The sequence below is a fragment of the Berghia stephanieae genome, chromosome 2 (assembly GCF_034508935.2).
Source record: "Berghia stephanieae isolate SIO BIC M18660-M18661 chromosome 2, UCSD_Bste_1.3, whole genome shotgun sequence".
Lineage (NCBI taxonomy): Eukaryota > Metazoa > Mollusca > Gastropoda > Nudibranchia > Aeolidiidae > Berghia > Berghia stephanieae.
Genome location: NC_088361.1, coordinates 13,464,858 through 13,536,946, shown reverse-complemented (window position 1 = coordinate 13,536,946; position 72,089 = coordinate 13,464,858). Strand labels below are relative to the sequence as shown.

The following is a 72,089-nucleotide window of genomic DNA, read 5'->3' as shown; positions in this document are numbered from 1 at the left end:
TTACAGGGAGAGGAGGTTATACACCCAAAAGTCCTTCGTAGTCGTCAACTAGCTAGTAAGTAAACCCCTTAGTGGGAATTAAAAGAGATGCCTGACAACTCAATTATTGAGTTTATTGACAAAACTGGTTCTGCCTCGCCTTGCATCAGTTCTTTTTTTTTTTCTCTCTTCTTTTTTAAATTAATATAAACAGTTATTTTTTTCTTTTCTTGTGTTTCTACCAATTTTTATCATCCTGTAGTAATCTGGTAGCTTTGTTTAATGTTGAATTCTGAGGGTAGCAAGTAAGGGATACCAGACCTGCCTACTACGACGAAAAATTCGAGGATTACGAAATTTTGGCTCCAATTTTATAAATTCATGAGCATCTTTAAGTCGTTAAAACTTATTTAAAATGAAAGTTGATGCCAGACTACAGAAATTGAAGGATATTGAAGTATTAATTAATCATTGTGAGGGTAAATTGTTGATTTAAAAAGTTAATATGACAGCTGTCATTTTTATCTCGTAAAAACTACGAATTTTAAATTTTCAACTAGGCAGGTCTAGGGATACTTTTCTTTTTAAGCTACAGGAAATGGAAAAGATTTTGGCTCAGTGGATGATGTGATTTAACTGAAGGACTTCAACTTGTTATTATTTTTAATTTGTTACTTTTTTTTCAAATTAGACTGTACTTTTGTTTTTTGTTTTTTAATTTAAGTCAGTGGCCTAAAAATCTAGAAGCTTTAAAATTCAGGGTCAAGATCAAACATCAAAATGTTACAATGTGGATTCAAACCCATAGCCATTTGACCAAAGGGATAAAAAAAAAGGAAATAAGTGATTGAATGATGTCTATAAAGCAATTTATTTGTATATTTATTTATTTATATATTTAATACATATTCAGTTTGACATAAAAGTACATGTTCAGAGCCCCTATAGAAATGTGACACATCTTCACGCTATACTTGGAGATAGCAGATTGTATAAGATTACCACAAAAGTATTCAAAGTCATTAGTTTAAAAAATCGTGCAGATGATTTAATGGTTAACATTTTTTACAGATACATTTCGCTATAGTGCTCGATTATAAACAGATAGTCTTTGTATATATTTATGTGCTGATCTTAAGTAATCCACGATCCCCAAGTATTTAAATAAACAAAATAATAATAATACTTGTAATAATGATAATACTGCATGTTTATATTGGACCAAAATCTCATGCAAGCTCTAGGCGCTTAAAAATAGAGGCAAGTTAACCATAGTAATTCTTAGTTTGAATATTTTGAATTTAAAAAGAATTTTAAATGTTTTACAGTTAAAATAATTTAGGTATGTAATCGGTTCTTCAGGTTTTTTCATACATATTTTTACCACCCATGTCCGCAGTACGAGGTAATGAGATGGCACAGATGGATGAATATATTGCTGCAATACAACTATTTACAGAAGCTATAAATCTTGAGCCTTCTGATTTTAGGTAAGCTATCTTTTTTAATCTGGATGCATTCATTTTACATATATCATCTTGACATGTTGGCGGCGACATTGTGTGACTCTGGGTGGTATAAGCTTTAAGCGCTGAGTGGAGTTCCTGATCTCCCATAGTGGGCAGGGAAGCCTTTCCTGTGCCTTCTATCCCCCTATATCTGTTTTGGATATATTCTGTAAACATTTGAGTGTATTTCTCTTAGTCGGAGCCTATATGAGACAATTAGAAGATCTCAAACCAAGTACACTTTATTTACTGTTGGAATCTACGTCTGTTCCCTATTCGGACTAATACCCCTTTGTCTTATTTTTTTTTCTTGAGTGTTTTAATTGTAATTCTAGAATAATATTTTGACCATCACGTTTTCTTTTTTTTTTTTACTGATGCTGATATGACTTAAATGTGTTGCAAGCACCATAAAACCATTAAAAACAAAACAAACAATCAGACATACAAAATAAATGTGTTTTTTAAATTCGAATTATGACTCATGTTTGTGTTCTTTAGACTCGTTGACATCCGTTTTTAAAAATTTCTTTGCAGGTTTTTTGGTAACAGATCATATTGCTATGATAGAATTGAACAGTATGATAAGTAAGTCTATGATTCATTTTTGCTTACTATACATAATAGTAATAATGGCTATAGCATTTACAATGATCAGTAATCTCTATTTTAAAGATAGTTTGTTAAAATAGATAGAAGACTGCTGTAATATATGATTGAAAGGAATATAATTTTTTTTTTGCTTCTCTTTCTTTACCTTTATTTACCTTCTTTTTGTGTCTGTGTGTGTGTGTGTGTGTGTGTGTATGTTGACGTCTTCATCTTTCATTTTAAATTATGCTTGAATGAGTGTCAGTGAAACAGGATAGGTTTTAAAACAATTAAGTAACACACGATAAGTGCTTTGAGATGTTTTGTTCAGCAAATGCCATTTATTATTTATTTATTACTTATTATTAACTCTTTAAAATCTTCTGACAGAGCTCTTCGAGATGCAGAAAAGGCAATAAATTTAGACAAAGATTGGCCAAAAGGTTATTATAGAAAAGGGAGAGCTCTCGCTGGTTTAAAAGTAAGTAGAGATTTTTTGTTTGTTTATTTGTTTGTTACTTTAAAAGATTTTTTGGGGGTTTTTTTTGGATATATCGAAAACTAATTTACTTGTTTGACAATAGGTGATTTTGATCCAATGATAGAGATACCAGGATTTTATACTGAAACTCGCATTGGATTTTCTCTCAATGAAATACTTCGGGTTTTGGTTTTTGACTAAAGACAATCTTTTAAAAGATTAAAATGATGTAATTTTGAATGTGCTGTCACTTCTTCTTCTTCTAGGTTCCATGCCTGGTCCAGGCTTCGGATACTGCATGAATTATCTCTCTCCATTCCTCCCTGTCTCTTGCCTTTTCAAACAGCTCTTGGATTGTTAGGCTGGTGAAGCCCTTCAGTTGGTCTATGAGTGTTTTTCTTTGTCACTACTATGGCATTCTTTGTCATCACATTGAGTGTACTATGAATTTACAGAGGTCACTTAAATATTTAGTAACTTTCTTTTCTTTTTGAAAAATTATGTGATATGATGTTTTATTCATTTATACTTTTCAGAGATTTGCTGAATCCGAAAAAGCTTTTATGCAAGTCCTAAAATTAGATAAAAATTGTGATGATGCTGTTGCTGAATTATTACGTGTACGGACGCATCAATTAATGGTAATTATGCTTTTTTTTTTTTCAAACTTATATTTATTGCAATTGTATTTCCTGATTTAATGTCGTTGTCTTTTTAAAAGTACAGTAAATGATATAATCAGTCAGATGGTGAAAAGGTTTTAACTGAAATATTGCCAAGTTTAGTTAGAAGGTCAAGTTTTATCAAAAATGACTTCTTGTCAGAAATGATTAAATCAACCCTTTTTGTACATCATCGAGAAATATCAAAGCTTAATTTCACTTCTAAATATTTTTACAGCTACTCAATTTGAAAAAGTATGAAATTTGCGAAAAGTTGCTGGATACCTTTCCTATACATCTGACCATAACTTCATGAAAAATCACCTGATTTACTTCAAATAAAGATTAAAATGCAATGGGGATCATATTCTTTCAAAAAAATGCAAATCCAAAATTTTCACCTTCCGACTGATTATGTCATGCAGACACAAATTTGTTGGTTTTGTTAGGGATTTTTTTCAACCCGTTTTTTATCACTTTCTCTTCATTTCAGGATATGGGTTTTTCTAGACACCTTTCAGAAGAAGCCATAAAATCTCATGGGTCTGTCCAAGCAGCTCTAGATTCCCTTTTAGCATCTGTCGGTATGTTTGACCTTCCTTCATCCCAAACCCCAATATTCTATTTATTTATTTTTTCCCATTTTTCCCTGGTATTTTCTGTTTGAATTTTATGATCTTATGCTTGTGCGGCTATAGGGTCTTGTGGTATGACACTCTGAAGGTCCTGAGTTCGAGCCTCGCTTGGTGCACAGTTGAGTCCTTGGAAAAGGCTCTTTATTCACATTCTCTCATCATACTCAGGTGTAAAATGAGTACTTGGCCGTTAACAGTGTTGTTGTTGTATGGAAAAAATTGTATTTGTAACAGGCGTCGTGTCTCATTCTACACGTTAGGTGTTGCTGTGGTCTGTGACCCTTTATAAAGCGTTTTGAGCACATTTAGTGGATATTGCACTATATAAAAGCTCAAGTTTTATTCATATTATCTCTAGATTTGTCCATTTGCATACCAGTCTTCTAATACCTATGTAGGTATTACCATTTCATAGAATTAGTAGTCTTTCAGAGCCATTAGGCTCATGGAGCTGGAATTTATCTTGGTTTCCATAGTGTGAAGCGGACAATAGCAATTACTCGTTATCTTTTGGATAGGACAGTTGTCTACTGCAAAGTGCTTTCCATCAGATCTAATATGACCCAGCTACCCAAAACACTGCTGGGTGGACGCTGGGGTCAGAACGAATCTTGGCTTCATCGGGGATCAATGTTAGTCTCTTTGCATGTGAAGGGAGTGCTCTACCATCTGCATTGATGTATATTCACTCAAGAAAAACTACAAAGAACATTTATTAAAGTTTACTCTTTTTCTGTACTCAGTAAGTTTTCAAAAGAGAAGAATGAATATAAAACGGTATTTATCATAAATCTTGATTGACTGAGATAAGCCTCTAAAGATTTTATGACAGCTAAATATGAATTTTGATTTTTTAAAATTTATTTTGAATTTACCGACACATTTTGAGGTAAAATATAATAATAGCAAAGGCAGATAATTGAATCATATTTTTTTAACGAGGACAAATTTGATGGTAAAAGAGAGGTGTTGAGGTTATTTAGTTGTGATGATATGATTTTACTTTCTATTCATTAAAAAATTGTTTTTACTTGTTTTGTTTTTTTCCAGGAGACAACACGGTGAGTGATTTGTACATTACAGATGACGAGGATGAAGATGAAGGCTTCAGTGTCCATAGACCGGCCCCCATCCCTCCACCAACCTCCCACCCCACTGATGTTAAGATGGAGTGAGTTTCATTCATCTTTCGCGTGATGTTCTTATCAACTTCTTTTTTCTTTTTTTTGGGGCGATGGGATTTGTTGGAGAGAAGAAATTCATGAGAGATAGTAGTTAGGTTCAGAGTGGCTATAACTGAAATGTATCAGTCAAAGCATCAATGGGCCTTCATAAATATTTATACCTTTTGAGTGTTAATTTATCAAATTTATCCTTTGAAAAGTAATTTATGTGATGCTATTTCGAAACCTTTTATGATTGTGCGGACATGTGGTCTTGTGGTATGACACTTGCTTTCAGATTGGAAGGTCCTGGGTTTGAGCCTCGCATAGTTGAATCCTTGGGAAAGGCTCTTTACTCACATTCTCTCACTGTACTCAGGTGTAAAATGAGTACCTGGCCGTTAACATCGTTGTCTCTGTCCGAAAAAAAATTGTAACATCGCCTAACAGGCATCATGTCCCGTCCTAAATGTTAAATGTTGGTCTTAGCCAGGGACCCCTTGTAAAGCGCTTTGAGCACATTTAGTGGATATTGCACTATATAAAAGCTCAAAATGATTCTGAAATGTAAATTCACAGCTTTTTGATATTTTTATTGTTATATCATTGTGGTAGGATACAATATTTGAAATTGAACGTCTGTAAAATACCTTATCTTTAAATGACATCAAGGGTTGTCAATGACCAGATAAATTAACTATTGAGGTAAAATCCATTTAAGTAATACTTAGCAAGACACTGCTCATTTATTTATTTTATCATATTTTAAATGTCTAGATAACAGGGCCCTGTCTTATCTGACATGACTAACAATGTGAAATTGAATGTAAGCTTCAATTTAATATACGAAAACAGATAAAATGGTCAATTCATGTTTCCCCTTTATCAACAAAACAAGATGAATGAAACACTACAGACGAATGAGATAATGTGGTTGTGGCGTTGTTAAGATGATTAAACAAAACCATTGATCAATACTGTGTATGCTGTATACTGTGGTAACAATGGTAATTCTGGGATATTTTTAGTTGTCTGCAAAAAAATAAAATAATTGCTCTAGATTTCTAATTAGAGTGTTTGATTAAAGTTTGGAAAGAAACAGTGCTTAAAACTCCCTAGGTCTCATCATCACCCCAAGGTTTCTACTTATTCAAGACTTATGCTTTTCTTTTTTCAGCCCAACCAATCCAGAAGGGTTGACAGCACTTTGGGTGGGGAATGTTTTACCAAGTGTTACTGAAAAAAGATTAAATCAATTATTTTCAAAGTAAGTTGGAAAAATTTTATTCTATGCCTAAATGCCTGAATCTGTTTGTAAAATAAATAAACAATTTAAAAAACTTTTTTGGAAAGAGACAGATGAAACTTGTCAATTTTCAAAATCTACTTACCTATTGTTAAAACAGAGGTAAAATATTTTTTGATTGTATTTGTTAAATATATATAATTGTTATGGTGTTGTTTTTTAATGGCATTTTTGTTTACAAATATTTTTATCATCCAGATTTGGTCAGGTTACAAGTGTCAGACCTTTACCAGACAAATACTGTGCGTTTATTAATTTTAAAACAAAAGAATCTGCAGGACGTGCAATGCATCAATTACAAGTGAGTTTAACCTTGGATTTAAGGATAATTTTTGGGTTTTTTGTTGCAAGTTCTTTATTGTGTGGGATATTTAATATTTTCCTCTCGTTATGTTGGAGACCAGGAACTACATTACTATAGAATGTCAAAAGTGTTCCCAAAACAAACAACACAAATAATTGTACTTTATTTTTCCAAGTGGAAAAAAAGAGTCCTTGGTTGAGATGCCAAAACAGCTGTTGAATTGATATGAATTTGAAATTTTAAATAAAACAAAAAGAACCCCAATGAAATATAATAGTACAATTTTATTTCCTTTTTCTTCAGAATGGTTTTAAAATTGTGTCAGTGCATGACATAATCAGTCAGAAGGTGAAAATTTAGGATTTGCATTTTTTTTTTGCATTATCTAATAGAATATGCTCCCCAGAACATTTTTATCTTTATTTGAAGTGAACTGGGTGATTTTTCATGAAGTTATGGTCAGATGTATAGGAAAGGTATCCAGCAACTTTTCTCAAATTTCATACTTTTTCAACTTGACTAGCTGACAAAAATATTTAGAAGTGAAATTAAGCTTTGATATTTCCCGAAGATGTACAAAAAGGGTTGATTTAATCATTTATGACAAGAACTCGTTTTGATAAATATTGACCTTCCAACTAAACTTGGCAATATCTCAATTCAAACCTTTACACCATCCGACTGATTATGTCATTCACTGTAACAATTATGGAATATTTTAATAAGTGATAATGGTTTTCCTGGGATCTGCGATTTTAGAGTCAGAGGAGGAATTTTGTCCTTTAATAAAAATACTTTTCCACCAATTAAATGTACTGGCAGTGAGAGACTTGATGTGCATTGGAACAAATAGGTACATTTCCCACTCTCCAAAAGTTAGCTGGAGTATCAATGATATTTTATCATCTCAGTTGCTCAATAACTGGGGGATTAGTGCAATAAAAACGGTCCTTAAATGCAATCGTTCAAAATTTATTCTCCTTTTTCACTTTCTGTCACCATCAGCTCCGTTTAATAATTAAAAATAATTTTGTGGCCATCCAAACTGTTAAAAAATGTTATTTATTTTTCTTTTAAAAACTGATGCTTTTCCAGGGGACTGAAATAGATGGTCAGAAATTACTCATCAAGTTCCCTGACAATCCTCTTACCAGCGGCACAGGCAATGTGACGATTAGAAAAACCCAGAATAACGGTGCTGCCAAACAAGGGTGAGACTTGCTATTCATTCATTCTAGAAACAATTATGAGAAATGACCTCGATTGATTTCTTACTCCAGCCTGCATGTGAATCTGGATGAGAAAGGCTTCAGGATGCTTAAAGCTTGCATTGCTCTTGATTTTGTGGTGAAATGTAATGATTCGTTACAATGATTCTCTTTTGGGATTTTTTAAAGAAAAGTTTTCAAGATTATCCTTCATTTTCAACTTTTCTCTAAACAGTTCTAATGCTTGACAGGTTTATATCTATTCCACTACTCCAACCCCATCCCCTACCCCCACATACTCATTTTTGATTATGAAAAGTCCTGTTTTAAAATCTTCCTGCGCAATATAATAATAACGGTCAAAATATGTTTGGAGATGAGATAGAGTAAAATGAAAGCAATGTGAGGTTGTGGCGTTTTGGAGCAATGATGTATATTTATATGTGGAAAGGTTTGCTGCTTCCCGATTTCCTGATTATATCTGGTTTACACAGAATGGTAACAAGATTAACACGCTCTATCCATTGTCAAACCCTGTCTTTTTTTCTCTTTTTTTCTTTTCTTTTTTTCTTACCACTATTGAAAATAATTTGTGACATTTCTTTAAGTGTAGGAGTAGAAATTCAATGGACTACCTTGGAATGGGGTGCCTAAGGCCACCCCCAAATTTACCCCCCTCCGCCCAGATTGAAAATTATTGAACAAATATATGGTAAAATGTAGATCATTTGATAGATTTCATCCTTCCCAACACTTTAGAAAAAAAAATGTCATCTGGCAGGTTATTTCATGGGAAGCTTTATCTTATAAAGATGTAAAAAAATGTGATCTTTAGTGCGAAGAATGGTGAAATCTATCAAATCAATGTACATTTTACCATATTTGTTTAATACTTTTCAATCTGAGAGAGGGGGGGGGGGGGGGGGGCATTTTGGGGCTGGCCTTCTTAGTCACCCCATTGCACGGTACTTTGTTTCCATTTCCATTCTTATTCGATAGAGGAGATGTATTCTAACACATGAAATGACCTGATATTAGGGAACACTGTATCCTATCTAACATGACTCAAGGGAAATGTATTCTAACATGTTGAATGACTGGATATGAGGGGAATGGATCCTAACTCATTTTATGACCTCACACGAGGGACACTGTATCCTAAAACGATCAATGACTTTATTAAAGGGAAATGTATTCTAACACATTGAATGACTGAATATGAGGGGAATGGATCCTAACTCATTACATGACCTCACACGGGGGACACTGTATCCTAAAACGATCAATGACTTTATTAAAGGGAAATGTATTCTAACACATTGAATGACTGAATATGAGGGGAATGGATCCTAACTCATTACATGACCTCACACGGGGGACACTGTATCCTAAAACGATCAATGACTTTATTTAAGGGAAATGTATTCTAACACATTGAATGACTGGATATGAGGGGAATGGATCCGAGGAAATGTATTCTAACACATGAAATGACCTGACATTAGGGAACACTGTATCCTAACATGACTCAAGGGAAATGTATTCTAACACATTGAATGACTGGATATGAGGGGAATGGATCCGAGGAAATGTATTCTAACACATGAAATGACCTGACATTAGGGAACACTGTATCCTAACATGACTCAACAGATATGTATTCTAACACATTGAATGACTGGATATGAGGGGAATGGATCCTAACTCGTTAAATGACATGACACGAGGGATATGGGTCGTGAATTTTTAATAATTTTATATAAATATAAATCTTCTCATTCCAAAGAGAATATAAATTCTATTTAGTCATTTTGCCTCTCTCTGACCTGATTTTTCAAACACAAGATTTACGGTAAACGAATCGGACAAACATTTGCTTCTTTTTTGTATATCAATATCAATGAGAGAACCAGAGAGATTTTTGGGATATCTTATAATAATTAATAGAATATGTCTACTTGCTATCTTTTCATAGAAATCAAAATTTCTAGTACAATCCATCCAATGTAGAAGAGTATGCCTTTAAAATTCGAGATCCAACATAATTACAGCTTGTTCATAGCTTGCCATTACTGATGATATCATATCAAAAATATTTAGTTTCTTGAATTCTGTGAAATGTTAGGCATAGGAAGAGCAATTTCTTTAGGAAAAGAAATTCATTTTCTCCAGAGAGGATGTTGACAACCCTTGATATAGGCATGTTTGCGGTTAAATCTCTTCTCAGGGATTATTTAGTATAAACAATTTTTTTTTAAATTTAATTTTCTCTCAAGGTGGAAATAATTGAAAAAAAAATACAATTAAATCTATTGAAAATAGTATCATGAGTAATATTTAGTTATGAGTAAATATTTAACTACCTCTGTTTTATTTTTGTTAAAGGCGCAGCTACAACAGGAAAGTAAACTCTTAAATGCAGGCCGCTCTGCGGTCAGGTAACAACTCTAACTTTCTACTATTTAATTTGGAACTTTGATGTTGTGATTGGAATATGTACACTCCAGCTTAATTGTTTTTTTGTTTTTTTTTTCTTCTTAATTTCATTTTGAATAGATGCTGATTCTTGCTTATGTCGACAACACCATTCTATTTCATGGGCAGATCTCATATAAATTAATAATTAAACTCGTTGAATCTAAATAAACCTGTAACTTGGCTTTGAGTTTTTACTAAATCTCTCAAAAGTGTTCAATTTGAAGTTTACATCTTTGACATTAAAAATTGGGGGATGGTCAGTTTAACTCATTCCTTTAAATAAATGTTATTAAACATATTGAGTGTCGCTGTACTAAATATTTGAAGTTTACTAAATATTTGAACATGTCCAATTTCATAAACACATGCTCAATTCATTGACATATAATGCGAATTGTTGGAATAACTGGCTACTTGGTGATTGAGCTTGTTAAATCCCAGCTTTACTAAATCTTTTAAAATATAATTTTACATTGATCTCATCAGATAAATGCATTTTTCAAAGAGGCCTAAACTGTCAATTTTAAGCTTACATCCACCTCTGAAATCGTGCTGTTTTAGGAAATTATGACCTGTTAAATTAATCATTCCGTTATTTGAGAGCAATAGTCTATAATAAATGTTTGTTATGATGTTGTCCATTCTTGCAAACCAAACAATAGTAGTCCAGTAATAGCAAAGTATGTTAGTTCTTCAGAAGCATAAAAGGCTTACAGGGGCAGAACGTATCCTGATGTCTATAGCATAACATTTGCTTGTTTCCCCTTGGAATAGGATTAAGATAGTCTAATGCAGAGTATGATATGTCTAATATAAGAATCAGATAGGATTGGTTGAAATATTGTCAAAGTAAAACCTTACAAGATCTTTTTTGTTATATGCAAGGTTTACCTGGCCATTTTGAATGCGAATATTAGGTGGTCTACCCTCTCATTTCCTATTGTAGTGTATACCTTTTACTCTTTTTTTTTTAGAAACAAACTTTCTTTTTTTTTTTTTTTTTTTGCCCTGTATTTAGAATGAACATTTTTTTCATCGTTTTCACATGTGTCAGTTCTATTTTTTTCTCAGTGCTAATATCGTGCCTTTCAAAAGCTTGCAGTCATTAGATAAGTCATGTGTTTCCAACACCTTCGTCTTGGCTGGTATAGATCACAAATTGGGTAAACTAAACTTAAAGGATGAAAAGAAAAATGTGTTTTTTTATAGTAAAACAGTGTTGTGAACTCATAGTCATCAAGACGTGTAGACTACAAGAGGATAAAACCACATCAGAGAGAGAAAAAACAAACTATATCACTAGAAATTTAAAAGAAAAACTTTTTGGGTCAGCGTTTTTGCAAGAGTATCATGTGTCTCTCCTGAGTGTTATTTTTATATTCATCTATATTTATTTTTTAATTTATTTTTTAAAAAGAAGTTTCCTCAAGCAAAATAAATGCTTTACCTTTGATTATTTCTGTGACAACTCGAGCACGAATATTGTGTAATGTTTTTCTTTCTTTTGCTGGTAAAATTATTTTTGTCACATGTTTGTATTGGTCGTTTGTTATGCTGGGTGGATTGTTCATTAAGATAGTGCTTTAATGTTTTGACCAGGTGAGTGGTCAGCATGCTGTTGTTATTTCCTCGTTGTATTCAATACAAATATAGCTTTGGTGCATGGTGACCTTTTCATTTTCTGTTCTCTGACTCTTGCTCTTTTCCCTTCTCCCCAACCCCTTCATCTCCCTTTGCCCCCCCCCCCCCCCCCCCCCTCTCTCTCTCTCTCTCTCTCTCTCTCTCTCTCTCTCTCTCTCTCTCTCTCTCTCTCTCTCTCTCTCATTCTCTCTCCCCTCTCCCCCCCCCCCACCCAGTTATATGTATTTTAGTGTTTCGGTTAAAAAAAATTTTTAATATATATATATATATAGAGATTTATTTCAATGCCCCAAAAGAGTCTTAGTCTGATCTGTAGCAGTGCACATATAATGTTTGGTTAATGAAAGCAATTCAGATTTTTCTATCTTTGCATACCTGCCAACCCTTCCGCTTTTGGCGGAATCATTCCTATTTTCACTCTTCCTTTTCTACAATTATTGTCTCTAAAATTCCAATTTTCAAAAATAAGAATGATGATGATGGTAAGAAAAAAAATGGAGGGGGGGGTTAAAGGTGAATTTTAAAAAAAAAGGGATTTAAGTAGGAAAATGAATTGCATTCGTTTCCCCCTTCCATTACCTAATACATGTAATATGTAGTTTTGCCAGCTGTGCCGTAATATTGTCTTTATGTGTTTCGTGGCAAAGTTGGTGGTCATTTCGATACAGAATTATCCATTGTTAAGAAATTGCCATTTTTGTTGTCTCAAATTCCTATTTTCTGGCATTCTGATTCCACTTTTGGAATATGAAGGGTTGGCAGGTCTCTCTTTGCATTATCGGATACAGCAGCCACTAACCTCACAGCTCTAGCTTGATCCTTAAGTGCATGCATTGTGTTAAATGTGAGACATTTTATATGAAACATTTATAAAATCAAAAATAAGGTAAAGCTTAGAGGCTTAAACCAACACGCATCAAATGTCTTAAGAACAACCCTATAGAAGGAACGATATTGACGTCATTCAGCACTTTGTTATTGTTTTGTTTTTTTAGACGGCCATTTTAATATTGAGTTCTCAGTAAATTCTATCAATCAGACTACAAACTTGCAAGGTTACACATAGTTTTGTGTGTTTGTATTTTATATATAACTGGTGAATGTTGTGAGTATTTTACCTGAACACAAAGCATCCAATAAGCATCAACAAATAGGAAATTAATTATACGATATGCCAAAATAGAAATAAATAATACAATGTGACAAAATAGGAAATAAATGATATGATATGATAAATGACAAAATAGGAAATAAATGATATGATATGACAAAATAGGAAATAAATGATACAATATGACAATATAGAAATAATTGAAACGATATGACAAAATAGGAAATAAATGATACGATATGACAAATCGGAAATAGATAATATGATATGACAAAATAGGAAATAAATGATAAGATATGACAAAATAGGTATGAATTATATGTAATGACAAAAATAGGAAATAAATGATGTGATATGAAAAAAATAGGAAATAATTGATATGATATGACAAAATAGGAAGTAAATAATGCGATATGACACTTAATTCAATTCTATGAGCCTTGTTGTTCTAAGCTCTTAATCAAGCTGGTTTTGACACAATTGTATTGATAAGGCAACGAACTCAAGTTTTTAAAAAAAGAAAATTTTTCCCCAATGGTTTGCACATTTTTCCGATTGGGGATTCTTGATTTAATGATCCGACATTGTTTACATCTCTCTCTCTCCCTCTCTGTGTGTCATACTATATTACTTCTGAATTTGAGTGTGAAAATTGTATTGGCATGCATGTAAAGAATTGATGTTTTATTGTCATAGGATTTCTATAAGTCGACATTTGATAGTTCGTCGTGTTTGGAATTTTGAGACAAAAATATGGATGGACTGTAGCAAATTACAATTATTGAAACAGATGGTGTCCATTTTTGTTTATGATTTTTTAATTTTTTTTTTTTTTAATTTAAAGGAAATTGGATATGTAAGGCCTTATTTATGGGTTTTAAAGTTTTTTTGGCTAATAAATGCACGGTTTTTTATGTTAAATCAATATTTGTTGACACAACGTAAAGTTCTGTTTTTGGTATTTTGCTTTTCTATACCAATATATAAAAGTTATTTTTATTATCACCACCACCACAATCATCATCGTCGTCATATTATTATTATTATTATTATTATTATTATTATTATTATTATTATTATTATTATTATTATTATTATTATTATTATTATTATTATTATTGTTGTTGTTATTACTATTTCTATTATTATTATTGTTGTTATTATTATTATTATTATTATTATTATTATTATTATTATTATTATTATTATTATTATTATTATTGTTGTTGTTATTACTATTTCTATTATTATTATTGTTGTTATTTATTATTATTATTATTATTATTATTATTATTATTATTATTATTATTATTATTATTATTATTATTATCAGTATCATTGTTGTTGTTTCCATAAAGATTTAACTCATATTTTTGGGGGACATTTTTTATAGAAATGATTTTTGATTTACTAGCTTTTTCTTTTTACAAAAAAAAAAAAAAAAGTAGGTAGAGTTTGTTTTTTTTTTGTTCCAAACAACCAACAAAGATCGATTTTTAAAAAGTAAAGTTCCAAATGAAGCATTGTGAAGGCTGTTATATGCTTTAGCTAGAAATGTGCAAATTTGTTGCACACATTTATTTCATGAAAGCAAACTTGGTTAGATGATGGCACAGAAATGCAAACCTTGTTTTAGATTAGACATGAAATAGACAAAGTCACGACTCAACCTTGCCCTTTTAATATGGTCAGTGTTGTAACTTTGTGTTTCAATTTCTTTATTGTTTAAAAAGAAATTTCTTTTAACCCTCTCCTTACCAACTACAGGAAAATCGTCACAATCATTACGATACAGTGAACATTTTTCTTACACATAATTTTTATGAACATCACAAAATTTGAAGAAAAATCTTTGTATAGTTTAAAAGAATTTATTGTTACTTTGTAGAACAAAATTCTGTTTAGTGTGCTCTTAGATTTTAGTTTTAATAAATCAATTTTAATGTTAGGAAGGCATGACATTTCGGTAAAAACATTGAAAATGTTTTGGTATGGAAAGATTATTTCTGAAATCATTTTATTTTTCTCTGTTCAGAAATATAGAAAAAACATTTTTTCTATAAATTGTTAATTGTGACATCGACAAGAGAGAGAGAAAAAAAAAGAAGGGTAAAAAGGACTGATTAAAGCAATACCATTAGGTTTTATATGTTCGATTTTTACTTGTAACAAAACTGTCATGAACATTAGAATAAGAGGCTAACAGATTTCAAATAAAGATTTGATGTATGTTCCAACTTTTTAAGCTAAAACAACTTTTTAAAATTTTTATCAAGATTCTTAATTATTTCGCACTTAACAATATTTTTTTTTTAATTTTTTTATTTTTTAAAAGGATAGGATGCTCAGAATGCTTTTGCCTTTTAAGGAATTTCTTACTTGTACCTCTAATGTATGGAGAAAAAAAAAAAAAAAAAGAACATAATATCCCAGTTTCAATAATAATAATAATAATAATAATAATAATAATTATATTAATGATAATAATAATAATAATAATAATCATAATAATAATAATAATAATAATAATAGTAATAATAATAATATTTTTATTGAGTTGTATTCATTATTAATAATATTACTACTACTACTACTACTACTGCTGCTGTTACTACTACAACACTACTCCCACTTCAACTATTATTAATATTATTATTATTATTATTAGTATTATTATTATTATTATTATTATTATTACTGGGTGGGGTTCCTGACCTCCCATAGTGGGCAGGGAGGTACATACTCTTCTATCCCCCTATGTCTGTTTTCCAACATGCTTTCTGTCTTTGTCTTGGAATGAGATTACTTGGTTTTGTCCTGGCCCTGGCCGGATACCCTAGCTGGGAGGGAAACAGTCAAATGTATAGTTGGTTTTGGGAGATGATATTTATTTTCCCTTGTAAATCATCTCTCTGTTATGCACTGTATTATGTTTTGTTTATGTATTATATATGATTTGTAAACATTTGAGTGTATTCCTCTTAGTGGAGACCTGTGCTTGTGTCTGGATGAGACTTTTAGGTGATCTCAAACTAAGTACACTGATAGTGTGCTCTTGGAATCTACATCTGTTCCCGATTTGAACCAATTCCCCTTTGTCTGCCTTATTCTTGGATGTTTAATTGTAATTCTAGAACTTTTGACTATCCCATTTTCTTCCTCTTTACTGGCGCTCATATGATCTTAATGTGTTGCAAGCGCCTAAAACCCTTAAAAACAAACTAACAATTATATTATTATTAATATTGTTATATAATTATATATATTTATTATTTATTATTATTATTTATTAATTATTATTATTATTATTATTATTATTATTGTGTTTTTATTATTTTATTATTATTATTATTATATTTTATTATTATATTATATATTATTTATATTATTAATATCACTACCAACATCGTCATCATCATCATCATCATCGTTCAAATTATTGTTCACTTCAGAGGTCTCCAAGCTCTTTCTATTCTGAAGCCAGAAAATACTTCTCCTTTTGAGAAAGAATGAATGTTGGTTTGTTTTTTTTCTAAAACCCCCCAAAAACAGAAAGACTAACTTCGTCATTTATTTCTGTTGCGTTGGTCAAAGTAATGTTCGTTCATTTTTATTCCAAATGGTTGTGGACTTCCCGGGAGGGAAAAAACCCAACCCAATCAATCAAAGAAAAATAAACAAAAAATCAGGTACAAAAAAATGGCTGTCATTTTGATGTCTTTTTGTCAGATGAGATCGTTTACATTCCGAGTGCCTTCTGGGTTGAAAATTTCCTTTCAGAAAACAAAAGCAGCATAAATAAGGATTTGAAATGTTGAAAAGTTATGCAAACATGAAAATATGGAACTGTATTTTTTGTTTGTATTATTATGTAGTTTATGTGTATGTATTATTATTGTTGTATGTATTTATGTATGTATGTTTTTATGTGTGTATGTATGTATGTATGTATGTGTGTTTATGTATGCAGACTTGCCTATTTGATATGGTAAACTTTCATAGTTTTCAGAGCATGTAAAATAGTGGAGACCATAACTAACATTGCTACATATCAACCTGTCCTGAGTAGGTTGATAACGCTTCAAATTCCTCCATTTATATGCTTTGGCGCCACAACTTCTTTGTCAACAAGTTTTATTTCATTTAATACCTTCAGCTCAGGGGGTCCCGATAGTTCAGTTGGTAGAGCACTCGCTTCACACACTAAGGGACTGAGACCGATCCCCGGGTGCAGTCCAGATTTTTTTTTCTGACCCCCCTGTACACCCAGCAATGAATGGGTAGCTGAGTTTGTTAGATTTGTCAGAAAGTACTTTGCGATAGACTAGCATCCTATCCAAAGGATAGCAAGCAATTGAAACTGGGATAAACTTCGGCTATGTGGGCCGAATGGCTCTAAAGGACTAGTTTATTCAGCTCTGTAATTAAAGCTAAAAATTCGTAAAACTACAAATTTTTCGTAATAGGAGGCAGGTCTGTGTTGTGTATGTATGCCCCCCCACCCTCCCCCCATACACATACACACACACACATACACATATTTGTGACCATCTTTTCATAGACATTGCGTTCGTTTCTATGCCCATCCATTGTTTACTGTCATGTATTACCAGAAACTTGTTCAAAGGTGGCGTTTTTGAAGCACATTGATGAATTGGCAAAATCTTATAACAAATTTTGGGTAATATTAATCATGGTCACATCGTTCGGCCTCTCATTGTGTGTTTGCATCAGGCACTTAACACACGTTACCCCATTCAACCCAGGTGTGAATGAATTTCTGGCTTTTGTTTGTGGTTTTTTGTTGTTTTTTTTTTTTTGGGGGGGGGGGGGGATTTTCGTGTTGTTGTTTTTGCTTTATTTTTTTTATTGAAAATGTAATGTTTAGTGTTTACAACATGTTAGTTATGCTCTATTTTTTGTGCTCTTTTTCAGAGTACGGAATACACCAAAGCAATCGGGGCCTGTGAATGGAGATGAATGTTATTTTTGGAGGACCACAGGTTGTACGTTTGGAGGAGATTGCAAGTGGCAGCATTTGCCGAATAGTCGGGGTGTAGATAAGAAACCATGGCAAAAATGATTTTTAAGTAATAATTTCAATAGTCTTGTTTGTGGTTAAATTTCATATATTGCTTTTAATTTTCTATTTTCAAATACTCTTTATTATTATTATTGTTGTTATTATTATTATTATTATTATTATTATTATTATTATTATTATTATTATTATTATTATTATTATTATTATTATAACTACTACTACTATTATTATTATTATTTAAAGTTAACGAATTGGGTACACCAAATATGATTTGTCTAGTTTTGTTTTGTTTTTTAAAATTTTATTCAAACAATGAAAGGAATATTGACTTCTTTTTTTCTTTCATTTTAAAAAAAAAAAGTTTTCATGCTTTTGGGAGGAGGGGCCATTAAAACTTTGCTTAAAGTAACTTACGATAGTGTTCCAGGTGATATGTATGTGATCAGTTCTCTTCTTTAATTATTCTAAAAATGATCTATGATCACCTTTTTTTTCCATGGCAATCGTTGACTCGGAACCCGTCAAGCCTCCCCCTTCCTATTGGTAGCAGAGATGTTCTCTCTTCTCTTCTCTTCCCATATAAACCTATATCTGTTTACAACTTTCTATATGATTTTGTTTCTGTGGTCTGGAATGAGATTAAATTTGGTTTCACTTGGGTCCTGGATAGGATCATTCTACTAGAGGGAGACAGTTTCAATTTATAATGTTTCTTTTGGGGTTCCAAGTTGGAGGAGCACTTGCATCACAAAGTGACCAATATGAGTCCTGGATTCAGTCAAGATTTTTTCTGACACCCCCACTCCCCCATCCCTGGTTCGGGTTCCTGAGGCACTCAGTGTCTTCTATCCCCCTATATCCGTTTTCCAAATTGCTTTCTGTCTTTGTCTTGGAATGAGATTACTTAGTTTTGTCCTGACCCTGGCCAGAGTCCTTGGCTGGGAGGGAAACAGTCAAATGTATAGTTATAGTTTTGAGGGATGATATTTTTTTCCTTGTAAATCATCTCTCTGTTTTGTATTGTTATTTTTAATTTTTAACATGATTTGTAAACATTTGAGTGTATTCCTCTTAGTGGGATCTTGTGCTGTTGTCTGGATGAGACTTTTAGGTGATCTCAAACTAAATACACGGAGATAGTGTGCTCTTGGAATCTACATCTGTTTCCTGTTTGAACCAATTCCCCTTTGTCTTACCTTTTCTTAGGTGGTTTAATTGTAATTCTAGAACTATTACTATCCCATTTTTTCCCCTTTTTACTGGCACTGATACGACCTTTTAATGTGTTGCAAGCGCTGTAAAACGTTAAAAATAAAAACAACTCCCTCTCCCTGTCCACCCAGCAGTAACTGGGTAGATGAATGTCTTAGACCCCTCAGAAAGTACTTGCAATAGACTAGCGTACCATCCAATGGGTAATGTTTTATGCTACATAAATGGAGATAAACTCAAACACCTTGGGCCTCATGGCTCTGAGAGACCACTATGTTTCTCTGTATTTGGTTTGTCCTTTCCTTTTTAGGGATTCTTGACAAATTTATAACGCTCATCAGCTGCTTGTGCCTGTGGGAAATGATATTTGTCCTCTCCACTTTTAAATCATTATCATATTGTTGGTCAAGAGTTATATTGTAAGTCTTATCCCATTTGCAAGGGAATTAATTCTGGGTCTGCGAGGGGGACTTTTTGAGTGGTCTCAGACTTGAACAAGAAAGAGCCATTTTGCACATGGATTTGGTTGGATTCTGTGTAATGTTAGAATATTTTTCTGGTTTAGATCTCATGTCTATCCATGCTGATTGGTTAATTTGTTCAAATTTTAGGTTTGGCAGTTAGATAGCGTCCTATCCAGAGGATAGAAATTGTTGTGATTGCTTCTTTCTGGGCCTTTAATTGGTGGTCTTGAAAGGCAACTCCTACTTACAGTCTAGTCACACAAATTAGTTGCTCTAAAGATCTACATCAGGGAGAGTTATCTTAACAGGGTTGCCAAATTTCCATTGAATGTCCTTCTTCACGAGACAGAAATAATATTATTGAAGTTGATGCAACCAAAGGTCCCATACACTTGTAAGGGAAAGACAAGAGTTAAGAGAAATGGTTTTGTTTGTTTATTTAAAAGGTTCGTTTTCAAGAAGATGTGATGCTTCTGTTCATTTTCGGGGTTTTTTGGGCTTTTTTAAAAAATTTGGCAAAAATCATTTGTCAGGGATTGACTGAAGCACCCTGCCTTGCTTTGTCTTGAGTGCTGATAAATGCGGATAAATTCTTGATCTGCAGTCTATTGATTACCCTAGCATTTAACTTTTTTTTTCTTCCACTGGTGTCTCATATAACTGTTGCAAGCGCCATAAAAAAAACAAAACCCAAAAGCAAACAAACTTTTAAGTATGTGTGTCTATATATATATATATATATATATATATATATGTATCTATATGAATGACATATTGTATACTTTCCGTGTGGAGGTGGACGTGTATTTATATCATGCAAGGGAAGTGGAAAGCCGCGATTTCTAATCTCTTTGTTTGATTATCGTGGCGTTGTGTAGAAAGATTGTATTGAGTTGGAATGATTGGATAATGGAAGTGAGTTGATGAAAAATAAACCGCCTTACACATTTTTACACAAGTTAGTGAGGTAAAAAATAAATATCTTGAGATGTGCAGACTTTTTTTTTTAATTTATTATTTTTTTTTTAAATTTAAGTTTCATTGCTCTTTGTAAGATAGAATTGTTGTTGGACATTGTGACATAGATATGGCTGGTTTAGGCATTAAGGGCAGGCTCGCAACCGTCCCTTATGACTTTCTACCCCTACCTATAACGGTATCCAATGTTGTCAATTTTTAGTATATTTACGGAATTCAGTATGTGAAAACACTTCAGTATAATTTCCAATCTCCTTCTGAATGGGATAAAAAGTCAGTACATAATTGTGTCTTTTTGCTGGAGTTCAATGCTCAGATAGAGGTCGGCCAGTGTGTTCGTATAAAATTTCAGTAAATTTTTGCCTCTTGAATGGGCAACTCCGACCGTATCTTCTCATAGTGTTTGACAATTTTTGATTTTTCATGGACCTTGTACGGGATCCTTTGCCATAACGGAGACTGTAGGATGTGAGAAATTATTTATTTTTTCCTTGTAAATAATCTCTTTATTGAATTGTATGTTAACTGATAATATGCCGGGCATTTATGAACGACGATCCTATTCTTTTGTGTGAGTAGGACTTTTCTGGTTGTATCATTAGTCTAGACACGTGGACTACAGACTATCTGGTTCGAGCTAGTTTTGTTTTTATTTTGGGCATTTGTAAGAGCAGTTGAGCAAGCTCTAGATGGATCTATAATCCGACCCTCATTTCATTTTCCCCGATGTTGAAGTGACTAAGGTGTCACGGGCTTTATTAAACACCCAAAAAAATACACACTTAAAGCGGAAGGAAGCAATGAAGTAAATATAGTTTGTGTAGCATGAGTATGTGTGTCTTTTCTTTACTTTACGTTGGTGAAGCAGATTGCATATATACTATAAAACTGCATATTGTTAAATGATTTTCATCATCATCATCATCAGCTTTGGCATCCTTCTTCTGTCTCGTAAGAGAATGAAGCTTTTGCTCCTTGTAAAGTCGGTCTTTGGTTGAATGGCATTGTGACCTGTGGCTGAACAGGCCGATTTAGGAGTAGCAGATCATTTTGCATTATTATGATGATTATTATTATTGTTATTATTATTATTATTATTATTATTATTATTATTATTATTATTATTTATTATAATATTATTATTATTATTATTATTATTATTTTGTTATTATTATTATTGTTATTATTATTATTATTATTACTATTATTATTATTATTATTATTATTGATAATAATATTTTTATCATTTCTAGTACCTCTATTGCAATCACAAATATATAATAATGATAACAATAAGACTTCTTTATTTAACACAATTACTACAAGGACCACTGCTGCTTTGTTCCTACTATTAACACTACGACTACGACTCCTTTATCACACACTATAACTGTAATAGAGAGATGACCTAACACAGTACAAGGTACTGACTAGTCTTAGTCAGTACCATGAATATTTACTATATAGGTAAACAGATGCAGCCTTTCAAATATGCTTGTGAAATATCTTTTAATCAAGGTTTGTTCTTATAGGACCAGACAATTTATGACAAATCAATCAAAAGACTTTTCTTGAATTCCAATTGGCTTTGTTTATTTATTTATATATATTTTTTAAACATCCTGTTACTGTATATCAGTGAACATATAGTAGTCATCAACTGGCATGATTGGCAAAAGCTGCTATCAGTTCTGTATTGTGCAAGTATGTTGAAAAATCAATGAGGACTTGATTGGTGGGACTCCTTACCCCCCTACAATACTATATTGTGCTGGGTCATCTTTCTTCTTCGTCTTCCACTACTACTACTACTACTACTACTACTACTACTACTACTACTACTACTACTACTACTACTACTACTACTACTACTACTACTACTATTACTACTACTACTACTACTACTACTACTACTACTACTACTACTACTACTACGATCACTACTCCTAATACTACTTCTATTGCTACAACTACTACATCTACTACTGCTACCACTACTACAACTACTAATATTGACATCAGTACTACAACTACTATAACTTCTGCTACCACTACTACTTCTGCTACTACTGCTACCACTACAACTTCTACTACTCCTACCATTAGTACTCTTACAGTGATAACCATGATGTCTACAGCCATTACAACCACTTCCTCTATGGCTGCTGCTGATACTGTTATCTGTTGTGCAGATGATGAAGATAAACAAAACTGTTGACTCCATATATTAATGTTAGTGAATTACAGCTGTCAAAGAATGCATTCATATTCATATTTTCTCTCAATGCTGGAAGGGTTTGATTTTATTTTGTTTTAAATTAATTTTTTAAAATTTTTAAATGGTACAAGGTTGCCGATTTTCAGTATATTGACTGAATTCAGCTTTGTTAAAAACCTCAATATATTTCAAATCGTAATGCCATTTCAATGGGATGAACTGTTCAGATAGGGATTGGCAGATGTGTTGTTTTTGTTTTGTTTTTGTTCTTCCTGAATCGGCAACCCTGAATTGGTATTTAGTCCTTTGTTATCTTGTGTGGCGTTATTACCTTTGTTATCTTGTGTGGCATTATTACCTTTGTTATCTTGTGTAGCATTATTACCTTTGTTATCTTGTGTAGCATTACGACATGTTTCTTGTTGTTGACTTATATTTTATCAGTTCTTTACCTCATTTTTGTGTGCTTCCATTTAACATTTGTTTTTCATGTGCAACTCTCTTACATTGAAAAACCGATTTTACCTTGTTTTCAATAGGAGTGGGCGTGTTTTAACCTTTAACCCTCTTACTAGCTCTTCTATCCCCCTATGTATTTTCCATTCTCACATTGTTCTCTGTCCTCAACCTTGACATGAAACTGGGCGGGTTAGGAGGTCACTTGCTGAGTCTTCTATCCCCCTATATCTGTTTTTCAAGTTGCTTTCTGTCTTTGTCTTGGGACAGGATTGCTTGGTTTTGTCCTGGCCCTTGCCGGAGTCCTTGGCTGAGAGGAAAACAGTCAAATGTATTTGTAGCTTTGGGATGCGATATATTTTTTTCCCTTGTAAATCATCTCTCTGTTATGTACTGATTGTTTTGAACATATCTTGTAAACTTTTGAGTGTGTTCCTCTTAGTGGGATCCTGTGCTTGTGTCAGGATGAGACTTTAGGTGATTCCAAACTACGTACATTGATAGTTTGCTCTTGGAATCTACCTTTTCCCTGTTTGAACCATTCCCCTTTGTCTTGCTTTTATTGGGTGTTTTTATTGTAATTCTAGAATTGTTTGACTATTCCATTTTCTTCTTTTTAACTGGCACTGATATGACCTAAATGCGTTACAGGTACAAGCGCCAAAAATCCAACAAACATTCACATGAAAGGAGAGATTTCTGTGAATTTTTGGATTCATAGCCAAGACGGAAATTGTGCTCCTTTTTTTGTGTGTGTGTGGAGGAGATATTTTTTTCTTTGTGCAAGTAAATTAATTATCTCTCCTTTATGTGCTCTTTTATGGTTTTTAGTTTTTAAACATTTGAGGAGACCGGGCACGTGTTTATGGGTGGGACATCTAGGTGGTCTCAATTTACACATCTTGATAGATTGCTCTTGTAATCGGCCTTTTTCCATGTGAGAACTGGTCTCCTCTGTCAAACTTTTTATTTGCTGCTTTGAAACCATCAGAATCAAAAGATTTATTAAAATTACTTTTAGTATATATATATAAATAACTTGCTTCAGCACCTTTTGAAATAGACTTGTAATAGCTCCAGTCCTTCAACAACCCGCCCTTACCATTACATCAAAAATTAATATTGAGATTTCGCGTGATCAGAAATAAATATCATCGCCAAATGTATATCTCTTATTCACTATTTTAAGTCCTCGCTCTATTGTCTTTGCAACAGTGGATGGTGTATATTTACTAGATAGGTAAACAGATGCAGCCTTTCAAGTATGATTGTGAAATATCTTGTAACCAAGATTTGTTTTTTTTAATCAAGAGAGCTCTGAATTTTATAATATCCAGCTGGGAAAGGGCAGTAGAATAATATGTACATAAAGGCTTTCCTTATGTTTTTTTATTTTGTTTTGTTTTGTTTTTTTTTGCACAGGTCTCACTCAAGGCTAAGTTACACACAAAGGAATCTCATCTGAAATTCAAATGAAGTTGATTTCAATTAGAAAAGGAAATTTGAATGACAGATGGAGTGGCTAGGAGATGCCACGTCTTAGTCTTAGTTGGGAAGGCTCCTTTTATTTCTTTTATCCCTCTAAACGGCTATGTGGTCTTGTGGTATGAACACTCGCTTTCGGATTAGAAAGTCCTGGGTTCGAGCCTCGCTCAGTGCATAGTTGAGTCATTGGAAAAGGCTCTTTACTCACATTCTCTCACCGTACTCGGGTGTAAAATTAGTACCTGGCCGTTAATAGCGTTGTCTCTGTCCGAAAAAATTGTAATATTGCCTAACATGCGTCATGTCTCATTCTACATATTGCGTGTTGCTGTTGGTCAGGGACCCCTTGTAAAGCGCTATGAGCATGTTTAGTGGATATTGCGCTATTGCTTCCCTGCAGCTTTTTTTAAAAAATCTATTCTTTACTAGACTTAGATGGTTTGGTTTTCTAGCATCTTGCATGGGACGGGATCTTTTGATGGAGAGATATGTTTCTGCAGGAGGTGATATTTTTCTTTTCCTCTTGTAAAACATCTCTCTCTCTCTCTCTCTCTCTCTCTCTCTTGTGTGTAATATAACGTGTGTTTGTGTATTAGTGACACATGTTTCCATTGAAAGGTTACTAACCAACCTCTTTATTGGAGTATTGCAAGCACTGATAAATTTCTCAAGAGCAAAGACAAACAAACAGCACACCGAATTCAACAGAACCAGGGATATAGTGAAATTACAGACCCTCCTGTACCTTCTACTACTAAGGTCAATCCATATTAATAAATATGTTCAAAGTGATCATCTATGTCTCTTCGCCTCGATCCAGTTGTTTCTCACTTACTATTAGTTTTACGTGGTACACTTATTTTATTGGTTTGTTTATTTCATCTCGTGGGGGGAATGAATCAAATCATTTTATTTTAAAATTTATTCATAAAATGCATTTTATTACAACTGATAGCCAACAAGTAGGGTTTTACTAGTTTTATTTCCAGGACAGTGAATTAGGATGTGCCTTTCTTAAATGTCTTAAATGCCATTGAATCACCAACAATTTATTTTAATTTTTTTAAAATGTTTTTCATCAAACGTTTCTGATAACGATCAAAGTCATATGGTAGACCTCGCTCATTGTTTTGTAAATCAAGCGCCGGTATAAATTGTGTTTGATTTTATTCTTTACTAGATAAAACACCTAAAGAAATTGTACAATACTTTCGTTAAAAGAATATTTCAATTGCGTTTCGAGTTTGTATGAATTGGTCAGATTTTTGTAGTTCCATGTGACATTTGGAAATTGGAAGAGGTCAAAGGTCAGTTTTATCTCATTTCACTCAACAGAATAGGTTAAAAAGAAACCAAAAAAAACCCCAAAACACTGGTAGTTCTACCTACTGACTTCCAATTATGATAACTGCGGGGCTTGACAATGTGTGTAGTATAAAAATACATGTGTGTTTGTGTGTAAGATAAGATAAGATATACTTTATTGATCCTGAATGAAAATTGTCATATGTTACACATCATTAAGAGTGAATCACAACACTTCCTCGCCGCATGAACAGCGCTGACACACACACATGTGTGTATGTGTTTAAATGAACATGGCTTGTAACTGGAGACTAAACCAACGTTTGTAGCTTTAATTTATTAAAAAAAAAAAATATATATGTATTACTTCAATAAGCAGTTTTTATCCAATATGGTATATATGGTAATGATAATATTATGGTATAGCAGCTTTCCAAGTCATATTTTACTCATCATGTGTTTGTATCTTTAATCGGAAATTTGTCTCTGGATTATTGGATGTTGATGTGAATGTAAGAAACTTGGACTTTGAGATGCATAAATATTACAGTGAATGACATAATCAGTCGGATGGTGAAAAGGTTTGAAGCGGGTGGTTGGATGGGAGCATCACCCTTGAATCGTATACCTATGATGTTCGCATGGGTGTACGATCCGATAGTGATGTCGTTTCTTCTTCTCTTTACTAGCCTATCCTGCTTCTTTGGTTTGTGATTGTATTTTTGACAGGGGATATTTTTTTTCCTGTAAATCCTCTGCCTGTTTGTTCTTGGTTATTTATAATTTAGCTTATGATATCTTTAGGTTATGATTTTGATTGACATTTGTACTATTTTTGTTAGATTGCTTGTTTTTTTGTTTCAGCGGTCTCTCATATAACCTCAATTGTGTTGGAAGAGACCTAAAGCAACAAACAAACAAAAAAGGTTTGAACTGAGAAATTGTCAAGTTTAGCTATAAGGTCAATTATGATCAAAAATGAGTTCTTGTCATAAATCATTAATTCAACCCTTTTTGTACATGTTCGGGAAATATCAAAGCTTAATTCCACTTCTAGATATTTTTTTACAGCTAGTCAAGTTGAAAAAGTTTGAAATTTGAAACAAGTTTCTGGATACCTTTCCCATACATCTGACCATAGCTTCATGAAAAATCACCCGATTTACTTCAAATTCAAATAAAGATTAAAATGCTCTGGGGAGCACTTTCTTCCAGAAAATGAAAAAAAAAATAAATGCAAATCCAAAATTTTCACCTTCCGACTGGTTAACTCATGCACTGACTCAAATATTACAGTATTTGGCTATAGTTTTCTACAGCTATTTGAATGTGTACTTATATAATATTATTGTTTTAATGTAATACACAAGGCGAGGCCGTATTGACATTATAGGGACATTTTAAAAATTATTATTTAATGTGTTGATAGTTGGAAAACTGTATTTATCTGTTGTTTCAAGCATGTCATTAGTTTTATAAGGCTGCTGTATTTTCAAAACCATTTTTTGTTTGTGACAGTGACAAGTTGTGAATAATGAAGGTCAAAACTTTTCTGTTACAGATTGCATTTTTTTCCATGTAAATCATCTCTGCTTTGTATTAGTATTACAAGGTTGCCATTCCTGACCTCCCATAGTGGGCAGTGGGGGTACACACTGTGTCTTCTATCCCCTTATATCTGTTTTCCAACATGCTTTCTGTCTTTGTCTTGAAATGAGATTACTTGGTTTTGTCCTGGCCCTAGCCGGAGTCCTGGCTGGGAGGGAAACAGTCAAATGCATAGTTATAGTTTTGGGAGATGATATTTTTTTTCCTTGTAAATCATCTCTCTGTTATGCATTGTATTATGTTTAGTTTACATATTATATGATTTATAAACATTTGAGTGTATTCCTCTTAGTTGGGACCTGTGCTTGTGTCTGGATGAGACTTTTAGGTAATCTCAAACTAAGTACTTTGATAGTGTGCTCTTGGAATCTACATCTGTTCCCTATTTGAACCAATTCCCCTTTGTCTTACCTTTTCTTTTGTTCTTTAATTGTAATTCTAGATCTTTTTACTATCCCATTTTCTTCCTTTTTACTGGCGCTGATATGACCTTAATGTGTTGCAAGCGCCGTAAAACCCTTAAAAACAAACAAAACAAATTCCGTATATTATGAATTCAGTATGTATTAAACCGTCAGCATATTTTTCTATCACCTGCTAAATGGGACAAGGACATAATGTCTTTTCACTGGAGTTCAGCACTCAAAAGGGGTCGGTCTCTGTGTTTGCGTAAACGTGCAGTAAACTTCTGCCTCTTGAATTAGCGACCCTGGTATTGGTGACTAATTCATAGTCTCCCCTTTAAAACCTGAGCTTTTTATATAGCGCAACATCCACTAAATGGGCTCAAAGCGCTTTACCAGGGGTTCCTAGCAACAGCAACACTTAACATGTAGGATTAGGATTAGGCGATATTATAATTTTATTGTTAAGACAGAGACAGCACTATTAACAGCCAGCTACTCGTTTTACATATGAGTACGGTGAGAGAATGTGAGTAATGAGTTTTTTTCTAGGACTCAACTATGCACCATTCTGGACACAAACGCTTCTGATTTGAAGGCAAGTGTCATACCAGACCACAAGACCACATAGCCGCACTTTCATGATGAATCCCATGATACACTGGTCTGTGCAGGATTGAGTGGCCTTAGGCTAGGCACAGGAGTAGATTCCTTTGGTCTCTTTTTTTTTTTTCTTAAGTACCTGTGACCCGAGAGTGTAATAGTAATAGGCACTAAATCTTTCTCAATCTCATTTGTGTTGCGAGTGACATCTTCCTTTTAATTAGGAGCTGTAGTGATCTAAAAAAAAAAAGTAGTGTGGCAAGCGTCATTACACACTTCTAAAACTAACTAAACCAAACCAGCACAGTTTATTTCCTGGTCCTGGTTGGGATCTTTAGCTGGGAGGGAGACAGTCAAATGTCTTTCTTTTCTTTTAGAGAAGATACTTTATTCCTGGTAAATCATCCCTCTGTCATTATGTCTAACGTGCCTAGTACCACAAAATAATTCGTAGAAATACGAAATTTTGGCTCCAGCTACAGAACTGTATTCTCCTCTTTGACTCAATAAATCTAGTTGAAAAGGAAAGTTTAGTTCCCTAGAACCACCTGTATTATTCAGGACTTTGGAGCATTTTTGGATAACGTTGAAGGCAAATTGTTTATTTCTAAATCTTTTTAAAGTGAATTTTCTTATTCCCCCCCCCCCCCCCCCCCCCCCCCCCCCGGAAATTACGAATTTTTGACATTTCAAGTAGGCAGCTCTGTTATATTCTTTTATCATTATCAGTTTTGAATATGTGGATTGTATATTGTACCTTGTCAACATTTGAGTATCCGTCATAGCGGGATCCTTTGCCTGTGCCTGGATTGGACTTTTAGATAATGCCAAAATAAGCACATCGGTGGATTGATCATGGAATCTTCTGTTCCCTATTTAAACCCCCCCCCCCCCCCCTTTCTCCAATGCTTTCAACTTCATATCTACAACTTCCCTCTATCATCTTTCTTTTTACTGGCGCTGAAATGACCGAACAGTGTTGCAAGCGTCGTAAAACCAGAGAAAAAAAATAATTTTAACAGTTTGTTTCCTCTGTCTTACTCTTACCATTTTATCCAACTTTTGACCCTCCCGTCACCTTTGTTTTTCCTGGTGCTGAGAGATGACTTGAAAGGATCATGAAAAAATGCATTATTATAAGATTTTGAATGTTTAAAGTAAGCTCTCATTGCACCGATAAAGGGGTTCTCTGTTGTTTTGTGTTTTTTTTTTTTTGGGGGGGGGGGGGGGGGGCGGTTTCGGATAATATTTTCTTTTTTGTGTCTGTATGTTACACTTCCATGTTTGCAACTTGACACTAATTCCAGTCTGAAGCAGCAACATGAACTTTGTATTGACTTCCTATCTATAAATGGTGAATTGTTCGGGTATTTGAAATGATGAAAGAGAAAAGAAAACAGGCAATCGATACTGTTGGGGGTGGAAAAAAATGATAATATTATGAAATTTATGTCTACAATCTTAACCTTGATCTGTGAATTGATAAAAAGTACATTTTCATCTACTCTCCAATCAGCCATATTACGCCTATTCCATCTCAAAGACAAATACCCTCCCCTTCCCACAAACCCACTTTTTTTTTCCTTTCAATTATCACAAAAACTACATACATTATGTGGATTACATGTCAAATGTACATAATATTTCCCTTTTTTTTGTTTCCTCAATGCTTATATTTTGTTTTTCACGGAGATTAGTGCTTTTTAAAACCATTCTGTCATTTTAGAATGTGCTCTCATTTGTAGCAACATTGATGAATTTTTAAATGCCTATAATAAACTTGTTTTGTCATGGTTAAATCTGGCTACATTCGTCATTTTTTTATTTCTATTTCTGGGTTACAATTATCTCCACAGATACATGGACAATAAATTAAATCATCTCTCCTCTCCTGGGTGGGGATCCTGACCTCCCATAGTGGGCAGGGAGGTACATACTGTGTCTTCTATCCCCCCACACCCGTTTCCCAATTGTTTCCTGTCATTGTCTTGGAATGAGATTACTTAGTTTTGTCCTGATCCTTGCCGGAGTTCCTTGGCTGGGAGGGATATAGTTGAATGTATAGTTATAGTTTTGGGAGGAGATGATATTTTTTTCCTTGTAAATCATCTCTCTGTTATGCATTGTATTATGTTTAGTTTACATATTATATTATATGATTGGTAAACATTTGAGTGTATTCCTCTTAGTTGGGACCTATGCTTGTGTCTGGATGAGACTTTTAAGTGATCTCAAACTAAGTACTTTGGCGGTGTGCTCTTGGAATCTACATCTGTTCCCTATTTGAACCAATTCCCCTTTGTCTTACTTTTTCTTTTGTGCTTTAATTGTAATTCTAGAGCTTTTTACTATCCCATTTTCTTCCTTTTTACTGGCGCTGATATGACCTTAATGTGTTGCAAGCGCCGTAAAACCCTTAAAAACAACAAAAAAACATCTCTCCTCTCAAAATATAAATATATTATAATGACTGGACTTTCACCAAAAGGGATTAAAAATCCTATTTTGTGGCAGGTGTTTTTTTTTTTCCCCATGGAAATTGATCCTCGTACAATTATTATATTCAACCCTCACATTGGAAACCCTATCAAATTGCTTTCTGGCTTTGTCTTGGAATGAGATTAGATCTACTTGGTTTTGTCCTGTCCTTGGCCGAGAGGTAAACGGTCAAATGTATTAGTTTTGGGAGATGATAGTTTTTTCCTTGTACTTGTATACTTGTAAATCATCTCTGTTACGTATTGTTATTTTTAACATAATATGATTTGTAAACATTTGAGTGTATTTCTCTTAGTGGGATCTTGTGCTGGTGTCTGGGTGAGACTTTTAGGTGATTTCAAACCAAGTCTACTGATAGATAGTGTGCTCTTGGTAACTACATCTGTTCCCTATTTGAATTTGAACTAATTCCGCTGTGACTGTCTTCCTTTTTTACTAAAGTATTTAAATTGTAATTGTAATTCTAGAACTTTTTACTATCCCATTTCTTCCCCCTTTTTACCAGTGCCGATATGGCCTTAAATGTGTTGCAAGCGCTGTAAGACCCTTAAAAACAAACAATACCCAATGGATGCTGTCACTAGCCACTCAGATCTGATTCATTCTCCTTGCTTGGAAGTCTTATCCAACCTCTTACCTTATTAACTCTTTCTTGAACTTGAGCTTTTATATAGTGCAATATCCACTAAACATGCTCAAAGCGGTTTACAAAAGGTCCTGACCAACAGTAACACCAAGCGAGGCTTGAACCCAGGACCTTCCGATCCGAAGTGCAGCTATGTGGTATGACACTCGCCTAGTAATAATGGCATGTATTTTCTCATATATTCTTGTTACACTTTTATTATGTTAAGAACGAATCTCAATGGACTGGCAGCCTAGATGTTAACCAAAGTACAATAAATTCACAACTGAAAACAATAATTCTGTACTCATTGGATTTTTGCACCCTCCCGGGAAAACGGAAAAGTAAAAAAGTACACTGAAGTCCGATGCTCATGACAGGTAACAAATTATATAGATAAAAATAAAATTCGGTCACCTACCTCCAGTGTGTCGTATTGCAGAGCATCCAGGGATTTGGCAATCTACACTCAAATGATTACAAATCATATGTTTAAAAACAACAATGATGATTTACAAGAAAAAAATATCATCTCCCAAAACTATAACTAATGTTTTCTTCCCAACCAAGGACTCCGGTCAGGGTCAAAACAAAACTAAGTAATCCCATTCCAAGACAAAGACAGACAGAAAGCAATTGGAAAACAGACAGGAGAATAGAAGATACGGCAAGTACCTCCCTGCCCTCTATGGGAGGTCAGGAACCCCACCCAGAAATAGGCATTGTCAAGGCAGCGAATAGACAAGAGGAACAGTTCAAGGATTATCATAAGAAGTTTCAGAACTCTCTACATCAATTTACAATTTTCATAAAATAAACAAGTTTGCAAATGGGTGCCCAATTTGCTGAAAACCAGGAGAAAAAAACAAAACAAAGGTACATGCTCAAAATTTTCTTTGGTGCTTCAATCTTGAAGGTTCATCATTTTATGAACAGAATAGTAACAGTCTATGCGCAGAGCGAGGCTCGAATCCATGACCTTCCAATCTGAAAGCGAGTGTCATACCACTAGACCACATAGCTGCACAAGGAGCGCTTCATTCATGAAACAGACCTGCCTGCCTGAAAATTTTAAAATTCCTAGTTTTAAGGGGATAAAAACAGCAGTCGCTATAGTTAACTTTAAAAATCAACAATGTACCTTCACAGTAAATACATAATCCTTCAAAATCCTTAAAATTATGTAGTCTGGTATAAACTTCACTTTTGAATAAGTTTTAATGACCTAAAGATGGTCATTAAGTTCTGAAACTGGAGCCAAAATTTCGTAATTTTACAAATTTTCGTAGTACTAGGCAGGACTGCATGAAATATGAATAATTTGCAATTGGTGGTAACAAAATTTTGTGCATAAAGATTAAGTCTATAAGACCAAAGATACAGTAAAATTATGAGACTAGAATCTACGATGAACAGGAATAGTCCATTAGAAAGAAAAAAAAACAAGAAAAATATGACCCAATAACTAAGCAATTTCAAAATATGCATGGACATGATTTTAAAATTTATTGATCTCAAATGATAGAGTGATAAAATGAAAATGATATTATTATATATACAAAGAGAGATGATATGAAAAATGAGCAACAATGTTATCAATAGGCGACAGGAATTTCTTTGATTTTAGTCAAACATTCTTTGAATTCATCCGCAATGGTTTTGTGTTCCTTGATCATCACCAGGCAAGTTTGCCTCTTGTTTCCCAAACTTTCCCCAAGGTCCTGAAATGCAATGTTTTTAAAAATTATATTTAACTCACTGACTGCCACAGGTTTCGAAAATGGAATTCCCTTGACTGCCAGAGGTTCCGGCATGTTACTCCAAAAATCATAATGACCACACTTTTTAAGATAATAAAACACTTTAAAAAGCAAACAAACCTGTTTTAGTTGTTCTTTCAAATGATGCCATTGAATTTCATGTAACTTTATTCAGAATTTTACAATGTTTTTTTGAAAATAGGGTGTTTATTGTCAAAAACGAGAATTTTTTAAAAGGGTATAACTATAACTCTTCCTCGGACTGTCTTACTGTCTAAATATCTATAATATAATTGTTTTCTTTACAGAAACCAAGCAACAACATAATAACAATAATATAAGAAACAAAAAAAAATATGATTTGGTGAATGTTTCCCTAAAAAATTACAAATAATTTTGCTTGGTGTGAAAATCCTTGAAACACGAATTGTCAACGCACAACGGGACCTTACAATCAGGACACCAATACTTTGTTTCCTGTCGTTTTCTCGATGTACGATCTCTGTTCTGATCTGCCTTAGCCCTGTCTGTACATACTTTGCATGACCTTCTAGGTATCTTTTTGCTGGTTGCTGGCAGCGGTTCAGGGAAATGTCGTTCGACAAGACGATTCATGGAGCTTACGAATGTCCAAGTCTGAATCAGAATCGCTTGTACTACTAGTACTAGAACTGCTACTTACGACCCTTCGTTGTCTCTTTTTACCACTACTAGAATGCTCAGGAACAAAGTCACTGTCATTATCATTACTTAAACACATGTCTGGCTCATCAAAATCATCTTCGCTACGAGAAATATAAGGATTTGGGGCTTGAAAAGCATCAAATACGTTTCTTCTTGTTCTTTCTGCCATGGTTGAAAATCACGGAAAAGAAGTCAGTTTATCGAGTACTATTCGTGCTAGTAAAAAATGTCAACAGTACAAAGTACCCGATCATGTTTGGTATGAAAACAAAGCGAAAGTCGCGAACTACGACGTCGGCAAACTGCCACGGCCGATACTGTTAGGTGAATACAGATAATAAATAGCAAAGTATGAAACCGAGGGGGTTCGGTCTTGGCAGTCAGGCTTAGAATGAAAAAAACCGAGACGTGTCGGTCATGGCAGTCAGTGAAAAGAGAAGAAAAAATTACAGTTCAACAACTATCAATTTTCACAATGATTGCAAAACTCAAATGTCAATATCAATCACTAAAAAAAAAAAATCAGAAAAGAATCGAAAGACCACAAGTCTAGAAGTGAATTTATCTGTTCTTGCAAGAGCCAACAAATAAAAGCTAGAGTGGAAGATCAGCTCATGCGAAGAATAGAATAAGATCTTAAAAGCAATCTGATCTGCCATTATAATTTATGATCTAACATTATATATCATTCAGTAACACTGTTTTACCTTTTTCGAAGGGACAAAACAGTATTGCAGCCCCTTTTCCTCACACAAGACAGGAATATGAGACAGAATGTCCAACGGATAAACATCGCCAGCAAGAATGACAATCCTGAAAAACAAAGGAATTGATATTAACTCACTCAACCCAAACACCAACTTTATCAATCCGTAGTTTACCCAGGTTACTTTTACCCTTTTCTGACAAAAATTTAGATGTAGGATCAATGCTAATGTTTTTAAATTTTTACACATTAATGGTAGTTGAATAAAACTAGACCTCTCTCTATGCATATGCTCATTTTTGAAACATTTTGTTTTCCAACTCTGAAAAGTAGCAAAATTCTCTAGTGTTGAGTGAGTTAAAATGTGATCCAGTGTTCAAGTTCAACCCTTTTCATTAGTCATATTACATCAATCTTTACAAAACAGTCCAAGAAAGAACACATACTCTCTCTCACTCTCTCTTTACAATTCATGAAAACTTCATGCTAGCTCCAAGTCATTAGCCAATAATATTCTGAATCCTTCAAACAAGGAGTGAAATTTTGTATCCCTCAAAGTTGGATTGACGAATTCTCTTATCTCCATCCATCTAACCCGTGATATATAACAAAATTACTACAGCATTTTAGAGTTACAAATACGTAAAAAGGCTAAATATAATCATTTTTAATCAAAAATTAAGAAAAAACAAATCACCATATCAATGACAGAAAAAATTTCTTTGCCTTCGATCTGGTATTTTAGTCATGTATTTATGTTTTCATCGAGGCTTTTTTTGGGTGTTGGATGAAGAAAAGTTTTGAGCCTGAAACGTTTAGTGTTTGGTATTTTGTACTTTTATAAAGTTGTTATATTCGTTTTTGTTTAATCAAAAAGTCCCTCCCACCACCTCCACTAAGATGCGGGAAGAGTATGGATTTCCGTAAATATTTGGATGATTGGAAGCAGTGTCATTTTATATAAAAATTGATTGGTAAATAGCCTTTAACTTTAATCTATGACATCCGAACCAATACCAAGTCCATCCAATACTGGATACTCATTATGCTCTTCTGTGAGTATACAAAATGATTATATAGGTATTTATAACAACTTTAGAGCATCGCTATCACCATCATATATCAGATAAATATGTCAGAGCTGTTACAGGCAATAAACATAAAATCTGTATTTTCTTTGAAAGGCATCCATTATCAACAGGAATGCAATTTTTAATCAATTCTCACATAGAGCATTACTCAGTGCTGATGGTGACAAAAAGTAAAAAAGTAGGAAAATGTTGAACAATAGCCTTTAAGCCCCATTTCTATGGCACTAAACCCCACTTTTAGAGCAATTGAGATGATAGACTATCATTGATACTCTAGCTAATTTCTGGAGAGTGGGAAACTGCACCTGTGTGTTCCATCACACATCAACTCTCTCATTGCTAGCACATTGTTTCGAGAAAATGTAATTTTAAAAAGGAGGAAATTCCTCCTCTGGACTCCAAAATCGCGGATTTCCGAGGAAAACAATCAGCACTGATTACTTCAAAACAGAACATGCGGATCAGATTATATTAGAACAGTTATTAAATATATCAAAATTCCTAAATGTACCAAGAAATCCTATAACTTTTACCCCTACAGACATGCTTTGAGAGATGATGTTAACCCAGAGACCTTTATAAGTGGCAGTAACAACCATTCAAAATTGCTGCAGATAATTTTCCCTTTTTCATTTGGATAAACATATTCTAGTTATAACGACAACCTGCCCGAATGAATCAGTAGGTTTAACTGGAGAAAAAGATAGATTGAACCTGAATCTGAATCTTCCTTTAATGTCCACCTTCACTCATGAAGATTTTGACATGAACAATAACATGAAGTTGAAAATTCAGCTGTGATCTAGAAGCTCTGTAAAAAAATCTAGAGTTCCAATTTGTGACGGTTCTGGGGTAAAATGAGAATTTTCTGAGGTCTTTGGTGGATGTCAGCCACGGGGGATGAAACTGTCCATGTGGGAAGTCCTAGATAATCGTGTCATGTTTGGAGGTCAGGATTTGAAATAGCCGCCAATGAAGTTACTCTGTAAGCCCATTATACAAGCAGGTATGATATGTTCATTCTCTATATACACATTTGGACCACATTTGGAGTTCGGAAACTGTGTATGGGCACCTTATCTTGAAAAGGATAAGAAGCTTATAGAGAGTGTGCTTAGGCGAGCAACAAAGGTCACTGGTGGACTCAAGGACTTGAGTTATGAACAGCGCCTGAAAAGAGTAGGACTGCCAAGTATGGTCTATCGGCGTTTGAGAGGTGATATGATTGAGACCTATAAGTTCACACATTGCTTGTACGCGACTCAGGATAGGCTGTTCACAGTAGACAAAAAATCAGTCACCAGGGTCCACTCATATATAAACTTCTGAAACCCAGAGTTAAAACCACCCTTCGACAGAACTTTTTTACACAGAGAGTAATTGAACGTTGGAACACATTGCCAGCAAATGTCGTTGAAGCGCCGAGAGTCAATGCTTTCAAGAATAGATTAGATGCTGTAATGGAAAGTTATGTGCATAGTGTAGAAGTGCCTCCCACCCAAAATAGCTATGATCAAAAGATCAGTAGAGAAAGTGTAGTGTAGGGAAATGCATTAGATCAGTTGTGAACAAGACATTCAGTGACTGGAAAGACTCGGCAACAGGCCAGTAGCCTTATCAAGCGACGTCGATACCTTCTATTCTATTCTATTCTATATAAAATTTGAAACACTAAGGATAAATTAAAAAACAAGAGAAATCATCCCTTCATAAGCTTTTCACCATATGGCCTTTTAAAGGTTGACAGTGTAAAGACCAGGTGAAAGTAAATTGAATCTTTAATTTAAGAATAAAAGTAGACCAAGATGTCTCATTTCACTCTTTGAACGAAGAAAAACATAGATTAAGTCTGAAAAGAGTAATTTTTAAAAAAAAAACTTATTAAAAGTTTGCAATAATTTTTGTTTGATACGAAAAGGGATTGCCTTAAACTTAAATAGTGAATAATAAATGGGGTATACGACATAAAATAATAGATGAATAGAAAGTATTTAATATTGATACATACCCTTTTTCACCTTTACGTAGACCCCTTTGGACTGCTTTGACACCTTTTATGACTGACTTGATCTGAGTTGCTAAATTTTGAAAGGAAAATAAAATGAGAACAAATGTTTTAGAATCATTAAGAAGTTTATCATAAATGATGATTATCATCCTAAAAGATTGTCAACAACATCCCTTTCAGAATTAAAACAACTTTTCAAAAAATCTACTGGACATGATTCTAAATATTTTATTATTGAGTTTTAATGCATTTATATCTCAATCCCATAACTAAATCATTCGGGAAACATCTCTCTGTAAAAGTTTTACTTCTCAACCTAATAAATGAAGATTTGTATCAGAACCTCAAGAAGAAAACGGTACTTTGGCAACAGTTACAACAGATGATTTTAACAACGAGGCTTAAACAAGCCAAGCTGACTTGTCAGAAGAAGATGATTAATTTTATTAATCTGATGCGGAAAAAATTTCTTAAGTTGAGAATCCAGTCTACCTCTTAAAAATGTTTTAACAGTGCACAGGGAATTAATTTACAAAGACCAAAGATATTTATCATTTACCCTGGAAGATAAAATTTTCATTCTTTAGATCTAAAAATATATCTGAGTAAATTGTCTGACATAGGATGAACACAGAATCCACTTAATTATTTGCTAAACTCAAGTTTACTCTTTTTTTTATATTTGCCACTTGACTTATATGATAATTAATTGCACACGCCACTAAATAAAAATATGTTACAATCTCTGAAAGTGTGTGATTGAGCCAAGTGAACGGTTTTTTGTTTATTTGTTTTATCTTTTCAATTTGCAATTATATTATAAAATGCCTCTAAAGACCCTTCCATAAAAGACATGGTATTTGCAAGACCCTCAGAAACTAATTCCCAATACAGCCCTTGTGCACAGTAACTTATGATCGTGATTTCTTTCGTTCCCACCCACAATCCCACTTATTGTGTGTTATAGGCAGAACATAAATAGCTGGGCTGCCACATGCGTGACTAAATTGGCCAAACTGAGAATCTATACTTTGGCATCAGACACCCATTACCCGGTGTCTTCATTTTAAATCCTAGCCTAGTGAGAAAATCAATCATACATGTCTCTCCGGTGGATCATATGACCTTGTCGCGGTCGGAGGGCTTGCGTGTCTCGATGATCGTAAGTGAGAGGCCAGACCAAGAATGATCTACAACGGTCAGCATCGTCAACAAGGAAGGAAGAAGGGAGGAAATCAACCGTCGAGTTCAGCTTCCCCTAGTCCACACCCTTGGGTGTGGGTGTTGTCCACGACGTGGGGGAGGGGTGAAAAGGGACTGACTCTCTACAGGACATCCTCCCGGATTCCCAACTTAGACCATCTGACCACGGGTAGATGGAGCTCGTCATCGGGGGACCGACATCCATCTAAGAGAAGGACACTCTGAGCAAAAACCCGGACAGATGGAGTTCGTAAACGGGGGGGACCGCAATCCATCTAAGAGAAGGACACTCCGAACAAAAACCCGGACAGATCGAGTTCGCTAACAGGGGACCGCAATCGATCTAGGAGAAGGACACTCTGAAGCAAAACCGCCACTGCCTTGTGGACAGACCTTGGATGGTCAAAGGCTAAGGAAGCAAATCCTGAAAAACAGCACGCCGAAGACAGAGCAGCAGGGCCGGAAGGCGCAAATATCACAGGAAACTGCCACTGCATGCTTAAATCCCAATATGACACGTCACAATAATCAAATCCGATGTGGTGCGAAGCCCGTGGAATCCCGCCGGACGGGCCTAGTGCCGGGCCTCAATGGCCCACCCAAGCGATCTGGTGGTACCTTGACTTCATCTTGCGGAACCAGGGGAGGAGGATCAAGGTTACATGCGACTGGAACACCAAACACAATTAAAATCCTCCAATGGAATGCTGAGGGCGTTGCGAAGAAGAAAATAGCCCTTGAAAAGAGACTCAAAGAGCAGGACATCAAAATTGCCTGCATTCAAGAAACTCACCTCACAGACAAAATGAGATTTGCCATCAGAGGGTACCAGGTAATAAGGCATGATAGAAAGGATCACAAAGGAGGCGTGATGACATTAGTAAAAAACGACTACCCCACCGCAGGCATAAAAATTGATACACAAGAGCAATCAGAAATACAGCAAATTAAAGTATGTATCGGAAAGAAAGAACTCCTGATTTTTAACTGCTATTGCCCACCAAACAAAGAGCTTCATTTAGACAAGATAAAAATCCAGGAAGAAAGATGTCTGGTACTAGGGGACTTTAACAGTCACTCTCAAAGCTGGGGATATGGAGATATGGACAAACATGGTGAAACAGTAGAAAACTGGCAAATTGAAACAAAACTTCAACTATTGTATGACGATGAAGATGAGGACACATATTTCTCAAGAGCGTGGAAAACCACATCTACCCCAGATCTTACGTTTGCCACAGATGATATAGCAAAGACTATAAATAGAACAGTACAGCCCCAACTGGGTGGTAGTGACCATAGGCCAATCATCACAAACCTCTATCATCAAAATGAAAACAAAACACAAACCATCCCAAGATGGAACTACAAAAGAGCAAAATGGGAAAGCTTTGAACAACTTACAGACAGCCACTGCAAAAACATAAACTGTAAAACCAAGAATGTCAACAAAAGTGCAAAAGAACTGACAAAGGCCATCCTAAAAGCAGCAAAAGAAAGTATCCCAAGGGGAGCAAGAAAAAATTATATACCACTCTGGACAGACGATCTTAATCAGTTAAGTAATGAAGTATCGGAAACAAGAGAAAAGGCTGAAGCAGACCCCTGTGATGACAATATTGCAGCATATAAAGAGGCAGAAGCTACCTTTAAAAAAGAAATGGCAACGACATCCAAAATGGAATGGAAAGAAAAAACGCATAGCCTTAACTTCGAAAAAGATGGAAATAAACTTTGGAAACTTACAAAAGCCCTAAATAGAGAACCGAACCACTACGCCCCTCCCGCGTTGGAAAAAGAAGGAGAACTTGTCAGTCCACAACAAGCTGCAGACCTATTCATGGAGCAGTTCAAAAAAATTAGTGACAACACAATAGAAAAAGAACTGAAGAAAAGAGTTAGAAAAGAATGCAGAAAACAAAAAAAGGAACTTAAGGAAGCCATAGATGAAGTAATGACAAAGAAGCTAACTATGGAAGAACTAGAAAGCTCTCTCAAAGTGTTAAAAACAAAGAAATCGCCAGGCCCAGACGAAGTAACAAATGAGATGCTTATCCATCTTGGAAAGACAGCGAAAAAGAAGCTATTACAACTCTACAACAGCACTTGGAAAACTGGTAAAATACCAGATATATGGAAAAAGGCTTTTATTGTCCCAATTAAGAAAGAAGGAAAACAAGCAAATGAAGCCGCAAATTACCGACCTATAAGTCTTACAAGCTGCATGTGCAAGCTGATAGAAAGAATTATCAACTCCAGACTGATGTGGTATCTTGAAAACTATAATGTGCTTATAAATGAACAAGCTGGTTTCAGAAGACACAGGAGTACTGAAAATCAAGTAACCTACATATCCCAAGAAATAGAAGACTCGTTTCAGGATGGAAAGAAAAAAATTGTGGTATGGGTGGACTTTGAAAAAGCATTCGACAAAGTGTGGAAAAAAGGTCTGGTATATAAACTACAAAAATCAAAAGTATCCCATAACATGCTCAACTGGATACAAAACTACCTAAAAACAAGAAAGGCAAGAGTAACAACACAAGGTCACAAAAGTAGAGAAGCAAAACTAAAACATGGAGTCCCACAAGGTGGAGTACTATCACCTACACTATTTCTTCTCTATGTAAATGATATAAGAGAAACACTATGTCGAGGAGTGAAAATGTCGATGTACGCAGATGACCTAGCTCTGATTAGCTCTGACCAAAACTTAATCAAGGCACAACACAGGATGCAAATCACACTGGATAATATCAAAGAATGGACTGACAACTGGGCGATGAAAATAAATGCAGTGAAGACAAAGTTCACAATATTTAGCCTCTCCCCAAAAGATGAAAAAGCAAAGCTACATATTGAAGACCATGAATTGGAAAAAGACGACGCACCAAAATACCTAGGAGTCCATTTTGACCCAAGACTAACATGGAAAATCAAATCAGCAACAGCCAGAAAGTTGGGGTAAAGCGAACACAACTCTTGAAAAAACTAGCTGGAACAACTTGGGGAGCTAGCTCCGATATACTGAAACAAACTTACACAGGATATGTGAGACCAGCGCTAGAATACGGGATATCTGCATGGGGAAACTGCTCCAAAACTCAAATGGAAAAACTGGACAAAGTGCAAAACAGCAACATGAGGATAATAAGTGGAGGAATGAAATCGACACCGATTCATGCAATGGAAACCATAACAGGACTTACATCTCTATCAGAAAGAAGGGAATCAAAAATTTTGAAACAATACACAGACGTGAAAACAATGACAGATCAGCTTCTTCACGCTAGAGCGCAACAAAAGAAAACTAGGCGGCTGAAAAGATCACACTTTATTGAAAGAGCCAAGCAAATTGAAAAAGATCACGAACTTGACGAAATAATGACCCAAAAACGCAAAGCAAATATCAGAGTACCAATTTGGAAACGGCAAAATCACTTGAAAATCAATACTTCCGTTGGTGACATTTCAACAAAACAAAAACACGGCGAAGAAATCAAGAAGTCTGTACAGAAGTGCATAGATCAAAACTACCCTGAAAAAAAATGGACAAGAATCTATACAGATGGTTCATGCAATAAAGAACACACGTGCGGGGGCCTGGGAGTGCACATCGAGTACACAAATGGTCAACAAAAGGAGATCAGCAAACCGACTGGTACTCGCACTTCAATCTACAAGTCAGAGGCAGATGCAATCCATGAAGCTGTTAAGCAAATCCTCTCAGAAAATGAAAAGCCAAGACACATAGTGATTTTAACAGATGCTAAGAAAATTCTGGAGGATATAATGATGTCCTTTGCGGATGATATAGACGCCTTGGTGGAAGACCTCATGAAGCTAAGCAAGTTTACCAACATTGTACTGCAGTGGATTCCAGGACACTGTGGGATACTTGGAAATCAGATCGCTGACCAACTGGCAAGGCAGGCAGTCGCATGCAGCAACCCTCCCCAATGTACTCAACAGGAGAAATTAACAAAATGGCCAAATTTATCCAGTCTCAGAGATGGAGAGAGAAGCACCCAGAATACAACATGAATGACCCAATCAAGGTGCTCAACAGAAAGGAACAGGTCATCATCTTCAGACTGAGAACTGGACACAACCAGTTAAAGGAACATATGTGGAGGATGTCCAGAGCAGGTGCCTCTGGACAATGTGACTGCGGACTTGAAAATGAAAATGGACATCATGTCCTAATGGAATGTCCAAGGTACAACCAGTTGAGAAGGAACTTCTGGCCTGATCCAACCCCATACTCAAAGAACCTGTACGGCAGTGAGGATGACCTCAGGACCACTGTGGGCTTCATTCACCAGACCGGACTGACCATGTGACGTGACGGGAACGAAGAAGAAGAAGACATACATGTATTTGCCAGCGAGCAGAAAGTTTTCATTTTATCATGAGATGGGAAGGGGAAGGGATAACACTATGACAAGAGAGAAAGAGAGAGAGAGAGAGAGAGAGAGAGAGAGAGAGAGAGAGAGAGAGAGAGAGAGAGAGAGAGAGAGAGAGAAAGAGAGATTGGTGGGAGAGTAAGAGGGAATGGGGAAAGATGAAAGAAACAATGGGTTGCCTGATGACGTAGATCAAAGGAGTGTAGAGTTGCTTCACGGTGCGTACACCGTGAAATTTTAACCTCTTACAATGACACTGATTTTTTTTCTTCCCCAGATTGCTTATGCAGAATAAATCGTTTCCACCAAGAGAGCAGGAAGAGAATTTTTCAACTCAGGCTTCAAATAAATTATAAAAGCAAAGCTTGTCTTTTAATGATAACATTTAGACTAAGATCTGGAGTTTGGGTAGTGTAAGATTGAATCTCGCGTTCAATGGATAAAATTGTATTGATAAAATAAAAACAACACACACACAAGCGCACGCTCACGACAGCGAGGACCATCCATTGCTTGCAACGGTAAACCAGTTTAACATGTACGTAGATCCTGAGGCTAGATGCCCTGTTACCATGTACGTAGGCACTCCCAAAAAAAAAAAAAAAAAAGACACACACACACAAACGCGGAGTCTCGCATTCGCTATGAACTAACTTTGCAGACCAATTGTTACTGCATGTATGCACCAAATTGCACATCTAGTGACACTTCTTCCGTAATTTTTCTCTAAATAAACTTTTAAAAACCTGTCTTTTGGTGGCGACGACATGGGAAATGAATTGACCCCCCCCCCCCCCCCCCCCGACGATTTCGCGGGGAATCATGAAAAATTTAGGAAATAATTTCAAACATGCATAAATTTATAGAAAACAAATGCATCTTCAAATCTAAACTGCTTTTGATGGTAGGCGTTAAGTTTTGTTTTCTTTTTCTATCTAAATGAATGATTGGGAACTTTCAAGGAGCTAAAGGCAGGTAATGTTAAAGTCTAAATCTAAATCTAAAACTAAAGTGGGTTCCCACCGGCGCACCTCTCTACTTCTACTTCGAGTGTCTAGGAGCATACGGAAGGCCTCCCCAAAAAGCCTTACGGTTTACATAAATAAGAAATTTTCACCTACGATTGAGAACAAATTAAATTATACTGACCTTTTTTGACCGTCTTATAGATTTTCTTAGTCAATTTTTTAGTCGCCAAAGGATGTGAAATAGGGCTCAAATATTTGGTCTTTTCCTCCCAGCTTTCACCGGCATCATTAGAAACTTCTGCATCTGACTTGCTCTTTCCCATCTGTGATATTATACTGTTGATTTGAAGATAAGATTTGTCGTGAAGACAAAACGAATTAAATCTGAGACTTGCAAAAACGTAAACAAAAATAATGAAAAATTAACAGGACGCGTGGGGAATAATGAAAGTAAAAGTAGGGCTAGAGAAGAAGAGTTGTTCTTCCTTGGATTGTGGTAGCTTTTGAAATCTCCATTGTCAAAAGAAGTCTACTCACTGCGATGGCTAAATTGGTCAAACAATGGAGAACCAAGTTTGATTAAATAAGCTACTCTAAATATATCCTTTATTACAATTTTTTAAAGAATTGGTTAGACGTTTAAGTATAAATGCACAGAAACATTTTATTCAAAGAAGATTTTAAGGATCTACAGCAAAAGACAATTCCCAACCAAATCTGGGAACAATGATTTTAGTGTTTGGCAACAAAATAACAAAAATTGTATATTTCCAGGCCAGGAAAACATTCTTTCGTAGTTAAGCAAAACTTCAGAACAGTTTACGTAGGTAAAGATCATTACATTACATTTTAGATTTTATTTATATTTACACCACCTCTTCTTTCGTCTCTTATGTTGCTTTAAAGGTGAGGTACTCAACTACGAACAGGATAATTAAATGATTAAATGCAAATTCATAGATTTCTCTTGACAAAAAAAATGGACTGAGGAAACTGGCTAGCCTGCTACCTGACCATCATTGGCCTTGACTTTGCCGCCTCTTACCACTCATTATAGTTTATAATACATTGGCATTAGTATAAGTGGAGGGAAAACTGTTTTGGTTTTAGTTCTATAAACATAGTGTAGGGATCTCTAGCCGTAAACAATCGTTCGGCTAGTGACCTTGGCAATGGTCATTCCTACTTCCGCTCTGCCTCGTCCCGAGCTGACCCGGCTCATATAAAGCCGAGTGGACCTCTCGATTCACACACTTACCGACAGAGACACTTCTTCAGACTTACCTACGACAGACACTTCACACTTACCTAGGACTTACCTACGAGACTTAACTTCACACTTACTTACAGACTACCTACTGCACACTTCAAGCTCTACACTAAACTATCTACCATACCATATCTGTCGCGACCATACTTATTTACCATTACGACTAACTAGATTCAGGGTAAGCCATATTTTTATACTAACTATAACTTTATCTATTTAATATATATTTTTAACTCAGTAATTCCGTGATTCACCGGCCATCTGGACCCATCCTAGCCATGGAGTCCTACAGCCAGAATACCGAGTTCTGGCAATCACGGTAGTTACTACAATGGCGTCACGAGCAGGATACTTTTTTCTACTTTTTACATTATCCATTTTATTATTTCCTACCGTCGTATTTCGTTGAATGGGATTTCGAATTCCGTTGATTTTTACCGTGTGAATACTTTGTTGTTTTTCATCATGTATTTTCTACTATAATTCTTATATTCAATCTTGAATGAATTCTGTGCTGTGATATTGGTAATAGGTATGACCACGCCCCCTTCCCTTTTCTTTCAGTTGTGGGTAATTTCAGTTCGTGAATTTTGTTTGATCGTGTCAAGGTCGTCCTTGTCCTTGACTCCAAGGTCACACCTGTCTGGTGACCTTGTGGACGGTGTCATGTTTCATGATTTTTTTTTACATTTGATTTCTTTTTTATTCCTTTTGCTGGAAATATTTTTTGTTGTTTTGTTATTGCCTATGACTGTGATTAGTGATTAGTTTATATCTTTGGTAATTTGTTGCGAATTCTTGTGATTTGCTTTGTCCTTGACTTGACTTTGTTTACTGCTTATGACTGTGATTAGTTGAATTCTTGTGATCTGATCTGTCCTTGAATTGATTTTGCTTGTCCAGTGCTACATTGTGATTGTGGTTACTCTTTCTATTGATTTTATTATATATCTTCAGTTCTTCTTTTTCTTTCACACACCTTCCTCTTCTGAGAGGAAACCTTGGTGATTTGTGAAGTTCATTTTTATATTTTTTAAAGTCTGTTTTTTTTTTCTTGATTTGTTGTTTGATGATCACTCGGGCCCGGCAGCATGGTGCGGTGAGATGTTGGAGCATGATCCGACCATGGCCGCGGCCTTGGGGAGTGGTCTATCTTTTACCAGACCGTACCTATTTTTATATTTAGTATAATTTTGATTTATTGTTTGATGGCTACTCGGGCCAGGCAGCATGGTGCGGTGAGATGTTGGAGCATGATCCGACCATGGCTGCGGCCTTGGGGAGTGGCCTATCTTTCAATAGACCATACCTTATTTTTTATTTAGTATTTGTATAATTTTGATTTATTGTTTGATGGTCACTCGGGCCAGGCAGCATGGTGCGGTGAGATGTTGGAGCATGATCCGACCATGGCTGCAGCCTTGAGGAGTGGCCTATCTTTCAATAGACCATACCTAATTTTTTTATTTAGTATTTGTATAATTTTGATTTATTTAGTATTTGTATAAATTTGATATATTGTTTGATGGTCACTCGGGCCAAGCAGCATGGTGCGGTGAGATGTTGGAGCATGATCCGACCATGGCTGCGGCCTTGAGGAGTGGCCTATCTTTCAATAGACCATACCTAATTTTTTTTATTTAGTATTTGTATAATTTTGATTTATTGTTTGATGGTCACTCGGGCCAGGCAGCATGGTGCGGTGAGATGTTGGAGCATGATCCGACCATGGCTGTGGCCTTGAGGAGTGGCCTATCTTTCAATAGACCATACCTAATTTTTTATTTAGTATTTGTATAATTCTGATTTATTGTTTGATGGCTACTCGGGCCAGGCAGCATGGTGCGGTGAGATGTTGGAGCATGATCCGACCATGGCTGCAGCCTTGAGGAGTGGCCTATCTTTTAATAGACTACACATGATTATTTGTATGTTGCTTGTCATGGATTTTGATTTAATAGTTCTTTGAGCATTTAAATTTTGATTTATTGTTTGATGGTCACTCGGGCCAGGCAGCATGGTGCGGTGAGATGTTGGAGCATGATCCGACCATGGCTGCGGCCTTGAGGAGTGGCCGATCTTTCAATAGACCATACATAATTACTTGTGCATTAATTTTCTTCATTTTGATTTGTTTGATGGTCGTTCGGGCCGGGCAGCATGGTGCGGTGAGATGTCGGAGCATGATCCGACCATGGCTGCGGCCTAGGGAGCGACTATCCTACAATAAACAACCCCATGTTATTATTGATCATTGCTTGTGGTTTTATTGGTTGGAGGTCACTCAGGTCAGAGAGCATGGTGCAGCGAGATGTTGTAGCATGACCTGACCATGCTGTGGCCTCGAGTGACAGACCAGCCAATAGATAGTGTTAGTTCCCTAGGTTTGCTTTCGAGTGGCCACTGTGATTGGGCAGCATGGTGCAGTGACATGTCGGAGCATGTCCTGACCATGGCTGCAGCTGTGGAGATGACCACTCGGAAGCAACCATCTGATGATAGTTTGGATTCACTGAGTTTGATGGTCACTCGAGCTTGGTGGCCAGCGCAGAGAGATGTTGGTGCATTATCTGTTGCGACCAAGGTTCGAGTTGGAGGACCTAATTCTCAGTGAATCACATGATACATATTGTGATGTTCATGCTCAGGTCGCGCACCATGGGTCAGTGAAGTGTTGGTGCACGACATGGCCATGACTGCGACCTGGAGCAATTGCTTTGTTGTGAAGATGTGTAGATTGTTGTTATCATTAGATTACTCTGTGATCTTTACTCTATTATATACAAATGCTTCATATATTATATTTTTACATTTGCTTGCTTTGGCATGAGCTTGGCCTAATTATATTGTTTTGGCTTCATGCTTGTGCTAGTTTTATTACTTGGCTTTAAGCCCGCTCGATTTTGTTTTGTGCTTTTAGCTTGCATTGATTGCTTGCATGGCGTAATAGTTCCTTGAGGTTACACTATAATTTGCTTCTTTGTTACTGACACTGTTTCCCATAGTCTATTCTCAGAAGATTAGGATAATCGTGCCAGTGAATATCATCATGGTGAATAAATTCTAATGGACTACTGCTCTTTTGAGCAGCCCATGGATTATTGTCTCTGGGCAGACTGCCAGACAGTTCGTCCTGCCCTATCAGGAGAGTATAGATGACCAAGAAAGACTTCTGTAGTTCCAAGAACATCATTAAGTTTATGCAGCCTCAGGAAGCCAATAATTATTAATTTACACTCATGGTGCCCAAAATGGAAGATACCTTCACTGATGCTCCAGAACCCAAGGACCCTTTCGATACCGACGACCACTGCTGATATAAGAAATAAGGAAGCCTTGGCACTAGGAGACAGTGGGGATTCGAACCCACCACCAGAGTGCAGAAATGTAAAGAAGCCCCACCATCTAGACTGCATTCAGGACGAGGAGGGGCCTATTTGAATTCAACAAGCTGCCATTTGGACTCTGCAATTCTATAGCACCTACAGCAGAGTAATGGACCTCGTCTTGAAGGACTTACACTGGAACTCTGTCTTGGCCTACTTGGACGACATCTGTGTACTGGGGAAGTCCTTCCAGGACCACTTCAACAACTTGAGGGAAGTGTTCACCAGACTTCGTGCCTTCCGGCTGAAGCTCAAACCCAGGAAATGTGAGCTCTTCAGGAAAGAAACTAAACTTCTTGGTAGGAAGGTAGGAAGAAACCAGTTGTCTATGACAGAGGAATCAATTGCCACTGTAAGGAATCGGCCAGCACCTACGTCATTAAGGGAATGGAGAAGTTTTTGGGCTTAGTTAATTACCACCGCTTCTTCGTAAAGGATTTTGCCGGAATATCAGAACCCCTCGCACGACTTCTGAGAAAGAAAATTTTCATCTGGGGTGATGAGCAGCAGGCAGCCTTTGAGGAGATCAAGCTACGCCTTACTTCCCCACGGTCTTGGCCATTCCCACTATGACAGGCCACTTCATCCTCGATACTGATGCTTCAGATTGCGCCATCGGAGCCGAGTTGATTCAGATCCAAGAAGAGGAAGAGAAGGTGATTGCATATGGGAGCTTCACCCTGACACCCCTTCAGCGGCGCGATTGCACTACCAGGAAGGAGCTACTTGCAATTATGCGCTTTACCAATCACTTCCGTCACTACCTCTTAGGCAGCGAATTCACTGTACGAACGGATCATCGCTGCCTTACTTGGCTCATGAACTTCAAGAGGATTGAGGGTCAACTGGCCCGATGGATCGAAGAACTCAGTCAATACAACATGAGGATAGTTCACCGCTCTGGTTCACTGCACATGAATGCTGATGCCTTATCTTGACCTCCCACGACGGACACTTGACAACACTACCGTCCTCACAAGGCGTTATCAGAATTGCCTTGTGGCGGATGCGCATATTGCACCCGAACACAGGAGAGATGGGGAACCTTTGAATCAGAAGTAGACGTCGTCGTCCCCCTCGGGTCCCCTGACACAATTGTCACTGGGTTGGATATTATAAACGAGGGCGGATGTAGGACACAGCTCAGAAGATTGGACGACACTGCCCGAATGACGTCAGGAAGGAACTGCACTATCCCCCTCGGGTCCCCTGACACAATTGTCACTGGGTCGAATATCATAAACGAGGGTGGACGCAAAGTGCGACAGATCAGAGGATCGAACAACTCTACCCGGATGACGTCAGGCGTGAGCTGTGCTGTCCCCCTCAGGTCCCCTGACACAATTGTCAATGGGTTGTATATTACAATGAGGGTGGACACAAAATACAAGTCGTAAGACAAGACAACTCGACACAAGTTGGCCTTGACGACATTGACATGGAGGATGTCAGGAAGCTGCAGTCGGATGATCATCACATGACCCACCTGCTATTATGGCTGAAATTAGGAGCAGACCCAGAAATGTCGGACTTGATGTTGTCCGGCCAGGAAGAAAAGTTCTACTGGGTGCACCGCAACCTGTTCTTCCTGATCGATGGAGCCTTATACAGAAGAGACGAAGGCCCACGAAACCTCCTTGTCATACCTACGCCTTTAACAAATTGATGTTAGGAAGGAATTGAGCACACCGGTGGAATTGGTTATACCAGGGAAACGTACAAACCCACAGTCTCCTGAAGATTATGTCAACTCTCTACAGCAGGGGTTAGAGATAGCCCACGAGACTGCGAGAACCACCCTCCGAACTGAGCTCAAGAGGACGAAGAGGGACTACGACATCAAAGCCCACGTCCATTCCTTCAAGAAGGGACAGGCGGTTTATTACCCGGAGCACGCGATTCGGAATCGCAGGCAACCCTGGAGAAATTCCACTAGACGCTCGAGGACTCCTCCAATCACCTCGAGACTTGGGAATAGATCCCGGACCGTGGCCTCTAACTCTAACCAGGAACGGAGGCCCCGTGACCGTAGGAGACGGTCCCGCTCGCCCCGTCGGGCCCACAGAACTAGTACCCCGGCCCGACAGAGCCGCGATCGGCCTCCCAGCAGGCATAGGAGGGAGGACCAAGAGCAAGCTGACCGCCGAGACAGATCTCGCCGCCGCCGGGGGGACTTCCGCAGCCTGCGGAATCAGCTTAAGAGGGCCAGGCAGGAGCTGGCCTCCCTCCGGACCGAGGCGGCTGAGGTCACCCGTCTCCGGGAGGAGAATAAAAGAATGAAGGAGAGGGAGCCCTCGATGGAGCTGTCCCTCCACAGCTCTGTCTTAGACAGCTAGATGCTAGGGCGAGCAACCGTGTAAATAGATTTATTTTTTTGCCCCTGCCCCAGGAAAGGGCTTTCCTTTTATTTCAGCCCTAGGTAAGGGCCTTCTTTATGTTTTGTTCGGCCCTAGGAAAGGGCCTTCATTTTATTTTACCCCCCTTTTTTTTTGTTGCTACGCCCTAGGTAAGGGCTCCTCTCCTTTAGTTCACTGTAATACCGAGAGCTCCAGAAAGGTGCAGGTGAGTACCCCACATCCAGCCACCCTGCCCTTTTTGAGGGGGGAGCAGTGTAGGGATCTCTAGCCGTAAACAATCGTTCGGCTAGTGACCTTGGCAATGGTCATTCCTACTTCCGCTCTGCCTCGTCCCGAGCTGACCCGGCTCATATAAAGCCGAGTGGACCTCTCGATTCACACACTTACCGACAGAGACACTTCTTCAGACTTACCTACGACAGACACTTCACACTTACCTAGGACTTACCTACGAGACTTAACTTCACACTTACTTACAGACTACCTACTGCACACTTCAAGCTCTACACTAAACTATCTACCATACCATATCTGTCGCGACCATACTTATTTACCATTACGACTAACTAGATTCAGGGGAAGCCATATTTTTATACTAACTATAACTTTATCTATTTAATATATATTTTTAACTCAGTAATTCCGTGATTCACCGGCCATCTGGACCCATCCTAGCCATGGAGTCCTACAGCCAGAATACCGAGTTCTGGCAATCACGGTAGTTACTACAATAGCATCAAAATGTATTATTTTTTGTGCTTTGTACTTTGAGATAAACTGAATCAGTCTGTAGCCTTCGTAGAACTAGAACCATGCCATAAGCCGATACTTACCCCCCCCCCCCCCACCCACAGACACACAAAGAAAGAATTACGCCAAAATAATACAAGGCCAGACCACCACAAAATAAAAGGAAGCACTTCCACATAAATGCGCCACTCAGGGAAGACCCGTGATTATACATCAAATGCCATAGAGGTTATATAATATGATTTCATAAATATTTATTAAACAATATACATTATCTAAAACTAAATGCATGCATATATATATATGATACATAAGTATTCAATGGATTCAAAATTGAAATAATCGGGAGTCCATTATATTATACTCACTATTTCAATGTGTAATATTTTTTACAGTTAAGATATTTTCCATTCTCTCACCTTACTCTGGTGTAAAAGGAATACCTGGCTGGTAAAAGTAACAATGTAGACTGTTGAGAGAAAAAATGTGATTGCTCCTAACTGGCCACATCTCGTCCTGCATGTTCAGTGTTACTGTTGGCTTGGGACCCCTTGCCCCTTTTTATTCTTTTTCTTCTTTTAAATTAAATTAAATTTAGCTTTTATGTAGCTCAATATCCACTAAATATGCTCCAAGCACTTGACCTACAGTAACAGTTAACATTTAGGATGGGACAGGACGCCTGTTAGGTGATATTACAATTTTTTTCGGACAGAGACAATGCTGTTAACAGCCAGGTACTCGTTTTACACCCGAGTACGATGAGAGAATCTGAGTAAAGAGCCTTCTCCAAGGATTAATCAACTATTCGCCGAGCGAGGCTCGAACCCAGGACCTTCCGATCTGAAAGCGAGTGTCATACCACAAGACCACATAGCCACACATTGAATCATTGAAAGTTTATTAATACTGTCAAGAAGGGAAAAAAATTCAACATATTTTTGCTTTATTGATGATTTTGGTTGTAATTTATTTACTTTTCAGATTTCAAGTTTGAAGATGTCTTCTATCTTTATTCATGTCGGCCAGTGTGGGAATCAACTCAGTTTGCCTTTGTGGAATAATTTTCTCAAGTCTGAGGCCAGCACTCATCCGGGTGTGTATACCTCACTAGACCATTACCATCGTAGTCTTCACATTGACAGTGAGCCAAAAGTTATCCAGTCTTTGCCCAAAAAATTCAAAATTCGTGATAGAAATGTTATTGTTGGTAAGAGGGGCAGAGGAACTAATTTCGCATTGGGATATCATGGTTTAAAATCAAGTGGTGATGATCATGTGCTAGAGAATGTAATTGAATCCAGCAGGAAAGAGATCGAGAGGTGTGATAGTTATTCAGGTGCGATTGTGCTTCATAGTTTAAGTGGAGGTACTGGATCAGGGCTTGGCTGTCGCATTATCGAAACCCTGAGAAATGAATATCCTTGCAAACAAATTTTGTCTTGTTCAGTTTTACCGTATGAAAGCGGAGAAAGTCCTCTTCAAAGCTACAATTCATTACTTGCTCTTCATTGTCTGCATAGTTTCACAGATTCCGTCGTACTCCTTCAGAATGATAGGCTCTCTTCCCATTTAATGAAAACCGTAAGCAGTGATGCTTTGAAAAGAATCTCGTTTAGTGATATGAATCAACTGGCAGCTGATCAGCTCAGCGGTATTTTCCTCCCCACTGATACCCTTTCCACATCTAAAGGAGTCAGCATAAACCAAGAACCATGGGAAATAGTGAGAACTTTAACTCCCATGCCAAGCAATAAGTTTATCAGCCTTTACCAACATAAATCTGCAAAGCTGTCTTGGGATGACCTAGTAAGCAAGACACTTCAACGGCAACCAAAGTTTTTGTCAAATGGAAAGAATACAAGATCTCTCGGGGCTACAGTCATTGCTAGAGGTGACAGTTCTAATACTTTTTTGCCTTGTATGAAGAGGGGTATTGACAAGAAAATCAAAAGATCTTTGGGAACAGTGGACTGGAATCCCTATCCAATCGACTGTTGGACTGCCAAGATGAATTCTATCGGAGGAAAAGGCCACTCTAGTTTGACACTTGCTGTCAATGATTCTAGTGTCCTTGACCCATTTTCTACGATATCATCTAGAGCAGGGATCAAGTTGACCTCTGGAGCTTATTTGCATTGGTATCGTCGTTACGGTATGACTGATGTGAGTATTTAGTTTTGTTTTTGTTCTTTTCTTTTCTTGTGTGGATTAGATACTTAAGTAGCTTTTAAAGAGACCAGCTTTACTTGGTAATTGTTGATCTGTTACCATTTTGATTGTAAAAAGAAATTTTTAAAAATTTTAAACGCTCATCTAAAAACATCTTGAGCTTTTATACAGCGCAGTAGCCACTAAGTGTGCTCAAAGTGTATTACAAGGGGTCCCTAGCCAACAGCAACCCTTAACATGTAGGATGAGACATGATGCCTGTTAGGTAAAATTACAATTTTTCCGACCAAGACTAAGCTGTTAATGGCCAGGTACTCATTTTTACACTTGGGTATGTCAAGAGAATGTGAGTAAAGAGCCTTTTCCAAGGACTCAAGGCCAGGACTTTCCGATCCAAAGGCAGCAGCTTCTTATGGTTCACACTATTATGTTATGACGATCGACCCAATCAGCAAAGTCCGGTCCGCATTCGTGCACCGTCGCGAACCCGCCCGGTAGCATCATCCAAAGGCAAGTGGCATACCACAAGACCACAGAGCTGCATCTAGCCAATGGAATGCAATGAATGTGAATGTGAGCATTTAAACAATTTTGTTTTTTGTTTTTTGTTCAGTTACACAGATCTTTTTTTTTTATTATTATTTTGTTGATTCCCAAAGCATGAAGACTTTGTAGACAAATGGATAAAGAAAATCTAAAAATATGATGAGATAGGCTTTTCACGAGGCGTGTTTAGGTAATCTCAGTTTTACATAATTGTTGGCACCCGTATCAAGATGAATTATGACTGCATTACTGCATTCAAATTGTTAAACAACAGTCATTTTAACAGATTTTTATTTTTTTTGTTTTCAGGAAATGTTTGAAGAAAGTATGGAGACACTCAAAAGTGTTATAGAAAACTATAAAGATGCAACTGCCAGCGAAAGCTTGTAAAAAGAGGATTCCACGTTTTGTTATTCCCCAAGAATAAAAGGTTTTTGTCATTGCTATTGCTGTCATGATCATCATCATCTTCATAATCTCAACATCATTATCATATTCATCAATATCATCATCTTTACCATAATCATTGTAATTTTCATAATGATCATCATACTTATCAGAAATATGTGCATTTACATTTGCATTCTGCACTCTTTCAATTAATTGATGGTGGTAGGGGGGGGGGGGAGATATGTTTGTTTGTGTGGTGGGGGGGGGGGGGGGGGGGGTATATTGCTTTGAACTACCATAAGGACGAGGATGGAGGGAAGTAACAGTTTGTCTTGATGGGTGAAAGTTGTGCTGTCATTCCCAGCATCTGTCAAAAACAATCACCTTTTTTTTTTAGTCAACAAGCCCTGGCATTAACTATTAATAGTGACACAACAGCTGTTACAGTGAATAATGAAGATGTTTTGTGTACAGAAGAGAGGGAAATCGTGTAAGGTTCATTATTGTGCCTCATGTAAACTGATTTCTTTACAGTGTGCAATTCTTACCTTGAATGGATTTTGGAATTAAATATAAACCAATTATTTCATATGTTGCAGAAGTGCTGTTTATTTTTGTTACATATTGAATTCATAGGGTTTGATAATAAAAAAGAAAAGAAAAATTAATGTAATAATATTTATTTTTTAAATAAATTTGGTGACTTTTGATTGTTTTATTTCCTTTATTTTTTTTATTTAAAAGATCAATTATGTTTTAAATCAGGAGGAGTGGGCGTTACTTTTCTTTTTTATTTTTTTGATTTAATGATAAAATGATATATTTATACTTCTGATTCTATTTGAAAGTAAAGGATTGTCAAACCGTATCCCCTATTTATAGTTATTATTATTATTATTATTATTATTATTATTATTATTATTATTATTATTATTATATTTATTATGTTATTTTTTTAAAATTATTATTATTATTATTATTATTATTATTATTATTATTATTATTATTATTATTTATTATATTTATTATTATTATTGTTTATTATTATTTTATTATTATTATATTATTTTATTATTATTATTATTTATTGTTATTATTATTATTATTATTATTATTGTTAATTGTCACTTTCACGATCCCTCACGACGTAGATTGATCATTGACTCCAACCGTGTAACATTGTTTTTCTTAAAACCACATGTCAGTTTTCATACAGTTGAATTTGGCTTCTCCTGTCATGTGACACAGTGTGTCAAAAGAAACAAATATCTTTCCTTCTGCCAGATATACAATTATCAACAATGAAAGTCTTCAACATTGTCCATTCCTTCGGTGCAGTGTCTTGTATTACAGGTGTGAATTCATGACATTTCCACAATTCCACTTAAGTTGCTCTGTCAATGCTGGTCAATGCGATCTTTATCAAAATGCAAAAAAGTTTTCTCTCTTCTCATGCACTCTTTCTCTCTCTCTCTCTCTCTCTCTCTCTCTCTCTCTCTCTCTCTCTCTCTCTCTCTCTCTCTCTCTCTCTCTCTCTCTCTCTCTCTCTCTCTCTCTCTCTTCTTTTCTCCTCACATCTCTTCTTCTCATCTCTATCATCTCTCTCTCTCTCTCTTCTTCTTACAATGCCAGAATGCTGTTAAGAGCCTTTGCCAATGAGCAAATATGCGCCGAGCGAGGCTTGATCCCAAGACCTTCTAATCCGAAAGCCAGTGTCATACCACAAAACTACATCACTGCACAACTACTATTACTACCACTACTACTGTTATTTACTATTACAACACCAGGACATCTTCACTAGACATATCACCACCACCATCATCATTATCATCACCACACTACCACTACCCATGGGTGCCAGTTTTCCGGTTCATGCCGGAATTTCGGTTTCGCAATATCTCGAAGTCAAATACCTCCGGTTTCAGTACTTTGAGTAAAATAACCTAATAGCATTGGAAAAAATTAGAAAACGTGAGTCAGCCACCTTTTCAGTATATTATAAGTTGGTTTTAAAATAAATTAATTTCCTCATTGTGTCAATATGTTTGCTGTGTAATCATTTCATAATGGTATAAAAACGGTGATGAAATAAGAGTAAAGTTTAGGCCGCATTTTCAGTAGGAACATTTTCAGGTTTGGCAAAGTGTCGAGATTTTTTAGTTTCAGGTTTCAGCACTTCTTCCTGCTGGCACCCATGCCACTGCCACCAGCACTAGGTCGTCATCACTTCCAACTCGCCATTCACGTCAAAACCATCACCATCATCATCGGCATCAACATCACCTTTACTACAACAACCATCAAGGCTACATGTTGGGAATCATCCATTTATCTATTTTAAAAGTATCAAGCAAAAATGAATATAAAAGCTTTAAAAAAAAAAAGAACAAAATACCAAACATGGAACGTTTTTGGATCAAAACCCTTCTTCAGCCAACACAAAAAAAAAACAATGAAAGCATAAATATATTTTGTGGGTTTTTTTGTTGGCTGAAGAAGGGTAGGATCCCGAAATGTTCCATGTTCTGTATTTTGTTCTTTTTTTAAGCTGTTATATTCATTTTGGTTTATTACTTTTTACAGTCCACAGCTTCGAACAGCTTTGTATCTTTTCTCTTTTTCCAGCTTTCATGGCTTTGGGACACCAAACTGCCAGGGCATCCTTCAAGGTAATCGAATGAGTTCGTTTTAATTATTTAAAATTTATTTTAAATGTTTAATTACTACTACAAATGTAGAAAAAAAACAATGAGCATTTATATACAACGCCATATCCACTAAATGTGCTCAAAGCACTTTACAAGGGAAGTAACAATTCAACAGCAACTCTTTACATGTAGGACAAGACATTCACCTGTAAGGCAATATATTATAAGTTTTGTTGACTAGTGTGACTTATTTTTATTTTCTTCTCATTGTTGTGTTATAATTTTTTCACATAAAGAAAACAAGAATAACAAAATTAAATGCCTACCTTTCTTCTATGCATCTGCCACTCTGCGAAACTCTACCAGAAGTCCTGTTATGTTATAATATATTTGTGTGTGAATTTTTTTTGTTACTATTGTTTTGATGTCTTGGGGGGTTTTTTTCTTCTAATTTTGTATGTTATGGAATGTCATTTATTTTGATGTTATCTCTGTTATTTTTTATGTATAATGCAGGTAGTGTCTCCATCAAATCGAGTACTGGCCCTTTACTCATGTGTATATAATTACATAATTTACATCTAATGTCCTGCACTTTATCTTGAATTACACGCATGTTTAGGGCTTAAAGGATCAATCTTCAGATAGGTGGACTCATGCAAACTTAAGTTGTTAATTTTTTGTTGTTCTAATTTTGATTTGATTGTATTGTGAAACCTTTATTTCTCATGTTTTCACACGGTGTGGCTATAAATGACTGTCTGGAGAATCAACCAGTTAATTGCCGTACTCTGGAAAGATACATATATGCAAAAAATTGGCCAGAAAACTCGTCCTTCAAATATCAATCGATTTAAATGACCCTCATCTTGGCAAAAACTCTCCAACATGGGACTTTGGTTATGTAATAGGAGCTTTTTGTTATTTTTGGTGAAGGATTCTTATTCTTTTTCTTTTTTTTTCCTGTATTGGTTCTATTTGAGTTCTGTTTATTCATCTTTTTAATTTTTTTATTTTAGGAATATAACTGTCCAGCCCTATCACTCGAGGCTTCATTGTACACATTAATCAGCAAGGACTTCAAGTGCGTGGTGACGGGACCCAGTTTTCATCTGATGGCTTACATGATCCACACCTATACTCCTGGGTTATGCAGGTGAGCTACAGTCGATGGTGTTGAGGATGGTGATAATGATTATGATAATATTTTAAAAGAACAATATTAAGAGAACTCTCCTCTAGATTGATATAGAATCAGAGAGGTTGGCATGTTGGTGATGATGATGATGAGGAGGAGGAGGATGATATTGACACATAAAAATTCAAAATTGATCAACACCAAAAGTTAAAATTATCATACTCTCTGTGGACATGTTATATAATATAATCTGAAGCTATGTTAATTGTAAAAAGTATTGACAAATAAAATGAAAGAAAGAATATAAGTTTCGAAACAGGCATATCTTCTTTCTTTACTTTTTTTTTTTTCTCTTGTGGCTGCTGTATTCATTTTAATCAAAGTTATATGGAACATTACTTCTGCCAAAATCCCCCTTCCCCTCCTTTTCACCTTTAATTTCTGCTCTAGTGATAGAAAAAGAGCATCTGGCTTATTCCACTGTCAATTGAATGAGACCTACCATCTTTGTGCCAATAGGACCATAGAACACTTTGATGTGAGGCTCCTCCCTTCCTTAGGAGATGCCAGAAGGGTCCTGGATTTTTTATGTCGCAGTCCTGCATGTATGTATGGATGAAATTCCATATAATTTATAATGAATATTAACTCACTCAATCCTAGAGATTTTTGCTACTTTTCATAATTGGAAAAAATGTATTTAAAAATGAGCATGTACATGTACAGTTTTAATCAACTACCATTAACATGTGAAAGCTAAAAACATTAGCTTTGATATTTCGTCTATAATTTGTTTCAGAAAATGAATGTAATAAGTAGGCATGGGGTAAAAGTAACCCGGGTAAACTACGGATATAATCGGCGTTAGGGTTGAGTGAGTTAATAGCATGGTGAAACACTTAAAGCTCTGTTTGGAGGTTTGAGGAAAACAGAAGAAAAAAATGAAACTGTGGTCCAATCATCCAGCAACTGGGACTAGTTCAGAATGATGATGATGATGGTGATGATGATGATGGTGATGATGATGATGGTGATGGTGATGATGATGAAAGGCCTTTTGAGGTCAGTACTCGATGAAGAATCCAAATTAATACTGGAATAGACATCATTCTACATTCAAATCAAAAGTTTTTGCACCGAGATGATCAATGACATTAAGTGTGCTGTGGGCTGAAGATTGCGACATTATCACATTATGCTTGGGTTTTTGCTGGATTACAGCATGTTCTCGATTATCGGCAGAAACCAAAAAACGTGAAATTCAGAAAAGTGAGTGGAGCAGGCAATTATCTTGATAACAACGAGAGATGAAGTGAGTAGGAAAGTGCCAGAAGACAATAGAGAATAAAAATTTCTCATCGTGGATAGCTCATACTCATACGGTAGAGTCACGCTGTCCCCGGCCAGGCAGAGTTGTCGTACCAGTAAGGTCACGGGTTCAAACCCCCATCACCGCCAAGAAATTTTTATTCTCTATTGTCTTCTTGCACTTTCCTACTCACTTCATCTTTTAGTGTGATGTAAATGTTGCTGCTCGAAGCTCGAAGAAATAAATAATAATGTGAAATTGATTGGAAGCTTCAATTTAATTACAAAAACAGATCAAATGAACGTTTCGGGTTTCCCCTTTATAAACAAAACAGAATGAATGAAATAATGAATTCATTGAATGTTTTGTTTATTCATCTTAACTACGCCACTACCACATTATTTCATTCATCTGTGGTGTTTCATTCATTCTGTTTTGTTGATAAAGGGGAAACCCGAAACGTTCATTTGATCTGTTTTTGTAATTAAATTGGAGCTTACAATCAATTTCACGTTATTATTTATCTCTTAGTGTGATGAAATCCAATCATGGGATGTAATGACTTATCATATAGATAAAATTCAGTAACCCAACTCCAGCGTGCTGTATTACAGAGCTTGCTGGAATTCAACCTGCTAGAATCTAAGGTGTACTGTATTACTATCAGGAAGCGGTGGGGGCTGCCTGAACCCTGGGGTAGTGAAGAAAATACTAATGGAAAGGCTTTGGATGGGAACGACACAGACAATGGCCATTTCGGGTACAAGCCCTTCGTTAGCACAACAATAAACAAAGAAGCGTGGAATACAAATAGAATAAATTGGAGTATAAATTGTATAGGAAGCCTTTCAATTGTCACCTTTTCATTGGTGTTTTGCTATTTGAGATTTATTCTAGTTTCCTGCTTGAATTTCTCCTAAGTTGTTGGTAGGAAAACTGATATCCTCTCAGGAGAATGTGCGGTTATGTGGTCTTGTCGTATGACATTTCGGGTACAAGCCCTTTGTTAGGGGTATAAATTGTATAGGAAGCCTTTCAATTGTCACCTTTTCATTGGTGTTTTACTATTTGAGATTTATTCTAGTTTCCTGCTTGAATTTCTCCTAAGTTGTTGGTCGGAAAACTGATATCCTCTCAGGAGAATGTGCGGTTATGTGGTCTTGTCGTATGACACTCGCTTTCAGAACGGAAGGTCCTGGGTTCGAGCCTTGCTCAGTACATAGTTGAGTCCTTGGAAAAGGCTCTTTACTCACATTCTCTCACATTAATCAGGTGTAAAATGGGTACCTGGCAGTTAACAGCATTGTCTCTGTCAGAAAAAAAATTGTAACATTGCCTAAAGGCGTCATGTCTCGTTCTACATGTTACGTGTTGCTATTGGTCAGGGACCCTTTGTAAAGCACTTTGAACGTGTTTAGTGAATATTGCGCTATATAAAAGCTCAATTATTATTATTATTATTTTTATTATTATTTCTGTACAATACTCTATTGGTTGTGATGGTGGGGAGTTGAGAGGGAGGGGCTGTATTCTATGGCAGTCCATCTTTACTGTCTTTTCAACCACTCTATATCATGAAAAAAAAAAAATTATGACAGGTTAAAAGATAAAAATACACATTTCTGAATTATTTTGCCTCCTAGACTAGCTATTCTTAACTATTGATAATATGGATTATATATCCTTACGGATGTGTTTTATTCATCAATGTTTTCAGCCATTGACTGGAATTGTGCCCAAAGCCACCTGAAAGAGACACAGAGCTGCATTGAAACAGAGCTGACTATGATGAGGCAGTGGTTAGCTCAACTTATACAACATCATGATGCACTGGATGAATGCAGGTATATATATAAATGTGTCAGTGCATGACATAATCAGTCGGAAGGTGAATATTTCGGATTTGCATTTTTAAATATTTTTTTTTCCTTTTCTGAAAGAATATGCTCACCAGAGCATTTTAATCTTTATTTGATGTAAATCGGGTGATTTTTCATGAAGTTATGGTCAGATGTATGAGAAAAGTATCCAGCAACTTTTCCTCAAATTTCATACTTTTCAACTTGACTAGCTGTAAAAAATATTTAGAACTGAAATTAAGCTTTGATATTTCCCGAAGATGTACAAATTTTTTGATCAAAATTGACCTTCTAACTAAACTTGGCATATCTCAGTTCAAACCTTTTCACCATCCAACTGATTATGTCATTCACTGTAACATATTATGATTTTAGGTTTCACTGAATGGTACGGGTTCAGTCAAACTCCCTTTTTCTATTCTCTGCTCTTTGACAGAGTCTGAATATCTTTCAAATCTTGATTTCTCTTATCTTTAATCTGCTTTTAACTGCAGCTTTAACCGTTGTCACAAAGGAAATGATCCTGTAATGTGAACGAAATGGGATGTACTTGTTGTATCTGTGCTACTATATGCTCTTGTGTTATGACACAGCGTACACAACGACAACAGTTTAGTTGAGACGGTATCCCGTTCCTGACACCTGCTGACCCGGTCACGGTGAGCGGTCAATCACAGAGAGGAATTTACCTAACGGGGATTGCCGTTTCACTCAATTTAACAATGTTTTGTTTTATTGTCTGTTAGACACCCATATTGAATGAGTTGAAATATCACGACTTGGTATAAAAGTTTATATTTTCTACTTTTACTGTGTGTTTTTTATTTTTTCATAGTATTACTAGATTTCTCAATATAAGTTATCAATGAACGGTAACAAATTACACAAAAAATATAGTGGGTGCAACATTTCAAAAATTAGAGAAAAAAAAACGTTGCTATGGATTTGTCTGTATTTTATGTATTATAAAGACAAGATGTAAATACTTCTCCTCACAAAAAACGTATTTTTCCTCAACAAAAATATATCCGCTACGAGCATTCAAACTCGTCAATGTAGTTTGGGGCTGGTCTTTAACTGCATTGCATTGATGACAAATCGCATTTTATTCATATCATTGATAATGTCGGATGCTCTTTTTTTCCCAATTTTGCTGTTGTTTGGTGACAGCTCTCTGTGCCTTGTTCTCCAAGAAGTCCAAACTTATATTGAGTGATGTGTGGTATGCAGTGGTACTCAAGGAGGTGTTGTTTTGGGATTATTTTGTTTGGAAAATATTTTCTGTATGTATCCGTGTAATGTTTTATTGCACTTTGAATATATTGGATTGTGTCTGCTTTGATCGATTTTGTGTGTGAAATAAAGTTGTGCACATGACTATAGGCCTTGTTTATATTGTCGAAAATTAATCCAATACTGCATGCGTCATCAATGATGAGTGGGTCGTGGGTGCAATTCTTTGTTTGTTGGATAATTGTAAGTGTAGACTTTTTCTTGTATTTGTGGCAGTGGCTGCCAATGAATGACCTGCTGTGGTAAGCCTGTTTTGTAATGCGGTATTCTGTCCAATTCAGAGGCAATAGGACCATCCCTGAGGGTGAGTGGCTCGTGCATGAGATTTGAAAGTCTCTCCTGCGTTTTGGAGTTTGTTGTTATATTCTACTCTGTCGATATGCAAGTGCAACCCGTTTCAAGGTTGATTTATTTATTATAAGCGTATTGGCAATGAGCAAATACAAAGAAGCTAATGAGTCGTGTGTTCAATGTGCTTTATAATGTGTACTTTTTACACATAAATTATGAGCGATGTAAGCAATGATATAGTGAATTAATGAATAAAATGAGTTTTAAAACACTCTGTATTACTTCTCATATCCATGCATACATAACAGCGTACATAAAATTTGGAAAAAGAAAAACCAAATACTTCACCCCATTTGGTGAAAGAAAGGGGCGGGGGCAGGAAAATTCTAACAAGCAGTTGAGCTAAGTTGAGGCCCAACACACAATGTCATTTAAAATTAAACATTAGCAAGATAATTCAAATTATGCAATTTAAAAATCAAATTAACTCATCATTGAAAAAAAATAAAAAAAATAAAAATATAATTAACAATAAAACCTCAGCGAAATATTACGTTTCAAGAACAAGGCTAAAGAGGTAATATCATTATTACCTGACCTACCGTGGAAAAATAATCGTTACAAAATAATGAAAACTGAAGAGTAAATGAAACTTACCTCATTTCTTAGTAAAACTTGTGCCTTGTGAATCACACCAAAAAAAATTTGAAGTTGATAGCAACGTTTTTTTAGAATCCTGAGGTAATTACAAGTAATTTTATTTAAATGTTATAGAAAAATAGGTGAATTTGAATCACGGCTTGTGGAATAAGTACTGGAGATATTGAAATAAAAATTGGACCGATGGAAAGAGGAGGTCTGCGAGAATTCTTTGCATTTGGGTGGAATTGCATCGTCACGAAGATCGTGAGGTTAATTGGTACGGAAATCATCCATTGGTATCACCCAATGCACGTCAAATCAACGTTCTGGGAATTGATATCGGCTGACCGCTGTTGACCCCGGTTACCTGTCGGGTGAGGTTACGTCGGCGCTCGGAACAGCGGGAAACTAAACGGTCAGATTTATAGTGCAGTTTAGACGCCGTTTATGACACTCGCACTTTTTGATCGGAATGTCCCGAGTTCGAGCCTCATTTGGCGCATAGTTGAGTCCTTGGCAAAGGCTATTTACTCATATTCTTTCACCACACACATGTTTTACTTTTTTACAGTCCGCAGCGTCTAGGAGCTTGGTATCACTACTCTTTGGATAGGAAGCTTGACTAATTGCAATGAGCTTTCCTCTAATCTTGATTAGATTTAATTGTCACGTACAGACATCTAGTTCATAAAAATTAAATCTGCTAAGCCTCTGTTTCAACCAAAAAATGACACAGAATTTATATATTTAAGAATTTATTTATTTTTTAAAAATCAGGGATGATACAGTTACAACTGTTTAAGGAGTAAAATTGATTAAGTATTACACTCTTCCATTCAAAATACTTAGCCAGTTCTCAATGTTTGTTCCAGAGTTGCACTGGCATTCGGAATTCCTTCAGAGTCCCCCCATTGGAAGGGCAAGTCCCCCCATTGGAAAGGGCATCAGAAATCTATTCTGATGAATTTTTTACAAAATACATGTCCATGTTTTCTCATGCAGGTTTATTACAGTTGGACCTTTATGTATGTGGGAAGTCTTCGAAAAGTACTGTGGGAAGCCAACTGCCAGCCTATTAACGTCTGCATACATTGACTTTCTCGACCCCCCTGTTTGTAGAGATTTTAGCATATCTCTTCATGATTCAGTCTGCAATTTCATTGTTTTTACCTTTACCACGATTTATTTGGTGTTGAAATATTTTTGAATAAAAGTAAATAGCTCTGATGGACAATGGAGTATTTTATTTTGTCATAAATGTCTAAGAGTAGCTACATACTCCAGACCGATTTTTCAAATATTGTACCTGCTATGGAAAGTACACATAATTCTAAGACTTTTGATACTGCAATCTACAGGATAGGGCAATTAGTTCAAGAGTTATGCAATTTTTAACTTTGGACTTCTTTTGGTCGCATTTCAAATGGGCAAAAACCCAATTTTCAAATCCTGCTGACAGCAAAGATTATAATTCCAAACAACTCAAATTTCTTGACCTTACACTACACTACACTGACAAATCACCCGTTTTTTTCACAGTCTGCTTTAGAAAGTTAGAAATTATTGTATTAAAAATGCTAAAAAATCAAATTTGCGCAATCTTCGAATATGGCTAAAAATTGCAAAAATAACCAATTTTCAAAAAATCAAAAAATTTAATAAAACCAAACATACTTTCACTTAAATAAAAATCAAATAAAAGCCAACAACAAGGGAGGTAAGGAACCCCGCCCAGGGGCTGTGCTTTAGATCATCTGCATGGAGAGAACCAGTCAAATAAATTTCCCAAAATTCATATTTCTGTGTTAAGTTTATTTGTTTGAGAGGTTTTACGGCGATTGCAACATTTATAAGTCTGCTTTTAAAACCCTAGAAAAAGGAACACAAGGGGGACTGGTTTAAATTGGGGGATTAGGCGAAGATAACTAGAGAAATTTTATCAATCTGCCTTCTTGAGATTGCCTAAAAATCCGATCAGGCACAAGCAAAGGACTCCATTAAGAGGGATATACTGAAATGCCTACAAAACATTACCTATACAAAACTAAAAACTACTACATTTCATAACAGAGAGCTGTTTACAGGAGTAAAAACATCATCTTTCAAAAAAGACAATATATTTGACCATTTCCCTCTAAGCTATGGATCCCAGCTAGGGCTAGGATAAAACATAGAAATATTATTCCCAAACAAAGACAGAAAGCAATGTGCAAAGAGATATCAGATGTAGGAGGATAGAAGATACACGTTGATTGAATAGGAAAAAATAAATAGGGATTTTTAATTTCGTTGAATGCAAGTTTTCGATGGATCCTAGGTCTCTGTATCTGTGCGGCTATGTGGTCTAGTGGTACGACACTCGTTTTTGGATTGGAAGGTCCTGGGTTCGAGCCTCTCTCGGCGTATAGTTGAGTCCTTCCTTGGAAAAGGCTCTTTACTCACATTCTCTCACTGTACTCGGGTGTAAAATGAGTACCTGGCCATTAACAGCGTTGTCTCTGTCCAACAGGTGTCATACGTATCTTGTTCTACATGTTAAGTGTTGCTGTTGGCTAGGGAGCCTTTGTAAAGCATATTGAGCATGTTTAGTGGATATTGCGCTATAAAAAGCTCAATATCTGAGGTACACTGTACTTTGCGATTGACTAGCATCATATCCAAAGGGTGGCAAGCAATTGCTACTGTCTGTTCAGAAACTGGGATTTACCCTAGCTTCATGGGTATTCAGGAGTAATATTATCTCCATTATGTGATAGCAGACCTGCCTCCTATTACCAAAAATTCGTAGAATTACGAAATTTTGGCTCCAACTTCTGAACTACATGGGTATCTCTTAAGTCATTAAAACTTAATGAAAATGAAAGTTGATGCCAGACTCCATAATTTTAAGGATTTCGAAGTGTTATTTAATCATTGTGAGGGTAAATTGTTGATTTTTAAAGTTAAATATAGCGACTACTATTTTTATCTCCCATATGTTCGAATTTTTTTCGATTTTCAAATAGGCAGGTCTGTGATATGAAAATTATGTATCAAGTTAATGAATGTCAATAATTTCATAGATCCACCAGCACACTGGTATGGTCTTTGCATCGTACCCAAAGGTTGCAAAGATATATTTGAAATTTAGTGTACCAATAATAAAGAAATAAATAACAATGTGAAATTGAATGTAAGCTTCAATTTAATAAACGAAAACAGACAATGTGGACGTCTCGGGTTTCCCCTTTGTTTTGTTTTTGTTTTTAAGGGTTTTACGGCGCTTGCAACATATTAAGGTCATATCAGCGCCAGTAAAAAGGAAGAAAATGGGATAGTAAAAAGTGCTAGAATTACAATTAAAGCACCCAAGAAAAGGTAAGACAGAGGGGAATTTGTTCAAATAGGAAACAGATGTAGATTCCAAGAGCACACCGTCAAAGTACTTAGTCTGAGATCACCTAAAAGTCTCATCCATACACAAGCACAGGTCCCAACTAAGAGGAATACACTCAAATGTTTACAAATCATATTATATATTATAATATGTAAACTAAACATAATACAATGTATAACAGAGAGATGATTTACAAGGAAAAAAATATCATCTCCCAAAACTATAATTATACATTCGACCTTTTCCCTCCCAGCCAAGGCTTCCGGCCAGGGTCTGGACAAAACTAAGTAATCTCATACCAGAACAATGACAGGAAACAATTGGAAAACAGGTATGGGGGGATAGAAGACACAGCATGTACCGCCCACTATGGGAGGTCAGGATCCCCACCCAGGGTTTCCCCTTTATCAACAAAATGGGATGAATGAAACACTACATACGAATGTGATTGTGATAGTGGTGTTGTTAAGGTGAATAAACGTGAATAAATAGGTTTATTCACCCTAACAACACAACTATCACATTATCAAATTCGTATGTAATGATTCTTTCATCCTGTTTTGTTGATAAAGGGGAAACCCGAAAAGTCCACATTATCTGTTTTCGTTTATTAAATTGAAGCTTACATTCAATTTCACATTGCTATTTATTTGTTCGAGCAGCAACATTTACAATAATAAAGAAGAAGAAAAAATGAAAGTAGGCTATATGCTAAGTTTATTTCAGGATGCACTAAATAATACACATAAAGCAATTCAATAGGCAAAGGCGATTAATTCTAATACGTAAAAGCAAATCAAAAATCAAAATTTGATAACAAATCAAGGGTTCCAAACTATCAGTATCAGTAAGGCCATATACTTCGGAAATTGGGATATATGCATAATACATTTTTTAAAAAGGTGACTAGATTTCAAAATTTTAAAAGGATGAAAAAAAAAATTAATTTGTATCATTTATTTTATAATAATAGGAGAGAGGCTCAAGTTAGAAGAGACTTTTTGAAGCGACTTTTTGGGGGGTCATGGATAGCTCATACAGTAGAGTCATGATCTCCCCGGGCAGGCAGAGTTGTCATACCAGTAAGGTTGCGGGTTCGAGTCCCCATCACTGCCACAAAGTTTTTATTCTCTGCTGTCTTCTGGCACTTTCCTACTCTTTTCATTTCTTGTTATAATATTAGATCACAACATCAGTGCATTGATCACTCGACTCTTGAACTAGGTCAGCACATCTGCATTAAGATCAGTAGTCACAGCTTTTTCTCTCTCTTGTTCAAACTCATCATCATCATCTGGTGCCTTGCTTTCAAGCGTGGGTGATCATGCCTTTCCAACCCTCTCTATCGTTCGTTTCTCCGATGGTCTCCACATTACTTTCTTCCTTGTATCCAGTTCCTAATGTTATCCACCAATTTTATCCTCTGTCTTCCTGCTGCTTGCTCTCCATCTATCACTCCTGTTGTCACCAGCTTCTTTATCCCCTCATGCAGTTCGAATTTTTTCTAGGTTCTTGATGATTGTGGTCAAATGGGCATCATCTATATTCCCTTTCTGTGTGCTCGAGGTCATTGGTCACATTGCAAAGTGTGCTCAAAATGACACACATCGTGAAAAGTGTTCACAATTTGAGAAATATCCGTTACAATTGGTCATTTTTCTCAGCATGACTCTTGGGTATGTTTACAACTTTCATAAACAAAGCAGCGTGTTTAGATACATTGAGAAATGTCCAATTGTTGTATAGCAACAAATCATGTGATCGGTGACTAGGTTGGACAAAAACATAAATATAGATCGCTCCCATCTTAAGTATTATAGGCAGCGTTTTTCTCTTCAACTTGGTAGAAGTAGTAGACATTGGGATTTGTGTGCATGATCAGCAATCAGAGATAATGATAGCGCAGTATCTTAATCTTGTAATTGAGGCGTGTTCCATTGGTCTGTGGAGCTTTCACTAGCTGGTCGACCATCACAGCATTTGCTCCATGACGCAACTGTAGTACTCTCAAGTAGGCCATGATTCGCAGCGGTCAACCAGTCAGTGAACGCCTATGCTAGGTTTTTGTCTCACTTATGGAAAATGCCCACAACTGATCTGAGGGGATTGGGTATCAATCAGCGTGTAAACCTCAATGGTATCAGTATCAATGGTTGGCCAATCAAGCTTTTTCATCAGCTATGACAACGATATTTCATTGGTCGGAAAGCATGGCTTTTCATTGTGCCAGAAATTTTGTCATGACTATTTAAAGTTAGTGATTACTGCCAAACCTGATATCACTTAACAGGTTTTTAAAAACTAAAATAAATGAGAATTTATTACAGTGGTATCGCCTAATTGTCCGCCACCTTAATGCCCATTTTGCCTAATTGCTCGCTTTCTCTGCAAAATAGAATGTTTGTTGTGTAAAACAAACTCTAAATCCCCGCTTTTAAAAAATCGATTCCATCTAAGTGCCCGCTCTGCAGAGTTTGGCACTTTTAGTGCCAAATTGTCCAAATTTGGCACTTTTTGATTGTAGTTGTCACGAAAGCAAATAGGTTGGCAAGTTGGCACTTTTTTGGCATTTTTTTGAGATCTGAGACAGAGAAAATTAATATAATATTTATATATTTTTATTATACATAATTAGAAAGAAAGAGCGTGTCAAATATTACCTTTCAATTCCCAGTATTTGCATGTTTGTTTTGTGATTTCGTTCTCACATAAATTTTATTATTTGGCTTCAACAAACACAAATCTGGCTTCAGCCTTTCCGGTTCCAGTCTTCATTCTTTGACGGGTTTTGAAACTGAAAGTGAACAGTGTTACTGTTAGGCCTAATTAATATGGCTTGGAGTTTGATATTTCTGTAGTGTTTTATAAGTCATTGTGTCGTGTGTGAACTATTTCCTTTTAAGCCAAGTTTAGTTATAAATTAATTTCTTCTGTGATTCAAATAGCCATGTCCACCAAAAAGAAATGGAAAACTTCATATGACAGTGGCAGAAAATATCGAAAGGATTGGGAGTGGGAGGAACAATTCACGTGGGTGAGTCAATCCAAGGACGGTTCAGATAAAGCATTCTGTAAATATTGTCATGTGAATATTCAGCACGTACAAGCTGCCTCAGGTCGCATGAAGGGACAGACAAACATAACCTCAAAGCCCCATTCAAAAATCTGAAATCTCTCTCAAATGGATGCTCATGTTCAGAAAACAGCTAGGGAAAAAGAAGGTGAAGTGACGAAAGAAAAGAAGGAAATGGACATGGGTATCGCTGTTTTTATGCCACACAGCAATTCACGCAGTAGATCATCTCAGCCAGGTGGTAAGGAAGCATGGCGAAGGGAGTTCTATAGGGAAGTTGAAGTTGGGAAGAACAAAATGCAGTGTTTTGATAAAACATGTGATAGCACCTACTTTAAAAGAGAAACTGAAAGAAAATATAAGTGGCAAACGATATGTTGTGATGATTGACGAATCAACTGATGTGTCAATTCATAAACTTTTATGCATCACCATTTCATATACCTTTCTTGGGCTATTTCCAGTCCTGGAAACAAATGCCTAGTCACTATATGAAACACTGGAAAGGGAGTTGAAAGATTTTGGGTTGAAAATTTTAATCTGCATTGGCTTTGCGAGTGATGGAGCGAGTGTCATGGTGGGAAACAAGAACAGTGTGAGGACAAGAATCAAGGAGAAGGCACCCAACTGCATCTAAATAAAATGCATTTGTCACTCTCTTGCGCTCTACATTCAACAAATTGCCATCCAATCTTGGATTTCTTCTTAAAGAGATCCCAAACTGGTTCGCTCACAGTGATCTCAGAAGACAGAATTTTATAAAGCTTTTAGAGGCAATGAACACAGAGCATG

General features: G+C 36.0%; 3 protein-coding genes and 1 long non-coding RNA gene across 10 annotated transcripts in view; 3 read left to right on the top strand and 1 right to left on the bottom strand.

Moving 5' to 3' along the window:
- The window catches only part of LOC144964364 (uncharacterized), a 38,663-nt gene extending 20,387 nt beyond the window's left edge, over nt 1-18,276 (top strand). Inside the window, exons 12-23 of one of the 2 annotated variants that reach the window (XM_078898526.1) lie at nt 7-55; nt 1,379-1,469; nt 2,025-2,075; nt 2,469-2,559; nt 3,096-3,200; nt 3,715-3,805; nt 4,907-5,027; nt 6,197-6,286; nt 6,524-6,626; nt 7,725-7,840; nt 10,223-10,275; nt 18,003-18,136. In XM_078898526.1, the coding sequence (XP_078754652.1) occupies nt 7-55; nt 1,379-1,469; nt 2,025-2,075; nt 2,469-2,559; nt 3,096-3,200; nt 3,715-3,805; nt 4,907-5,027; nt 6,197-6,286; nt 6,524-6,626; nt 7,725-7,840; nt 10,223-10,253 (939 nt within the window). In that variant the 3' untranslated portion in view covers nt 10,254-10,275; nt 18,003-18,136. Of the gene's footprint in view, nt 1-6; nt 56-1,378; nt 1,470-2,024; nt 2,076-2,468; nt 2,560-3,095; nt 3,201-3,714; nt 3,806-4,906; nt 5,028-6,196; nt 6,287-6,523; nt 6,627-7,724; nt 7,841-10,222; nt 10,276-18,002 lie in introns of both variants that reach the window. The other variant, XM_078898525.1, reaches the window with a different exon arrangement.
- Nucleotides 18,277-22,349: 4,073 nt separating this feature from the next.
- Nucleotides 22,350-27,464, top strand: LOC144964369 (uncharacterized). The gene is made up of 2 exons (XR_013643820.1): nt 22,350-26,810; nt 27,156-27,464. It is a non-coding gene; the product is annotated as an uncharacterized LOC144964369 (long non-coding RNA).
- A 5,987-nt stretch (nt 27,465-33,451) lies between these two features.
- On the bottom strand, nt 33,452-45,250 carry LOC144964368 (H/ACA ribonucleoprotein complex subunit 2-like protein). The gene is made up of 4 exons (XM_078898533.1): nt 44,976-45,250; nt 38,218-38,287; nt 35,120-35,225; nt 33,452-33,689 (listed from the first exon to the last, which is right to left on the bottom strand). Exons 1-4 carry the CDS (start codon nt 45,115-45,117, stop codon nt 33,564-33,566), a joined length of 444 nt encoding a protein of 147 aa, XP_078754659.1. The 5' UTR covers nt 45,118-45,250; the 3' UTR covers nt 33,452-33,563.
- A 271-nt stretch (nt 45,251-45,521) lies between these two features.
- LOC144964365 (tubulin delta chain-like) lies at nt 45,522-66,075 on the top strand. Of its 6 annotated transcripts, none has more exons than XM_078898532.1 (7): nt 53,542-53,653; nt 55,585-55,705; nt 58,294-58,337; nt 59,336-59,472; nt 59,905-60,059; nt 62,481-62,607; nt 65,851-66,075. In XM_078898532.1, the coding sequence occupies exons 3-7, from the start codon at nt 58,299-58,301 to the stop codon at nt 66,053-66,055; spliced, it is 663 nt and encodes a 220-aa protein (XP_078754658.1). In that variant the 5' UTR covers nt 53,542-53,653; nt 55,585-55,705; nt 58,294-58,298; the 3' UTR covers nt 66,056-66,075. The 6 variants fall into 6 exon arrangements, with proteins under 6 accessions (XP_078754653.1, XP_078754655.1, XP_078754654.1 ...); XM_078898531.1 differs by lacking the exons at nt 53,542-53,653; nt 55,585-55,705 and adding exons at nt 56,264-56,334; nt 56,950-57,018; XM_078898527.1 differs by lacking the exons at nt 59,905-60,059; nt 62,481-62,607; nt 65,851-66,075 and adding an exon at nt 45,522-45,621 and having other exon boundaries at nt 53,542-54,723; nt 59,336-59,427.
- Nucleotides 66,076-72,089: the final 6,014 nt, after the last annotated feature.

Bases quoted from the DNA above. Each gene is read 5' to 3' on its own strand.
- LOC144964368 (XM_078898533.1), bottom strand. From the start codon at position 45,117: ATGGGAAAGAGCAAGTCAGATGCAGAAGTTTCTAATGATGCCGGTGAA. The intron at 38,288-44,975 runs GTCAGTATAATT...TTCAAAATTTAG, and splicing joins CTATAAGACGGTCAAAAAAG to CAACTCAGATCAAGTCAGTC. The intron at 33,690-35,119 runs GTAAAACAGTGT...ATTGCATTTCAG, and splicing joins GTTTTGTCCCTTCGAAAAAG to GACCTTGGGGAAAGTTTGGG.
- LOC144964365 (XM_078898527.1), top strand. From the start codon at position 53,557: ATGTCTTCTATCTTTATTCATGTCGGCCAGTGTGGGAATCAACTCAGT. The intron at 54,724-55,584 runs GTGAGTATTTAG...TTTTGTTTTCAG, and splicing joins GTCGTTACGGTATGACTGAT to GAAATGTTTGAAGAAAGTAT.